This window comes from Cervus elaphus, chromosome X, assembly GCF_910594005.1.
Source record: "Cervus elaphus chromosome X, mCerEla1.1, whole genome shotgun sequence".
NCBI classification, from domain to species: Eukaryota; Metazoa; Chordata; class Mammalia; order Artiodactyla; family Cervidae; genus Cervus; species Cervus elaphus.
The window spans coordinates 89,281,229-89,353,317 of NC_057848.1; the positions used below are offsets into that span (position 1 = coordinate 89,281,229).

The 72,089-nt window shown below is 36.7% G+C and overlaps 1 long non-coding RNA gene across 1 annotated transcript; it reads left to right on the forward strand.

The window, feature by feature from the left end:
- Positions 1–17,232: 17,232 nt before the first annotated feature.
- Positions 17,233–34,977, forward strand: LOC122689423. The gene is made up of 3 exons (XR_006339814.1): positions 17,233–17,245; positions 32,384–32,387; positions 34,837–34,977. It is a non-coding gene; the product is annotated as an uncharacterized LOC122689423 (long non-coding RNA).
- Positions 34,978–72,089: the final 37,112 nt, after the last annotated feature.

Below are 72,089 nucleotides of genomic sequence, written 5' to 3' on the forward strand. Positions count from 1 at the left end.
ATTGCCTTTCCAAAGTACCACAAATGCTTAGTGTCACCCAGCAATTAATCTCTTAATTTAGCCTTGTTTTGCTTTAGCCATATCATTTAGAATTGTAGGTTTTACATGACAATGACAATGTGCACATTCTGATACCATCACTTACTTCGTCATGCCAAGGTGCTCTTCTTGTAAAGGTGGGTCTGGATAGCAGATTGCAGAGAAAGGATGCTTGGGTCAATGTAATGGACATACACATCTAGGTTAGGATAAGTGTGTGTGTGCTCAGTTGCTTGGCCGTGTCTGATTGTTTGCAACCTTATGGACTGTACCCCACCAGGCTCTTCTGTCCATGGAATTTTCCAGGTCAGAATACTGGAGTCGGTTGCCATCTCCTACTCCAAGGTTAGGATATATATATATGAAATTTAACTAAGCATTACTAAATTTTCTCTTTCTACAAGAAGTATATGAATTCCTGGTGGTGCATATCTTCATCAACAACTGGTGTTACTAGCCTGGCCTAATGGAAATTATATTAGCATAATATTGGTTTTATGTCACTGAGTCAATGTCTAATCATAGATATGTGCACTAATTTATTGTCCTAACCCATTAAACTTAACAATTGTTTTTCAAGCGAATCTGAGGTATGGTTATTCATCCTTGGAAAACATTACTAGCAGTATACCAGATATTTCTTTTTTACCCTCATGAGCCCCATCCCCAATATCACCATTGCTCACTAGGACCACTGTATGTCAACTAAGATTTTGCCACTATTGCACACTGAAATGTGTCCAATTGATGCACAAGTTAAATTTTCTCCAAGGCTAAATAATTTCCTATTTTATACTTCATTTTAAAATATGTTTAACCATTTTATTCAGCAAAACCATCAGAGTATCTCCAATGAAATTAGATGAAATATTAAAATAGTTCAACAATAGATTGCATAAAAACAATAGTAATACTGATAAGAACAAAACAAACCTTATAGAAATGACAAAGTAAACTTCTCATAAAATTTCCAAAAAGAAATAAAACTCTAAAAATTAAATTCACTTCAAAATTAAATTTGGATGTTGTCCCTGTGTTTTCTATGCTCTGAAATATTTTAAGTAGAATTGAATCATCTACTCTCTACATGTTCATAGAATGAACTCTGAAACTGTGTAGGCCTCATACACTTATGGGACAGTTTTGTATTTTCTATAATGGTCATTCCATCTATTGAGGATTTTTTGTTTGTTTTTTTTTTTCTCCTGCTTGGGACAAATTTGATGTTTCATGTTTATGGAAATTACCAAATTTATTTGTAGTTTTATATTTTCTTACTTTAAAAAAAAAGTTACTATGAACTTGAGGGCCTGAAATAATAGAAATTTATTCTGTCACAGTTTTAGACACTAGAAGTCTGGAATCAATATATTGGCAGTCCTATATTCCCTCAAAATGCTCTAGGAGATAATTTGTTCCCAGTCTTTTCTAGATTTTGGTAGTTGCTGACAATCTTTAATGTTCTTTGGTTTTTAGACATACCATTCCAAGCTCTGCTTCCATCTTCACATCCCTTTTCCATTGTATGTATCTGTCCCCATCACTTTTTTCCTTATAAGGACACTGGTCATTGGATTTAACCACACTCAGATAATTGAGAATAATCTTGAGAATCTCTGTCATATCTGAAAAGATCGTTTTTTTCCAAAATAAGTTTGTATTCACAAATTCCATGGGTGAAAATGAGAGCATGCCTTATTTGGGAGAGGAGGGTAGTCACCATTAAACCCACTTCAGCTTGGATGCATGAAAAATCATATGGAAAAAATAAAATATTTTTATTCATTCCAAACAATTGTAGAAACTTTAAGTTGATCATAAAATCAAATGTGAAAGTTCTAGAAGAAAGCATGAATGAAATTTTAAATTATTTCCCAAGATTAGTAGTTAATAATGCCAAATTCTATAACAGATGCTCAGTATTATTTGAGTGATAGATAGTAGAGAGAGGAAAATACTGGTTGCAATCTCTCCATGAGTGAGTGTGAGGATAGCTTTGACATTATAAAACCACCTTATATTGGGGAAAATATTTACCTTAGCAAATTGTGTACCCCCCAGATATTGCCATTTGAGACATTTTTTACTTTAGGTGCAGTTCATATAGTTGCAGTGGTGGTGTGTGCAAGCTAAGTCACTTCAGTTGTGTCCGACTCTTTGCAACCCTATGGACTGTAGTCTGCCAGGTTCCTTTGCCCACAGGATTTTTCAGGCAAGAATCCTGGAAATTATGTCTCTTACATCCCTTGCATTGGCAAGTGGGTTATTTACCACTAGCACAGTGGTGGTAGTCCAAGTCTAATTTGAGCAACTTTTCTTAATCAAATTTTCCTGTTGACTTTGAACCCAACAACTCTGCCACTCTAGTAAGGTAGGAATATAGTCTCAGCTTAGTGACATAGCCTTAGCTATTTCCTCTGAGCAGATATCTTCAGTTTTATGATTTAGTTCATTGCCACATTCTAAGGAAAAGCATAGGTCAGTGAAATTACTAGAAAGAATTCACCCTATTCATTTTTTTTTTCATCTAGAGAATCACAAATAACAGTTCCTTGAACTGTAGGTGATATTTCCACATTTTGAGCTGCAAAGAACTTTATTAAAATTAATAATGCTGCCTTTTTTATGTTTGAACAATTTTCATATGTTTAATCAAGGGCCAGGCAAGATTAGCAAGCCCACCTTAAGACATATCTTTGAAGCTCATATTGTAATTACTTGATTATTTTCCACTCAAGAGATAGTGGACAAGGCAAATGAACTCAAAACTTTTCTCATTAGTACCTTTCTTGATCCTTGAGATAACTTACCATATAAGGTTATCAAATCAGCCTAACTTGAATAAGCAAGCTCATGCAACATGAAGCTTTACTAATAATTTCAAGGATACAAGCAAAAACAGACCTATAAAAAGAAGGGGGAAAGTCTAGAACATTGAGATTAAATTCTTGAGATACATTATTACCACAACAGACATGAGTTCCCTAGTCTGAGTTGAAAGATAAGTAAGGTTATCAGTGACCTCACACAGCCCAGAGCATTTTAGGTTATGAAGCATCTGTATTTTATACTCAGGGAGTTAGATAGATATATACTATTTAACAAGGATTAATTCATCAGAAATTCATACATTCTGGGATTATTTACCATGAACTCTTTTTTAAGCCAAAGACACCCTACCAATAACATTTCAATGATAAGTACACTGGTATCACTAAACTATTAATCAACATGCTTAAAAGTGAGTTCAAATGACTTGTTTCCTATCTCTGCTTTCTTTGATATGGGAGAGAAATGGATTCATAGTTGATTTTTTAGATCCTTTTCTAACCTTAAATTAAGAATGGTTCAGGAGTATATCTAAAAATGTCTATGTAGAAGTAAGTACCCACAATTTAGTGCTAGAATATCACTAGTGCTCAGTACTGTAGAGAAATTGACTATTTTGCACTTACAGATAGAATATTGTTCTGTTCACTAATGGGCAGAAAAAAGTGATCACCTCATAGCTTTTACTCATTTTCTTCTATAAGGTTGTGTCTCCTAGTGATCACTCATAAGAACAGCAACCACAACAACAGCAGCAATGACAAAATTCTCCAGAAGCAATAGAATCTGATTTCCATAGTTGTGACTATATTACTTAGAAATCCAGTTTATGCAAAATGATAAGACAAGAAATAGGAAAGTATGGCCCATACCCAGAAAATAAAGTCATCAATATAAGCTGACTCTGAGGAAGATCAGATGTTGAACTTACTAGCAAAGATCGGGAAAAAAGGGAACACTTGTGCACAATTGGTGAGAATGTAAATTGGTGCAACCACTATGGAAATAGTATGGATGTTCCTCAACAAACTAAAATTCAAACTACCATATCATTCAGTGATTCCACTTATGGATTTTTATCCCAAGAAAACAAAAACAAAAACATGAAATTATATATGTACCGCCAAGTTTGTTGAAGCATAATTTACAATAGCCAAGATAAGAAAACAACCTGAATGTCCATCAGTGTTTAAATGGATATGAAAAATTTGAGGTCATAATATTATTCAGTTATAACAAATAATGACATCTATAGGAACTTGACTGCTTCAGTTCACAGATGGAGAGAATAAGAAATGCTGGTGGGGTGTTTCTCCTGGTAAGATATCATATACTTTTGTTGAGAGATGAGGGGAAAGGAAGCCCTATCTTAGCCTCAGCAACTTGGAGTTCATCTTCCATCAAGCTGATGGAAGGAGAGGGAGAGGTTTATGGCTCAAGTGCCATAAAATCATCCTGATCTTACTGACATATATGCAATTTTCTTGAATAGATGTTTTTAACTTATTTTCTGTATGTGTTTATAATAATTTCCAGATACTTTGTTTATATTTTTGTTTTGGTTTTATTGTTTGCTTTCAATTTATTTTTAATAAAATCAGTGGTTATGCTTATTTCATTTGGGCATGGGTTTGCCAAACTCCTTATGCTGCCATTATGGACATAAAATCTCTATATATGCTTATTTATTTTTTATTAATTCATTTTTATCATATTTTTCACAATTATTGGTTTGTGGCTTATTGGGTAAAAGAAACAAACACCCTTAGATAATCTGAGAAGCACTAAAGACCCTGCTTTGTGACTAGTTCATGAACAGCTCTTTTCACTTGGCAAGATCCTTCAAAACCAAGGGACTGTTCATTTACACACAGGAACACACACACACACACACACACACACACACACACACACACACACACATTCTACCCCATATACTCAACACCTCAGAATTCATTTGTGCACTTCATAGGATTGACGTTTCCAAAGATGGATTATGTGGTTTATATTCATTCTCCTTGTCTACAGAGGTGTGCTGTGCTGTGCTTAGTCACTCAGTCATGTCTGACTTTTTCAACCCCATGGACTGTAGCCTATGGGCTCCTCTGTCCATGGGGATTCTCCAGGCAGGAATATTGGAGTGGGCTGCCATGCCCTCCTCCAGGGGATCTTCCCAACTCAGGGATCGAAACCAGGTCTCTGGCATTGCAGACTGATTCTTAACATCCGAGCCACCAAAATGTGGATGCAGGTTAAAATTGGATGTTGGGACATGCACACAAATATCCTTGAGACTATGGGTTAAAATCATCTGTCTTTCAAAAGATATATTTAATCACAAAATTCTAAAGATTTTGAAAAAGGTAAAGTTGAGCCTGGTCTTTTCAGCATTGAGATTTATTTGCAGAAAATGAGAAAGGATATGCCAGTAAGTGAAAATATGTAGGCAGTTTGTGGACAAATGATATCCACCTTGAATAACTTGTTGCTGTGTTCAGCTGTTTCATCAGTGGGGAGCTTGGAATAGATTGATAGGCGAGCAAGTTAAGATCCCCCAGGTATGGAATGTAAAAGCACTCTTACCAAAAAAGAAGGAAAAGTGAATGTTTTTCCTGAGAGTTCGTGAGCCATTGGAAAAATAGGCAGAGGGCTTTAATCTGTTGCTGTCGCATCTCCCCAAACAAACCATGGTCTTTGTTAAAAAATAAAACTGAGGAGGAGCCAAGATGGCGGAGGAGTAGGACGGGGAGACCACTTTCTCTCCTACAAATTCATCAAAAGAATAACTGAATGCAGAGCAAACCTCACAAAACAACTTCTGATCGCTAGCTGAGGTCATCAGGCGCCCAGAAAAGCAGACCATTGTCTTCGAAAGGAGGTAGGACAAAATATAAAAGATAAAAAGTGAGACAAAAGAGCTAAGGACGGAGACCCGTCCCGGGAAGGGAGTCTTAGGCGGCCTTGCTTGGGCTAGGGTCCGGGCCTGAGTGCCCTGAGGACAATCGGGGGGAGCTTCTGTGAGGTGCCAACTTGAACTGTGGGAGACCAAGGGGGAGAGAGTTGACCGGCCGGAACACACTGCCGGCCGTTCGCAGAACAAAGGGACGGAGAAAGTCCCAAGAAGAGGTCGCAGGCTGCGGACCCGCCCAGCCCCGCCGGAGGCAGGAGGCAGGGGGGAGGGGAAGGTCGCGGCGAGACACAGGGCGCGGGCGGGGACTGGGGCTGGGGACGCGGAGGGCGGAAGGCGCGCGCACCCGACTGGCGCCAGCGGAAACTGAGACTGGGTCCGTGGAAGGGAGTGAGTGCGCCACACCTGGGGATAGTGCGCCCATCAAGCCCCTCGCTGCCTGGACCGCTCTGACGGGGAAGGCACAGAGAGCAGGCGCAGCTTTTCCTTCCGCGCTTTTGTGTAACACCCGAGGGCTGGAACCTCGCGCAGCGCGGGGCGCGCTCCATATAGAACAGCCGGGAGCCTGAGCAGCGCAGACGGAGAAAGCAGCGTCAGCCCCTCCCGGCAGCGCCAGCCCGCCCCCGCAGGGCCAGCCCCTCCCTGCAGCGTCAGCCCCGCCCCGCAGCGCCAGCCCCTCCCCGCAGCGTCAGCCCCTCCCAGCAGCGCAACGGAACTAGCTGACTGAATAAGAGTCCACCTCCGCCCGCCTGTGTCAGGGCGGAAATGAGGGTCTGAAGAGACCGGCAAACAGAAGCCAAATAAACAAAGGGAACCGCTTCAGAAGGGACTGGTGCAACAGATTAAAATCCCTCTAGAAAACACCGACTTCACTGGAAGGGCCCTGTAGATATCGAGAAGTGTAAGCTGGAACGAGGAGCTATCTGAAACTGAGCCGAACCCACACTGACCGCAGCAGCTCCAGAGAAACTCCTAGATATATTTTTACTTTTTTTTTCTAAGTAAGGAAAAAAAAAAAAAAATTTTTTTTCTTTTTATATTTTTTCTTTTTTATTTTTTCTCTTTTATTTTCCTTTAAAATTCCCTATTACTCCCCCATTACTCCTTAACTTTCATTTACATAGATTTTTACGATTTTTTTAATTAGGGGAAAAAAAAAATTTTTTTTTTTTTCTTTCTTTCTTTCTTTTTTTTTGTTTTTTTTTCTTTTTTTTCTTTTTCTTTTTTTTCTTTTTTCTTTTTTTTCTTTCCGTCTTCTCTTTTATTTTCTATTTTTCTTTTTTGCTTATTTCTTTTAAAGTCCTCTAGTACTCCTCTACTACTCTTCATTTTCATTTTCACTACACTATAACCTTACCAAAAAAAAAAAAAGAGAAGCCCTATCTTTAAACCGAAGATTATTCTCTCCCAATCTTGACTCTCTGTTTTCTACCTCAGAACACCTCTATTTCCTCCTTTCCCCTTCTCTTCCCAATCCAATTCTGTGAATCCTTGTAGGTGTCTGAGATACGGAGAACACTCTGGGAACAGACAGCTGCGTAGATCTGTCTCGCTCCTCTTGAGTCCCCCTTTTTCTCCTCCTGCTCATCTCTATCTCCCTCCTCCCTTTTCTCCTGTTCATGTAACTCTGTGAACCTCTCTGGGTGTCCCTAACAGGGGAGAATCTTTTCGCCATTAACCTAGAAGTTTTATTATCAGTGCTGTATAGTTGGAGAAGTCCTGAGACTACAGGAAGAATAAAACTGAAATCCAGAGGCAGGAAACTTAAGCCCAAAACCTGAGAACACCAGAAAACTCCTGACTACATGGAACTTTAAGCAATAAGTGACCGTCCAAAAGCCTCCATACCTACACTGAAACCAACCACCACCCAAGAGCCAGTAAGTTTTAGAGCAAGACATACCACGCAAATTCTCCAGCAACACAGGAACATAGCCCCGAATGTCAACATACAGACTGCCCAAGGTGACACCTAACACATAGACCCATCTCAAAACTCATTACTGGGCACTCCATTGCTTTCCAAAAAGAAGAAATCAAGTTCCACGCACCAGAACACTGATGCAAGCTTCCCTAACCGGGAAACCTTGACAAGCCAATCGTCTAACCCCACCCACTGGGTAAATCCTCCACAATAAAAAGGAACCACAGACCTCCAGAATACAGAAAGTCCACTCCAGACACAGCAATCTAAACAAGATGAAAAGGCAAAGAAATACCCAACAGGTAAAGGAACATGAAAAATGCCCACCAAGTCAAACAAAAGAGGAGGAGATAGGGAATCTACCTGAAAAAGAATTTAGAATAATGATAATAAAAATGATCCAAAATCTTGAAAACAAAATGGAGTTACAGATAAATAGCCTGGAGACAAAGATTGAAAAGATACAAGAATTGTTTAATAAAGACCTAGAAGAAATAAAAAAGAGTCAATTAAAAATGAACAATGCAATGAATGAGATCAAAAACACTTTGGAGGGAACCAAGAGTAGAATAACGGAGGCAGAAGATAGGATAAGTGAGGTAGAAGATAAAATGGTGGAAATAAATGAAGCAGAGAGGAAAAAAGAAAAAAGGATCAAAAGAAATGAGGACAACCTCAGGGACCTCTGGGACACTGTGAAACGCCCCAACATTCGAATCATAGGAGTTCCAGAAGAAGAAGACAAAAAGAAAGGCCATGAGAAAATACTCGAGGAGATAATAGCTGAAAACTTCCCTAAAATGGGGAAGGAAATAGCCACTCAAGTCCAAGAAACCCAGAGAGTCCCAAACAGGATAAACCCAAGGCGAAACACCCCAAGACACATAATAATCAAACTAACAAAGATCAAACACAAAGAACAAATATTAAAAGCAGCAAGGGAAAAACAACAAATAACACACAAAGGGATTCCCATAAGGATAACAGCTGACCTATCAATAGAAACCCTCCAGGCCAGAAGGGAATGGCAGGACGTCCTGAAAGTAATGAAAGAGAATAACCTACAACCTAGATTACTGTATCCAGCAAGGATCTCATTCAGATATGAAGGAGAACTCAAAAGCTTTACAGATAAGCAAAAGCTGAGAGAATTCAGCACCACCAAACCAGCTCTTCAACAAATGCTAAAGGATCTTCTCTAGACAGGAAATGCAGAAAGGTTGTATAAACGTGAACCCAAAACAACAAAGTAAATGGCAACGGGACCACACCTATCAATAATTACCTTAAATGTAAATGGGTTGAATGCCCCAACCAAAAGACAAAGATTGGCTGAATGGATACAAAAACAAGACCCCCATATCTGCTGTCTACAAGAGACCCACCTCAAAACAAGAGACACATACAGACTAAAAGTGAAGGGCTGGAAAAAAATATTTCATGCAAATGGAGACCAAAAGAAAGCAGGAGTCGCAATACTCATATCAGATAAAATAGACTTTCAAATAAAAGCTGTGAAAAGAAACAAAGAAGGACACTACATAATGATCAAAGGATCAATCCAAGAAGAAGATATAACAATTATAAATATATATGCACCCAACATAGGAGCACCGCAATATGTACGGCAAACACTAACGAGTATGAAAGAGGAAATTAATAGTAACACAATAATAGCGGGAGACTTTAATACCCCACTCACAACTATGGATAGATCAACTAAACAGAGAATTAACAAGGAAACACAAACCTTAAATGACACAATGGAGCAGCTAGACCTAATTGATATCTATAGGACATTTCACCCCAAAACAAGCAACTTCACCTTTTTCTCAAGTGCACACGGAACCTTCTCCAGAATAGATCACATCCTGGGCCATAAATCTAGTCTTGGAAAATTCAAAAAAATTGAAATCATTCCAGTCATCTTTTCTGACCACAGTGCAGTAAGATTAGATCTCAATTACAGGAAAAAAATTGTTAAAAATTCAAACACCTGGAGGCTAAAGAACACGCTTCTGAATAACCAACAAATCATAGAAGAAATCAAAAAAGAAATCAAAATATGTATAGAAATGAATGAAAATGAAAACACAACAACCCAAAACCTATGGGACACTGTAAAAGCAGTGCTAAGGGGAAGGTTCATAGCATTACAGGCTTACATCAAGAAACAAGAAAAAAGCCAAATAAATAACCTAACTCTACACCTAAAGCAATTAGAGAAGGAAGAAATGAAGAACCCCAGAGTTAGCAGAAGGAAAGAAATCTTAAAAATTAAGGCAGAAATAAATGCAATAGAAACTAAAGAGACCATAGCAAAAATCAACAAAGCTAAAAGCTGGTTTTTTGAAAAAATAAACAAAATTGACAAACCATTAGCAAGACTCATTAAGAAACAAAGAGAGAAGAACCAAATTAACAAAATTAGAAATGAAAATGGAGAGATCACAACAGACAACACTGAAATACAAAGGATCATAAGAGACTACTACCAGCAGCTCTATGCCAATAAAATGGACAACTTGGATGAAATGGACAAATTCTTAAAAAAGTATAACTTTCCAAAACTGAACCAGGAAGAAACAGAAGATCTTAACAGACCCATCACAGGCAAGGAAATCGAAACTGTCATCAAAAATCTTCCAGCAAACAAAAGCCCAGGACCAGATGGCTTCACAGCTGAATTCTACCAAAAATTTAGAGAAGAGCTAACACCTACCTTACTCAAACTCTTCCAGAAAATTGCAGAAGAAGGTAAACTTCCAAACTCATTCTATGAGGCCACCATCACCCTAATTCCAAAACCAGACAAAGATGCCACAAAAAAAGAAAACTACAGGCCAATATCACTGATGAACATAGATGCAAAAATCCTTAACAAAATTCTAGCAAACAGAATCCAACAACATATTAAAAAAATCATACACCACGATCAAGTGGGCTTTATCCCAGGAATGCAAGGATTCTTCAACATCCGCAAATCAATCAATGTAATACACCACATTAACAAATTGAAAGATAAAAATCATATGATTATCTCAATAGATGCAGAGAAAGCCTTTGACAAAATTCAACACTCATTTATGATTAAAACTCTCCAAAAAGCAGGAATAGAAGGAACATACCTCAACATAATAAAAGCTATATATGACAAACCCACAGCAAGCATCACCCTCAATGGTGAAAAATTGAAAGCATTTCCCCTGAAATCAGGAACAAGACAAGGGTGCCCACTCTCACCACTACTGTTCAACATAGTGTTGGAAGTTTTGGCCACAGCAATCAGAGCAGAAAAAGAAGTAAAAGGAATCCAGATAGGAAAAGAAGAAGTGAAACTCTCACTGTTTGCAGATGACATGATCCTCTATATAGAAAACCCTAAAGACTCTACGAGAAAATTACTAGAACTAATCAATGAATATAGTAAAGTTGCAGGATATAAAATTAACACACAGAAATCCCTTGCATTCCTATATACTAACAATGAAAAACAGAAAGAGAAATTAAGGAAACAATACCATTCACCATTGCAACAAAAAGAATAAAATACTTAGGAGTATATCTACCTAAAGAAACAAAAGACCTATACATAGAAAACTATAAAACACTGATGAAAGAAATCAAAGAGGACACAAACAGATGGAGAAACATACCGTGTTCATGGATTGGAAGAATAAATATTGTCAAAATGGCTATTCTACCCAAAGCAATCTATAGATTCAATGCAATCCCTATCAAGCTACCAACGGTATTTTTCACAGAACTAGACCAAAGAATTTCACAATTTGTATGGAAATACAAAAAACCTCGAATAGCCAAAGTAATCTTGAAAAAGAAGAATGGAACTGGAGGAATCAACCTGCCTGACTTCAGACTCTACTACAAAGCCACAGTCATCAAGACAGTGTGGTACTGGCACAAAGACAGAAATATAGACCAATGGAACAGAATAGAAAGCCCAGAGATAAATCCACGAACCTATGGACACCTTATCTTTGACAAAGGAGGCAAGGATATACAATGGAAAAAAGACAACCTCTTTAACAAGTGGTGCTGGGAAAACTGGTCAACCACTTGCAAAAGAATGAAACTAGAACACTTTCTAACACCATACACAAAAATAAACTCAAAATGGATTAAAGATCTAAATGTAAGACCAGAAACTATAAAACTCCTAGAGGAGAACATAGGCAAAACACTCTCCGACATAAATCACAGCAAGATCCTCTATGACCCACCTCCCAGAATATTGGAAATAAAAGCAAAACTAAACAAATGGGATCTAATGAAACTTAAAAGCTTTTGCACTACAAAAGAAACTATAAGTAAGGTGAAAAGACAGCCGTCAGATTGGGAGAAAATAATAGCAAATGAAGAAACAGACAAAGGATTAATCTCAAAAATATACAAGCAACTCCTGCAGCTCAATTCCAGAAAAATAAATGACCCAATCAAAAAGTGGGCCAAAGAACTAAACAGACATTTCTCCAAAGAAGACATACAGATGGCTAACAAACACATGAAAAGGTGCTCAACATCACTCATTATTAGAGAAATGCAAATCAAAACCAAAATGAGGTACCATTACACACCAGTCAGGATGGCTGCTATCCAAAAGTCTACAAGCAATAAATGCTGGAGAGGCTGTGGAGAAAAGGGAACCCTCTTACACTGTTGGTGGGAATGCAAACTAGTACAGCCACTATGGAAAACAGTGTGGAGATTCCTTAAAAAACTGGAAATAGAACTGCCATATGACCCAGCAATACCACTTCTGGGCATACACACTGAGGAAACCAGATCTGAAAGAGACACATGCACCCCAATGTTTATCGCAGCACTGTTTATAATAGCCAGGACATGGAAGCAACCTAGATGCCCATCAGCAGATGAATGGATAAGGAAGCTGTGGTACATATACACCATGGAATTTTACTCAGCCGTCAAAAGGAATTCATTTGAACCAGTCCTAATGAGATGGATGAAACTGGAGCCCCTTATACAGAGTGAAGTAAGCCAGAAAGATAAAGAACATTACAGCATACTAACACATATATATGGAATTTAGAAAGATGGTAACGATAACCCTATATGCAAAACAGAAAAAGAGACACAGAAATACAGAACAGACTTTTGAACTCTGTGGGAGAAGGTGAGGGTGGGATGTTTCAAAAGAACAGCATGTATACTATCTATGGTGAAACAGATCACCAGCCCAGGTGGGATGCATGAGACAAGTGCTCCGCCCTGGTGCACTGGGAAGACCCAGAGGAATCGGGTGGAGAGGGAGGTGGGAGGGGGGCTCGGGATGGGGAATAAGTGTAAATCTATGGCTGATTCATATCAATGTAGGAAAAAACCCACTGAAATGTTGTGAAGTAATTAGCCTCCAACTAATAAAAAAATTAAAAAAACAAAACAAAACAAAAAAAAAACAAAAAAAAATAAATAAAACTGATTCTGAATTTGTACTTTCCACAGTTATTTAACATAAATTTCTGAACTGCAAATTTATTTTGTCTAAGACATTTTTGGTAACTCCTCAGAATATTTAGTTTAGTAGAAGATAGGTGAATTCTCATACCTTATTCTGTATTTAATCTATTCCGATATGTTATTACAATGTACTGACATGAAGAAAATTTGGCCTCATAGAGAAATATAGTATAAACAGAGAAAAGTTTTTTGATAGTTTAATTGTAGATAATCTTCTTAGATATAGTAGCACAACTCAATAACTGATAGCTTCTTAAAAGTTAGTTAAGAGTTTCTTAATAATTAGTTGCAATGTGAAACTATCAACAAACCCTTCTTTGTTAAGCTAAAATATATCAGACCTTCTTACACTTTGTGGCTGTATGGCGCTGGGTCAGCCATGAGGAGATACTCCACAACCAAGGTTAGAGAAGCCCCAGAAAGACAGTAGGTGAAGTCAAACGGGTCTTAGGAAGCATCACTACAAACAAAGCTAGTGGAGATGATGGAATTCCAGTTGAGCTATTTCAAATAATAAAGGATGATGCTGTGAAAGTGCTGCACTCAATATGCCTGCAGATTTGTAACACTCAGCAGTGGCCACAGGACTGGCAAAGGTCAGTTTTCATTCCAATCCCAAAGAAATGAAATGCCAAACAATGCTCAAACTACCATACAATTGCACTCATCTCACACGCTAGTAAAGTAATGCTCAAAAATCTCCAAGTCAGGCTTCAACAGTACATGATCTGTGAACTTCCAGATGTTCAAGCTGAATTTAGAAAAGTCAGAAGAACCAGAGATCAAGTTGCCAACACCCAATAGATCATCAAAAAAGCAAGAGAGTTCCAGGAAAACATATATTTCTTCTTTATTGACTACGCCAAAGCCTTCGACTGTGTGGATCACAATAAACTGTGGAAAATTCTGAAAGAGATGGGAATACCAGACCACCTGACCTGTCTCTTGAGAAACCTATATGCAGGACAGGAAGCAACAGTTAGAACTGGACATGGAACAACAGACTGGTTCCGAATTGGGAAAGGAGTACATCAAGTCTGTATATTGTCACCCTGCTTATTTAACTTATATGCAGATTACATCATGAGAAACACTGGGCTAGATGAAGCACAAGCTGGAATCAAGAATGCAGGGAGAAATATCAATAACCTCAGATATGCAGATGGCACTACCCTTATGACAGAAAGTGAAGAAGAACTAAAGAGCCTCTTGATGAGAGTGAAAGAGAAGTGTGAAAATGTTTGCTTAAAACACAACATTCAGAAAACTAAGATCATGGCATCTGGTCCCATCACTTCATGGCAAATAGATGGGGAAACAATGGAAACAGTGAGACTTTTATTTTGGGGGGCTCCAAAATCACTGCAGATGGTGACTGCAGCCATGAAATTAAAAGACACTTGCTCCTTGGAAGAAAAGTCATGACCAACTTAGCTTATTAAAAACCACAGACATTACTTTATCAATAAAGATCCATCTAGTCAAGGCTATGCTTTTTCCAGTGGTCATGTATGGATGTGAGAGTTAGACTATGAAGAAAGCTGAGCACCAAAGAACTGATGCATTTGAACTGTGGTGTTGGAGAAGACTCTAGATAGTCCCTCGGACTGCAAGGAGATCCAACCAGTCCATCCTAAAGGAAATCAGCCCTGATTATTAATTGGAAGGATTTATGCTGAGGCTGAAACTCCAGTACGTTGGCCACCTGATGAGAAGAACTGACTCATTGAGAAAGACCCTGATTCTGGGAAAGATTGACGGCAGGAGGAGAAGGGGACGGCAGAGTATGAGATGGTTGGATGGCTTCACTGCATCAATGGACATGAGTTTGAGTAAACTCAGGGAGTTGGTGATGGACAGGGAGGCCTGGCATGCTGCAGTCCACGGGGTTGCAAAGAGCCAGACACGACTAAGTGACTGAACTGAACTGATCTTACACTTTGTAAGAAAATTTTACCATGCAAGAATTTGTAACATCATGCATTAGTAATTTGGAAAATAATCCACTAAATCATGCAGGGCTTATTTCAGTGTACATTTATAGCATTGTATTTATTGATATCACCATTAAAAAAAAAAAAAAAAAAAACTTTAGTAACAGAAAAATGTCAAGCTCCTACTGGCAGATATATATTTTTCAAAATTCCAATTTTTTAACTCTTTTGTATTGGTAACAAATCATGCATGTTGATTTCTAGGAATGATAGGCTACCTTTACTAACTTTATGAAATTTTATGCTAGTTACCAAATTGTCAATAAATGTAGCTTGTCTGTCATTCATTTTTTTCAAGTAAAATTTGTAGCCATGAAAAAATGGCTTATTCTGGTTGCAACTAAAACAATCACACAAGTACTCTTCCTTGAAATAAACATCTTACTTCAGTGTTCAACAGTTACTTTATGCATTAATTCATGTTTCATCTTATAAACTATACCATACATAAACATATATCTTGGATAGCATGCTGCTGATATCTGCAACTCAAACCATCAATAAACACAGACAAGAAACACTGATAGAAAAGCTTATTCCTAACCAAAAAGAGTGGTCTAACAGAGCACTAGAGCTTTTAAATTATACCTGTCATACTCTAGCTGAACACCAGCTAAAAATCTGCTCCCCAGTAGCCCCTCATGTTTTCCAAGAGTCAGAGAGGTTAGCAGATTTTACACCTCACCTGATTCCAGTACAACAGAAAAAGGCTTTCTAATTCCTAAATACAGTCTTGTTCACCAGAAAGCATTAAGGCTGTTCTCAAAGGAAAATTGAGAACATTTACTACTGGTAAATGAAAGTTGCTCAGTAATGCCCTACTCTTTGTGACCCTATGGACTATACCGTGCACGAAATTCTCCAGGCCAGGACATTGGACTGGGTAGCCTTCCCTTTTCCAGGGGATCTTCCCAACCCAGGGATTAAACCCAGGTATCCTGTATTGCAGGCAGATTCTTTACCAGCTGAGCCACAATGGAAGCCCTACTACTGGTAAACCTAAGCTTAAAGAATAATTAATAGGAATTCTCTGGTGTTTCAGTAGTTAGGACTCTAGGCTTCTACTATAGGGGACACGGATTTGATCTATGATTAGGGGAACTAAGATCCTGCATGCTGCATGGCCAGAAAAATAGTAATAACTAGTAGGTAAAGTTATCTAAAGCAAAAAGTAAATGAAACTTAAGAAGGCTTGGAACTTTGGAAAGGAAAGAAGAATGTTGAAACATGTAAAAGCAGGAACAGTGTAATAGAGTACCCTTCTCATGAGTTTATTAAATCATGTTTGATGATTTATTTAAAAATTATAACATCTTGTAGTGCTTAGTGTATGTAGAGGGAATAAGGCAATTATATTTTAAATGTGGGAAGAGCAAAGGTAATTACTGAAAGTGAAGTTTTTAGATTTGGTTCAAAGTGACAAATGTCAATACTAGCAAACTGTGATGTTATATATTTATACTGCAATAATCAGAACAGCCACTAAGTAAAATATAATAGCATAATATACTCAAAAAATAGTATAAATAAATCAAGATGGAATCACAAAACACAGTAATACACACAATTCACAGGAAGACAAGAAATGATAAACAGAGGAAAGAGAGGGTGAACACCAAAATAAAAAAGAAATAAAAAGATGGCATATATAAGCCTCAAATGTAATTGTCCCAATATACAAATTAAAAACAAAAATTGATAGAATGAATACTTAAAAAAGGATTCCTCAATATGCTGTCTACAAAAAATTCATTTCAAATGCAATGCTATAGGTAGGTTGAAAGTAGAAAAAGACATGAAAACATATGTTTACCCAAAACTTGACTAAGATTAATTTTAAAATGGCTATGTTAATAATAGATATAATAGATCTGAGGAAAAAATTAAAAAATATGCAGTTATAATTATTGACTTCAATGGTAACATATAGATTTCCTAGACAGAAAATGAGCAAGAATGTAAACCAGAACAAAATCAAACAGAACAGAGACAATATAAGGTAATTATCCTATATAGAATACCATATCTAATAAGAATAGAATATTTTTTTCAGTTGCCCATTGAACACTTACCAAGATCAAGCTTATCCTGGGGCAGAAAACATACCTCAGTATTTTTTTTAATTTAAATGATGTCATTCAGCACATGCTTTCTGATCATATTGGAATCAATCTAGAAATAAATAATAGAAGGGTAATAAGAAAGTCTATAAACAATTTGAAATTAAACAGTACATGTCTAAACAATCTATTGGTCAAAAAGTATGTTTTGGGGGGGGGGAAATAAGAATATAGAACTAAATGAAATGGAAATGCAGCATATCTACTGAAATGTCAAGTAACTTTGAATCTTACAGATCATATGATGCAAGTGACACAGCAGGTTGCACAGCAGCCTAGATCTGTTGCAAAGCCTTCTCTTATTTTGGGCTCCACCCAAAATTAATGGTGTCTTAGGAAGCACACCTTAATTAGGTATATGCTGTCCCCCAATTCAAAAAGTTCCATATGCCTTTTTTTAAAATTTTAACAAGAGATAGATACAACTATACTTTACCTTAGAAGGGATATTGAAACATGTCCTATACAACTAGACCTCTAGAAATTTTACTGAGACAGAAGGTACTGAATTTTTGTCAGAATAATCTTTTCTCATCTGACATGCAAATGTCTTACAAATAAGTCTAGAGTAGTTGGTATTTCTTCCACTTGAGAGTCAATCAGCTTAATATCACCAATAAAGTAAGTCAATATAATTTCTTCTACAAGGTAAAGGTAATCAAGATGTGACCAGAACCCCTCCCAGACTTCAGAAAATACTACAAAGCTACAGTATTCAAAACAGCATGATTTTGACACAAAAATATGTAGATCAATGGAACAGAATAGAAATCCCAGGAATAAATCCATATAGCCATGGTCAGTTATTATTTGAAAAAGGAAGAAATATTTTACGAAGGAGAAAAGACAGTCTGATGAACAAGAGTGTTGGGAAACCTGGACAACCTCATGTAAATCAGTGAAATAGAAACAATCCCCTCATCATAAGCAACAATAAACTCAAAATTGTTTAAAGACCTAAATATAATACATGACATCATAGAACTCCTAGATGAGAACATTCTCTGAAATAAATCATAGCAAAATTTTCTTAGATCAGTCTCAGGCAAAAGAAACAAAAGAAAAAGTTAAAAAATGGGACCTGATCAAATGTAAAACTTTTGCATAGAAAAGGAAACCTTAAACAAAACAAAAAGACAATCTATGGACTGGGAGAAACTATTTGCAAATGATAAAGTCAACAATAGGCTAATTTTCAAAATATACTAACAACTCATATAACTCAATATCAATAAGCAAACAATCCAATCAAAACATTGGCAGAAGGCCTAAATAGACATTGCTCCAAAGAAGGCATGTAGATGGCCAACAGGCACACAGAAAGATGCTCAACATTGCTAATTATTAGAAAAATTCAAGTCAAAACGGCAAGGAAATGTTATCTCACATTGGTCAGGATGACTTTAATCAAAAAGTCTACAAATTAAAAGTGCTGGAAACAGTCTGGAGGAAAGGGGACACTCCTAAACTTTTGAAGAAAATGCACATTTGTAAAGCCACTATAGAAAATAATATAAAGTTCCTTAAAAATTAAAATTAAGCTAACACATTATTCAGCAACCTGATTGCATGCATCTATGCAGAAAAAGACTAATTTGAAAAGATGCATATATCTTACTGTTCAAAGCAGCTCTTCTTACAATAGCTAAGATATTGTTATTTTTCAGTGGCTCAGGTGTCTGACTCTTTGTGACTCCATGGACTGCAGCACGCCAGGCTTCCGTGTCCTTCACTCTTTCCCAGAGTTGGCTCAAATTCATGTTATTGAGCTGATGATGGCCTCCAACCATCTCATACTCCGTCGCCCCCTTCTCCCCCTGCTCTCAATCTTTCCAAGCATCAAGGTCTTCTCCAATGAGTCTTCTCCATCAGGTGGCCAAAGTATTGGAGGTTCAGCTTCAGCATCAGTATTTACAGTGAAATTTCAGGGTTGATTTCCTTTAGGATTAACTGATTTGATCTCCTTGCAGTCCAAGGGACTCTCAAGAGTCTTCTCCAACACCACAGTTCGAAAACATCAATTCTTCAGCACTCAGTCTTCTTTATGGTCCAGCTCTCATATCTGTATATGACTACCTGAAAAATCATAGCTGTGACTAGATGGACCTTTGTCAGCAAAGTGATGTCTCTGCCTTTTAATATGCTGTCTAGGTTTGTTACAGCTTTTCTTCCAAGAAGCAAGTGTCTTCTAATTTCATGGCTTCAGTCACCATCTGCAGTTATTTTAGAGCCCAATTTCCCCATAGCTCAGTCGTTTAAGAATCTGCCTGCTATACAGGACACCCAGGTTTGATTCCTAGGTCTGGACGATCCCCTCGAGAAGGAAATGGCAACCCACTTCAGTATTCTTGCCTGGAGAATTCCATAGACAGAGGAGCCTGACAGGCTACAGTCCATGTAGTCACAAGAGTCAGACACGACTTAGCAACTAATCCACGACCACTGCTTCTACTACTTCCCCTTTTCTTTGCCATGAAATGATGGGACCAGATGCCATGATGTTAGTGTTTTTAATGTTGAGTTTTAACCCAGGTTTTTCACTGTCCTCTTTCACATACACACTACTGTATAAAATAGATAAACAACAATAATGTATTGTAAAACACAGGAAGCTATATTCATTATCTTAAAATAAGCTATAATGGAAAATAATCTGAAAATATATATTCAGAAAGTAATCTGAATATACATGGTTCATATATGTGTATATATATAAATGAATCACTTTTCCATGCACCTGAAACTCATATCATATTGTAAATCAACTAAACTTGGCGGGGGGGGAAATGTCAAGAGATCAAATTATAGCATAAAACTTGGCAGAGATGTTAAATCCTTGAGGTAGGACAGGAGATATTTTTCTGGCCTTGCTAACTGAAGGAATACTACTTCTAGTAGTCACTATTAACAGATATTGAGGCTAAAATAATACATTTTTCTAGAACAATGGCTGCATGCCAGGTACCAGAGGATTTGTTCATTTACTCAAGCAAAAAAAAAAAAAATACACAAACACACACACACACACACACACACACACACACATTTGGGACAGCAGCAGCATGGGAGTCATTGCTTTGTCAGGTTTACCACAGTCCGTTTTCATTATCTCAGATCCATCTGTTTACATTACAACCCAAATAAATGAGTTGAAAGAGGATAAGATGGGAATTACCACTCCTGTGTCCTTCAAGTTCTTGAAAGTGGTACTAATGTCTACAATCCTTTCAGGAACTTGGTATTGGTTTTGATTTTGCTATTTTCCTAGGTAAGGCACTTCCAATGGATCTTCTTGGTCTTTTTTATGATAACAGTCTCTACTTCACTGGTCAGAGAGCCATTATTGGGATTCTTTCTGTCGTTAAGTATGTCGATTCCAATTCTTCAGTCTGGAATTGGGAAAATAACCACATTATCAGTCAGTTCAATAGCTCAGTTGTGTCTGACTCTTTGTGACCCCATGGACTTCAGTACAGCAACTTCCCTGTCCAACACCAACTCCCGGAATGTGCTCAAACTCATGCCCATCGAGTCGGTGATGCCATCCGAACATCTCATCCTCTATTGTCCGCTTCTCCTCCTGCTTTCAATCTTTCCCAGCATCAGGGGCTTTTCCACTGAGACAGCTCTTCTCATCAGGTGGCCAGAGTTTTGGAGTTTCATCTTCAACATCAGTCCTTCTAATGAATATTCTGGACTGATTTCTTTAGGATGGACTGGTCAGATTTCCTTGCAGTCCAAGGGACTCTGAAGAGTCTTCTACAACACCACAGTTCAAAAGCATCAATACTTTGGCACTCAGCTTTCTTTACAGTTCAACTCTCACATCCATACATGACTACTGGAAAAACCAAAGCTTTGACTAGGCAGACCTTTGTTGGCAAAGTAATGTCTCTGCTTTTTAATGTGCTGTCTAGGTTGGTCATAGCTTTTCTTCCAAGGAGCAAGCATCTTTTAATTTCATGGCTGCAGTCACATCTGCAGTGATTTTGGAGCCCCCCCAAAAATGTCTGTCACTTTTTCCATTGTTTCCCAATCTATTTGCTATGACGTGATGGGACTGGATGCCATGATATTTGTTTGTTGAATGTTGAGTTTTAAGCCAACTTTTTCACTCTCCTCTTTCACTTTCACCACATTATGGGTTCATCGAATCACTGGCCACTTTGAAGTGAACTTGAGTTCATTTCTGTAAGACTCTACTCAGACTGGTGGACTGCAGTAATGTTTGGAGCCTCCTGGAATTAGTGTTAGCTTAGAGATAGTGTGCAGTGACAAAGTCAGTATTTTCCTTTCTCCACTGAACTGTCAGACTGGTAAGATGTTGTAAGCTATTTTGGAAAAGGCTTAGAGAAACAGTGTAAATTTTTGGCAGTGTTGTGGAATTCTTTCTTTATGGGGGTTTGCTTCTCCATTTTGGTGATTCAAGTTAGATTTCTGTTGGCTGATTTGGAACTCAATCACTTATACGTGTGTGTGTGTGTGTGTGTGTGTGGTCAGTTGCATCTGACTTTGTATGACCCCATGGACTGAAGGCCACCAGGCTCCTCTGTCCATGGAATATTCCAGACAACAATACTGGAGTGGATTGCCATTTTCTCTTCCAGGGGATCTTCCCGACTCAGGGATTGAAACCATCTCTTGCATCTTTCCTTCATTGGAAGACAGATTCTATACCACTGCACCATCTGGGAAGCTTATATAGAGATCAGGTAAAAATTCAGTAGACAGCTCAGTGGCACTAGCTCTTACTGAAATCTCTGTACTACAGAGAAAAGCAATCACAGTACTCTTAAAGCATACTTATTTCTCTCAGTCATGGTGAAAAACTCTTCCAGTGTGCATGAGCAGATATAATAAATCCTCTCCAATATCCCAATCTCCCTAGCCTTTATATCACTTCCTTTATAGTATGTTAAGACAAGTCTGGCATTTTAACTTCATATGCTCTAGGCCACTATTTGGTTCATGTTTGAGCCAATGAAGAAAATAAACTTTTAGGTCCTTTATAACCCTTTGAACACTATTCTAGAGTCCAGGATCTCTGCTTAACATATCCATACCAATAAATTTGGCTTCATATAATTTTATTTTTGATACTATCCCTGAATTAATATTAATTTCCACAATCAACCTCCCATACTCTGTTTATATACACAGTAAAAATTATGCAATTGTTTTTGTAGCATTGGTACTCTTGGGTCCCAATTTATACCTCATCTATCACAAACCCCTGAGACTGAATCTAGTTATTCATCGTGAAGCAAAAAGGGGTGGTAGAGGTAAGTCTCGGGGGGAATCATCTGTATCTTGCAAGGCATCTACCTCAGAAAAGGCCATTCTGGGTTCTTCAAGCAGAGTATTGTTAACCTCCTCAGAGAGGTAGAGTGGCTATTTATATTTTCAAAGAAAATAGCAGAATTTAGGGGTTTGATATTTCTAGCTTCATTGAAATCTTCCAATATGTCCTTAATTCTAATTTTCAGGATACAATTCTTCTTCAATCACTTTAAAGAAGATATTCTGGGAGGTTGGGAATTTAATATGTATTGAATGTAATCAACTGTAGGATGAGATTCTTTAGCTCTGTCCATAGGAGATAAGAATTTCTTTCAGGGAAGGCATAGAAACTTTAAGACCATTTATGCAGAGTTTGATCTGAGTATTTGAAACCTTGAGCTTATTTTTCTCATTCTATATTTTTTTCCAGCAGTTAGGTGAAAGCATTAATCTCATTCCTCTCATAACATTGATAACATTTTTTTCTGAATTATTAAATTCATAGTCATTTAGAATCTTGCCTTTGTACACATTTGATTTGAATATCCAGTGGTGATAGTTCATATCTCTCTATTGCCATATCAAACCATGAACTATCAGTGTCCTCTCTATCACTGAAAATAGAGTTATCAGTGCCTTTTAATGTAGTTATATTACAGAATCATTACCAGAAACACAATAATTCAGAAAACCAATCCTTAAGATTCTGCCCTTCCAGAACTATTCTCAATACCAAAATTTATATCAACAAGGGTTACCCAGATTGAGAGACAGACACAAACAGAGATTTATTTTAAGGAATATTCTTTTGATTGTGGGGGCTGGTAGTCTGAAATATATAAGACAGTTTGGAAACTCATACAGGAGTTAATTTTCTAGTCCTGAGACAGAATTTCTTCTTTCTCCAGGAAATCTTGATTTTCCTTCTGTAAGCCTTCAGCTGATTGGATGAAGTCCACCATTACTTTGAAAAAATATCCTTCTTAAGATTAATGTATTTTGCATGTTAACCAGATTTACAAATTATCTGAATAACATTGCCTAGATTAATGCTTGGTTAAATAATTGAGAACTATAATCCAGCCAAGTTGACATATGAAATTACCATTACAGGGACAAATGATAAAAATTCAACTAAGATGAAATAGAAAAATTTGAGCAGTCTTAGAACTATTAAATAGCTTGAATATGCAGTCTAAAAAACTCTCTTAAAAAAAAAAACTTTCCAAAATCAAATATCCTTACCAAGATGGTTTCACTGGGAGAATTTCACCAACCATTTATAAAATAATTCAGAAGTTTTATAGTTTATATCAGAAAATGGAAGATTAAAGAACACTGTGTGTGTGCTAAGTTGCTTCAGTTGTGCTCAACTCTTTGCAACCCTGTGGATTGTTGCCCACCAGGGTTTTCTGTCCATGGGATTCTCCAGGCAAGAATACTGGAGTGGGTTGCTATACCCTCCTCCAGGGGATCTTCCCAACCCAGGGATGGAATCCACGTCTCTTATGTCTCCTGCTTTGGCAGCCAGGTTCTTTATCTCTAGCACCATGTAGGAAGCCCAAAAGAACATACCCCACACATTTTATGCAACTCATAATTACCTTGATATCAAAACTGACACAAACTGTAGAAAATGAAAATTACAGATAATATATCATCAATTCAGACAAAAGTTCCCCACAGAATATTAAGAAATTTAAGCCAACAATGTTTAAAAAGAATTACATACTAAGACTAAGTGGTATTTATATAAGATTTGCAACAATGTTACAACATTTGAACATCAATGTAACCCATTATAAAGGATAAAGATGAATAATATTGTGACCATATTCATTGATGTAGAAAACATTTTTGAAAAGCAATACATTTATTCATGAAAATGACTGACATCAATTTAGAAAAAGAGGGGAATTATTTTAGCCTGATAAAGAATTTCCACCAAAACCTATAGTTAACATCATACATAATGATGAAAAAATTAATATGTTACCATTAAGATTGGGAGCAAGATGAGAATGTCTGCTCCTACCTGTCTTATTTCAATAGAGTACTGAAAAATCTAACCACAGTAAAAAGGTAATAGAAAGAAAAAAATCATACAGAAGTGAAAAGAAAAGATAAATTGGTCCTATTTGCAAATTACATGATTGTCTACGTAGGAAATTCCAAGGAATTTACTAAAATTTCTCTATAACTAATTGAGGAGTTCAGCAAGGTCACAAGACACATGATCAATCCATAGAATCAGTATCATTTTTATATATTAACAACCATATGTGAAAACTGAAATTAAAAGCACATATTATTTACAGTTGCTCCAAAAGTGAAATAGTTAAATATATATGTAACAAATTGCACAGAATCTGTAGGCTAAAAAAAAAGAAACAGAAAAATGCCAGTGAAAGAAGCCAAAATAAATGAAGAAGCATACTATGCTAACAGAATGGAAAACAACATTGTAAAATCTCTCAGAAGTAATTTGTAAGTTTCATGGAAATAATACCACAATCGCTGAAAAGTTGTTTTTTTTGTTTTTCCCTAGACTTAGACAACTTTTTCTAAAATTTATGTGAAAAGTCATATAAATTATGTTACTGGTCTTAGAGTATTTGGAACAATCCTGGAAATAATAAAGTGGGCCGAATCACTGTATCCAATGTTAAGACTTACTATAATGCAATTTTAATCAAGATAGTATGACTTTGCTAGGGATATAGAAACATAGATCAATGAAACAAATAGAGAACTCCCCCCAAAAATACACCCCCACATGTGTGCCTGTCACAGTCTTTGTAGACCGGGACCTGGGGACTGGAGGTGATGAGAAGAGGGACGCAGGGGACCCAAGTCTCGAGTGAAACAAAGGTGCTTTATTTGCAGAAATGAATGCTTATATATCTTCATACAAGGCAGCTTTAGGCAGTAAAAAAAAAAAAAAAAAAAGAAAAGAGCAACAACAAAGCCAAGCAAGTAACAATCTTCAAAGGGCCAGAAAGCGTTCAATATCTTGAGTAAGAGGGGCATAACTGAATAGATTACATTTAAGTAAGGTCACTGAAGGGAGTCACTGAAGGGAGTCCAAGCAGGTGCCCTTTCTCATGATCTCAGTCCTGAGAACTGCGTGCAGTTCTGCTCGCTCCTGTTTTCCAGGAACTGATAAGGAATAGAGAGTCCTTGAGAAACAGCACACAAAAGAAGAACATATTGGATCCCTTAAAGTTGAACATCCCCTGACATGCACCTGCATGCTAAGTTGCTCAGTCGTGTCCAATTCTTGTGACCCATTGACTGTAGCCTGCCAGGCTTGTCTGTCCATGGGATTCTCCAGGCAAGAATACTGGATTGGGTTGTCATGCCATTCTCCAGACCCCCACATACAGGACCAACTGATTTTGACAAAGAACACAGAGCTTCTTTTTGCATCTTTCGCAAAAGTAATTTAAAGAAGTAGTTATAACCTTTTTTTTTTTTTTTCAGGCAGAAGTATTTGGTATTTTGTTGTTGTTGTTGTTTGTTTAATAATGAGATTGCATGCATGTGTGCTCAATTGCTTAAATTGTTTCAGACTCTTTACAACCCTATGGACCGTGGCCTGACAGGCTCCTCTGTCCATGGGATTTCCCAGGCAAGAATACAGGAATGGGTTGCCATTTCCTTCTTCAGGGGATCCTCCTGACCCAGGGATCAAACCTGAGTCTCTTACGTCTCCTGCATTGGCAAGTGGGTTCTTTTTTTTTTTTTTTCATTTATTTTTATTAGTTGGAGGCTAATTACTTTACAATATTGTAGTGGTTTTTGCCATACATTGACATGAATCAGCTATGGATTTACATGTATTTCCCATCCTGAACCCCCCTCCCACCTCCCTCCCCATCCCATCCCTCTAGGTCATCCCAGTGCACCAGACCCGAGCACTTGTCTCATGCATCCAACCTTTCAACAACAACAAAAATGACACTGAAACTAATAAACAACTGTGAATAAATAACAAAGAAACCTTGGCCTAAACCAACAAGAATTATCCAACATGTGTGTATAGAGGTTTCCCACACCAACAGGCAATTCTTATATGCTAGCAGGGTGTCTGAGAATTCAAATCAATTTTGACACTATCTCTCTGGAGATCGATTCCACAGATAAAGAGCTCAGTCCCAAAAGACCTTACTCTCCCCTTCAGAGGCCAGAAGCAAGCCATCATTGTTTCCTGCTCTTCTGACTTACTGGCTACAAATTGGTGGTTCCAACAACCCCCTCAAACTCTAAATGCCAATTACAAGTCCAGGTTGTTACCTGTACTTCTGACCAATTGGCTAAAAATCAGAGGTTTCCATACCCATTCATCCCAAGGTTAAATTACTCTGTTTTTAATGGCTCACAGAACTCAGGAAAACCTGTTTACTCACTAAATTATCAATTTATTAAAAGGATATTAAATGATACAAATCAACAGATGAAGAGATACACAGGGCAAAATCATGAGCAAAGGATCTTCTATTCTCATGGGACTTGAAGCCCAGTTTGGTGGCACATGGAAGCATTTTGGTTCCCCAACATGGAAGTTCTCCAGAAAAGGGCCAAAAAAAGCTGTCATTAGGGTTTTTATGGGGGCTTCATTACACAGTCATGATTGACTAAATTACTGGCCAATAGTGACTGATTCAGCCTCAAGCTCCTCTCCCCTCTCAAGACAACAATGGGTGCAACTGAAAATTCCAAAGCTCCAATCCTAGCAACGGTCTCCATCCTTAGGTGCTTCCAAAGGTTGCCTCATTTACATAATAGGAGACATCTTTATCACTCTCAACACTTAGGAAATTCCAAGGGTTTTGGGAACAACAAGACAGCAATCGTGGATGAAGAGCAAATATATATGAGAAATATATTTTGGTCATCTGAATGGCCAAATACATATTTCCTAGAAATCAATATCACAGATGTTTTACTTTTATTTCTTTTTGGATAATTCATAGTGTATAGAAACAAAGGTGATTTTTGTACATTGATTTTGTGTCCAGTGACTTTGTTGAATTTGTTTACTAGTTCTACCAGTTTATTGGAGGACACTCTAGGGATTCCTGAACATTCACTCCAAGTATGTCATCTGTTTATAAAGAAATCATTTAACTTCCTCCTTTCCAATTTGGAATGTTATTCATTTATATTTCTTCTAATTGTGCTGGCTAGGATTTCTAATAGTGTTGAATAGAAGTAACAAGACTGGGTAAACATGTCTCATCCCTGATCTTAGAGGAAAAGCTTTCAGGTTTCTACCACTGACTATGATGTTTGCTATGGACTATATGCACTAATATATGCACTATATTATGTTGTGGTACATTCCTTCTATACATAATTTGTTGAGATTTCTTATCATGAAAGAATGGTAATTTTTTTCAAAATTTGTTTAATATTATTTAGATGTTAATATACTTCCCTGTAGCTCTGTAGTAAAGAATCTGCTTATGATGCAGGAGACCAAGCTTTGATCCCTGGGTTGGGAAGATGCTCTGGAGAATGGAGTGGCAATCCACTCCAGTATTCTTGCCTGGAGAATCCCATGGACATAGAAGCCTGGTGGGCTACAGTCCATGGGGTCACAAAGAGTTGGACACAACTGAGTGACTAACACACACACAGATGTTCATATGATTTATTTTGTTAATACAGTGCTTCATACTGATTGGTTTGCAGATATTGCACTATCATGTATTCCAAGGTTATACCTATTTGTTCATGTATATGATCCTTTTTAATGTACCATTGAATTCTAATTTCTACGATTTTTGTTGAGGATATTCTCATTTTTGTCCATTAGAGATACTTGCTTATAATTTTCTTTACTTATAATGTTTTTGACTGGCTTTGGTGTTGGGGTATTAATCAGTTTTGAAGTGTACCCTCCTTTTCAATCTTTTGGAAGAATTCAAGAAAGACCAGTGTTATTCATTTTCAAATGTTTTGTAGCCTATAAGGCCATTTTATCCAGAGCTGTTCCTTGTTGGGAGGTTTTTTATTACTATGTCCTTCTTGTTGGTTTTACTTGCAATTTTTCTGTTCTGACATGCTATTTCTTCAGGATCCCATCTTTATAAGTTGTATACTTCTGGGAATTTGTTAAATTCTTCAAAGATACCATATATTTTGGTGTATAATCATTCATAGCCATCTCTGATGATCCTTTAGAATTCATGATATCAAGTATAATGTCTCCTCTTTCATTTATAATTTTATTTGGGTCCTCTGTATTTTTATTGATTAGTATAGATAAATGCCAACTTTGTTTATGTTTTTAAAAAGTCTTAGTGTTGTTTTTTTTCTATTATCTCTCAACTATTCATTTCATTTATTTCTATTTTAATAATTTTTCCCTTCTTTTGCTAGTTTTGGGCTTACTTTATTCTTCTTTTTTTCTAGTACCTTTAGATGCAAATTTAGTTGTTTGTTTGAGATCTTTATTTTTTCTGTTTTTGTTGTTGTTGTTGTTGTTGTTTTCTTTTGTTTTCCCTAAAGGAGAAACAAAGAGTGGCTTTATTACTTTTCAGGAAAAGGGGGAACACAGTAGGATAGTACCTCAAGAACTCTGCACCAAGATCTTTGTTTTTTCTCAATGAAGGCATTATTTGCTTAAATTTTCCTATTAGAATTAGTTTTTGTGTATCCCACAAGTTTTGGTACATTGTATTTCCATTATCTTTTGTCTGAAAATATTTTTAAATTATTTCTTTTTAATTGGAGGATAATTATTTGCAATATTGTTTTTGTTTCTGCCATACATCAACGTGAATCAGCCATAGGTTTATATATGTCCCCTTCCTCTTGAACCTCTCTCCCACTTCCAATCCCATCCCGCCCCTCTAGGTTGGACAAAGCATATATTGTCACACAGCATTGGATTTGAGCCGCTTACATCATACAGCAAATTTCCACTGGCTACCTATTTCATGTATGGTAACGTACACATTTCAATGCTACTCTCTCAATTTGTCCCACTCTCTATTTTCCTCACCGTGTCCACTGACTGTTATTAATGTCTGAGTCTCCTTTGCTGCCCTGAAAATAGGTTCATCAGTACCATATTTCCAGATTCCATAAATATGTGATAATATACAATGTTCATTTTTCCCTTTCTGACTTATTTCACTCTTCATAATAGGGTCTAGGGTCTAGGTTCATTCACATCGTTAGAACTAACTCGAATGCATTCCTTTTTATGCCTGAGTAATACTCCACTGTTATATATGTACCACAACATCTTTATCCATTCATCTGTCAATGGATTTCTAGGATGTTTCCATGTCTTAGCTACTGTAAATAGTTCTGCAGTGAACACTGGGGTACATATGTCTTTCTCAACTATGATTTCCTCTGGATATATGCCAAGTAGTGGGATTGTTGGACCATGTGGTAGCTTTATTCAAAAATTTTAAAGGAACCTCCAAATTGTTATCCATAGTGGCTTTACCAATGTATATCCCCACCAAAAGAAGTTTCCCTTTTCTCCACATCCTCTTCAGTATTTATCATTTGTAGATTTTTTAATGAAATATCTTCAAGAAAATTGGAGATACCAAGGCAATACTTAATGCAAAGATGTGCACAATAAAGAAAAAATGGCAAGGACCTAACAGAAGGAGAAGAGATTAAAGAGAGGTGGCAAAAATACCCAGAAGAACTATATAAAAAAGGTCTTAATGATCCAAGTAACCACGATGGTGTGGTCCTTCACTTAGAGTCAGACATCCTGGAGTGTGAGTCAAGGGGGTCTTAGGAAGCATTAATATGAACATAGCTAGTGGAGGTGATGGAATTTCAGCTGAAATATTTCAAATCCTAAAAAATGATGCTGTTAAAGTACTGCACTCAATATGCCAAGGAATTTGGAAAACTCAGCAATGGCAACAGGACTGGAAAATGTCAGCTTTCATTCCAATCCCAAAGACAGGCAATGCCAAACAGTGTTCAATATACCATACAATTGTGCTCTTTTCACATGCCAAGCAAGATAATGATTAAAATCCTTTAAGCTAGACTTCAGCAATATGTAAGCCAGAACTTCTAGATGTACAAGCTGAATTTAGAAAAGGCAGAGGAACCAGAGATAAAATTGTCAACATGTGTTTTCTCATAGAAAAAGCAAGCAAATTCTAGAAAAAACATCTATTTTTGCTTCATTGACTATGCTAAAGCCTTTGACTGTGTGAATCATGAAAAACTATGTAAAATACTTAAAGAGATAGGATTAGAGACTACCTTACCTGCCTCCTGAGAAACCTGTGTGCAGGACAAGAAGCAATAGTTAGAACCAGACTTGGAAAAATGGACTTGTTGAAATTTGGGAAAGGAGTATGTCAAATCTGCATATTGTTGCCATACTTATGTAACAGTGTACATAATGCAAAATGCTGAGCTGGATGAATCTCAAGCTGGAATCAAGATTGCAGGGAGAAATACCAATAACCTCGGATATACAGATGATACCACTCTAACGGCAGAAAGTAAAGAGAAACTAAAGAACCTCTTGATGAGGATGAAAGAGGAGACTGAAAAAGCTGGCTTAAAACTCAACATTCAAAAAACTAAGATCATGGCATCTGGTTATCACTTCGTGGCAGATAGATGGAGAAAACAATGGAAACAGTGACAGACTTTATTTTCTCAGGTTCCAAAATCACTGCAGACCATGACTGCAGCCATGAAATTAAAAGACACTTGCTCCTTGGAAGGGAAGCTATGACAAACCTAGACATCATATTAAAAAAGAGAGAGAGAGAGAGAGAGATCACTTTGCTGACAAATGTTCATATAGTCAAAGCTATTGTTTTTCCAGTAAGCATTTATGGATGTGAGAAAGTGAAAGTGAAAGTCACTCAGTAGTATCTGACTCTTTGTGACCCCGTAGACTATACAGTCCATGGAATTCTCCAGGCCAGAATAATGGAGTGGGTAGCCTATCCCTTCTCCAGGGGATCTTCCCAAACCAGGGATTGAGCCCAGGTCTCCCGTATTGCAGGTATACTCTTTACCAGCTGAGCCGAAAGGGAAGCTGGAACATAAAGAAGGCTGAGTGCCAAAGAACTGATGTTTCCAGCTGTGGTGCTGGATAAGACTCTTGAGTGTCCTTTGGACAGCAAGATCAAAGCAATCAATCCTAAAGGAAATCATCCCTCAATATGTATTGGAAGGAATGATGATGAAGCTCCAATACTTTGGTCAACTAATGTGAACAACTGACTCATTAGAAAAGACCCTAATGCTGGGAAAGATTGAGGGAAGAAGGGGAGGAAACGGGGGAGATTATTGGATGGCATCACAAACTCAATAGACATAACTTCTGGCAAACTCAGGGACATAGTGAAGTACAGGAAAGCCTGGTGTGCTACAGTATTGGGGTTGCAAAGATTCAGACACAAGTTAGCAACTGAAAAACAACATTATGACCAGTGTGAAGTGATACCTCCTTGTGATTTTGATTTGCATTTCTCTAGTAATGAGTGCAGTATGCACCTAACTGAATCAGACGTTAATAAGAAGAGGTGGGAAGAATACACAGAAGAAAAATACAAAAAAGATCTTAATGACCCAGATAACCATGATAGTGTGATCACTCATCTAGAGCCAGACAAACTAGAGTGTGAAGTCAAGTGGACCTTATGAACAAAGCTGTTGGAGGTGAAGTAATTCCAGTTGAACTATTTCAAATCTTAAATGATGATGTTGTTAAAGCGCTGCACTCAGTATGCCAGCAAATTTGGAAGACTCAGCAGTGGCCACAAGACTGGAAAAGATCCGTTTTCATTCAAATCCCAAAGAAAGACATCGCCAAAGAATGTTCAAACTGCTGCACAATTGCACTCATCTCACACGCTAGTAAAGTAATGCTGAAAATTTCCAAGCGAGGCTTCAACAGTACCTAAACCATGAACTTCCAGATGTTCAAGCTTGATTTAGAAAAGGAAGGGGAACCAGTGATCAAATTGCCAACATCCGTTGGATCATAGAAAAAGCAAGAGAGTTCCAGAAAAGAAATCCCCTTCTGCTTTATTGACTACTCCAAAGCCTTTGACTGTGCGGATCACAACAAACTGTGGAAAATTCTTCAAGAAATGAGAATAGAATCCACCGTAACTGCCTCTTGAGAAATCTGTATGCATGTCAAGCAGCAACAGTTAGAACTGGACATGGAACAACGTACTGGTTCCAAATCAGGAAAGGAGTATGTCAAGGCTGTTTATTGTCATCCTAGTTATTTAACATCTATGCAGAGTACATCATGTGAAGTGCCGCACTGGATGAAGCACAAGCTGGAATCAAGATTGCAGGGAGAAACATCAATAACCTCAAATATGCAGATGACACCACCTTTATGGAAGAAAGTGAAAAGGAATTGAAGAACCTCTTGATGAAAGTGAAAGAGGAGAATGAAAAAGCTGGCTTAAAACTCAACATTCAATAAGCCAAGATCATGGCATCTGGTCCCATCACTTCATGGCAAATAGATGGGGAAACAGTGAGATACTTTATTTTTTAGACCTAAAAAATCACTGCAGATCATGACTGCAGCCATGAAATTAAAAGATGCTTGCTTCTTAGAAGAAAAGCTATTACAAACCTAGACAGCATATTAAAAATCAGAGACATTACTTTGCCAACAAATGTCCATCTAGTCAAAGCTATGGTTTTTCTGGTAGTCATGTACTGAAGTGAGTGTTGGACCATAAAGAAAGCTGAGCACCAAAGAATTGATGCTTTTGAACTGTGGTTTTGAAGAAGACTTTGAGAGTCCCTCGGACAGCAAGGAGATAAAACCATTTAATTCTAAAGGAAATCAGCCCTGTATATTCATCAGAAGGACTGATGCTCAAGCTGAAGCTCCAACATTTTGGCCACCTGAGGCAAAGAACTGACTCACTGGGAAAAAACCCTGATGCTGGGAAAGATTGAAGTCAGGAGGAGAAGTGGACAAGAGAGGATGAGATGGTTGGATGACATCACTGACTCAATAGACATGAGTTTGAGCAAGCTCCAGAAGTCGGTGATGGACAGGAAGCCGGTATGCTGCAGTCCATGGGGTGGCAATAAGTTGGACACAACTGAGTGACTGAACTGACTGAGTGATTTGTGACTCAAGATGTGATCTTTCCTGGAGAATACTCAACGTTTACTTGAGAAAAAGGTGAAATCTACATTTTTGGATATAATTACTGGTATATATCGATTAGGTCCAACTGATCCAATGTATCACTTAAAGCTTGTGTTTCCTTATTAATTTTATATCTAGGTTATCTGTTCATTGTTTGTGAGTGGGGTACTAAAGTCCACCACTATTATTGTGCTACTGTCAATTTTCCCTTTAATAGTTGTAAGCATTTGCCTTATGTCCTATGTATTGAGGTGCTCCTAGTTGGGAGGATATATAATTATTGCATCTTCTTCTTGGAATAACACCTTGATCATTACTTCATTATCTCTTGCAATGGTCTTTATTTTAAAGTCTATTTTATCTTATATGGATATTGCTTTTCCCAATTTTTCGATTTCCATTTGCATGGAATTTCTTTTTCCAGTTCCTCACTTTCAATCTGTATGTGTCCCTAGGTCTGAGGTGGGTCTCTTGTAGAGAGCTTATTTATAGGTCTTTTAAAAAATCTCTTCAGACAATCTGTGTCTTTTGGTTGTAGCATTTATTTCAGTGACATTTAAGGTAATTATTTATATGCATTATTTTATTGTCATTTATTTTATTATTTTTTGTTTATTTTTGTAAGCCTTTTCTTTTCATTTTGTTTTCTGTCCAAATAAGTTACTTTAATATTTGTTGTAAAGCTGATTTGCTGGTGCTGAATTCTCTTCAATTTTTCTTTTCTGTAAAGCTTTTGATTTCTCTTTTGAATCTGAATGAGATCCTTGCTGGATAAGATAATCTTGATTGTAGGCTTTTTTCCTTTCTTCACTCTAAGTATATCCTGCCACTCCCTTCTGGCCTGCAGAGTTTCTGGTTAAAGATCAGCTGTTAGCCTTATAGGGATCCCTTTGTATTTTATTTGTTGCCTTTCCTTTGCTGCTTTTAGTACTTGTTCATTGTGTTTAATTTTTCTTTGTTTGGTTAATATGTCTTGGCATGTTTCTCCTTGAGTTTATCCTATATGGGACTCTCTGGGCTTCCTGGACTAGGTGGCTATTTCCTTTTCCATTTCAGGGAAAATTTCAACTATAATCTCCTCAAATATTTTTTCATAGCCTTTCTTTGTATCTTCTTCTTCTGGGACCCCTGTAATTAGAATGTTGGTGCACTTAATGTTGTCCCATTGGTCTCTGTGACTGTCCTCATTTCTTTTTTTTTTTTTTTTCTTTATTCTTCTCTGCTTCAGTTATTTCCACCATTCTATCTTCCAATTCACTTATCTGTTTTTCTACTTCAGTTATTCTGCTATTGGTTCCATCTAATGCATTTTTAATTTCAGTTGTTATGTTGTTCATTGCTGATTGTCTATTCTCTAATTCCAGTTTCTTGTTAAACATTTCTTTTATATTCTCAATCTGTGCCTCCAGTCTACCTATCTTTGCCTCCATTATATTTGCAAGATTTTCTATCATATTCACTATCATTACTCTGAATTCTTTTATAGGCAGACTGCTTATTTCTTGTGGGTTTTTACCATGTTCCTTTACCTGTTCCATGTTTCCCTGTCTTTTCATTGTGTTTAATTTACTGTTTGTGGGATATCCTGTCTGCAGGCTGGAATTTCATAATTTTTCTTAATCATGGCATCTGTCCCCTGTGGTTTGGGTTGCACCAGTTCCTTGTGAATGTTTCTTGGTTGGAGGGTCTTGTGACTGTGTTCTGGTAGATGGAGCTGGATCTTGTCTCTCTGTAGAGTTCTGCTGTGTCCATTAGTGTGTTTTGGGTTGTCTATGGGTTTCATGTGATTTGGGGCAGCCTTTCAGCTAATGAGCAGGATTGTGTTCTTGTTTCAATAAAGGTTTGGCATGAGGCATCTGGCACTGGAACTTGCTAGCCTCTGTGTGCGGCTTGGTCTTATTGTTGAGATGGATACCTTTAGGAGGGCTCTCATCTATTAATGTTCCATGGGTCAGGAGTTATCTGGTGGTTCAAAGTCCTGGATTCAGGTCTCCAACCTCAGGAGTTTAGGCCTGACCCTTTACTGTAGCACCAAGGCTTCATAGGCTACACAGCACAGATGACAAAACCCCAAGGCTAATAGTTAAACGGCACTCAATTGCCAAGAATACCCAAAGAAATTCACAGACTTACTAAGAGAAGAGAGGGGAAAAGGGGGAAAAATAAAAAGAGGAATCAAAAAATAACAGAAAAATCAAGCCAAAAACCAAACCCCTATGTGAAAATGAATACTAAAAATTAGACTCTTAAAAATGCAAAATTAAAAACATGGAAAGAAATGCAGTATAACTAAGCAATACTGCAAAAACAGGACAAAAAATAAAGTGAAGTTATTTGAAAATAGAGTGTTTTCAAAAAAGGAAAAAGTTGATTATGAAAAACAAAAATTAAAGGAATAATGAGGAAAGCATTAGAAGAATATGAAAAAGAAAAAAAATTTAAAAAGGGGAAAATTTGTGGAGGGTGGTAGTGAGAAGAATGTCCTTGTGATTCCTCTCTTTTCATGCTCCAGTTGATTTGCCTACTCAAAAAGTCCTTCAATATTTCTAGGAAGGTCTCTAGACCTGCTATGGGCAGTGTGGGGTCAGCTGAGACAGATCTTGTCTTCCTTCAGCTTGTACTTGTTCTCAAAGTCTATAGTTGCTCCTAAAGTCCAGAGTCTCAGGCTATTGTCAGGGATTTAAACTGCTGCACCTGCTGCTACAAGGGCAAATTTCCCTTTTCTTTACTCACACAGCCCCACATGTTCCACTTTAGTTTTGGTTCTACCTCTGATTGTAAGTGTCTGTTCTCCACCCAGACAAGAGGGGGCACAGGTAGCTTCTTATTAGGACTCTCTTGCTCAGTTGGACTGGGGAGAGAGAGGAGTACAGCCGACACAGTTGGGGTATGTAGAGAGTGCCTGCCATGGTTGAGATCTGTGGGAGATCTCCACAGTCTGAGGCAGGTTGTGAGCTTCCCCAGGGTAGTTGACCCCGGGATGTGGGACCCTTGCCAGAAGAAAGCAGCCTCACACGACGATGTGGGCAGTGACCCATGCCTGGTCAGATACTGGCCGAGACAGTAGCCGGGCCCTTGCCTTCCACCTCTGGCACTCATGTGGGCTTCTCTACCGCTGGAGCCACAGACTGCACCTGTTTTGCCACATTTTGACATTACTAAGGCAGGGTTCTGTGTTCTGCCAGTGCACAGAGTCAGAAATTTTGTGAGGGAATGATCTTTAGTCTGTCTTGCAGCCCAGGCCTTCCCCCAGACTTCCTCTGCTATGTCCTCAGAGTATCTTCGTGGCAGTCAACCTCAGTCCTCTCCCTGAGGTCTGACTCCCAAAGCCTGAGTCTGAACACCCAGCCCCCCATTCACTCTGGGTGAGTGTGGGCTTGTGAGATGCTTCTCAGCTAGGAAGTGCCATTAGGCAGGATCTCTGTGGTAGGTTTTCTCTATGTTGCCTTCAGAGCATCTTTTGCTGTGCTTGTCACTGCACTCCCCTCTGAGATCCCAATGCTCCTGCTGACCTTGCCTGTGAAGGGGTTTCCTAGTGTGTGGACACTTTTCTTCCTTCATGACTCCCTCTCCAGAGTGCAGATCCCCATCCCTAAATCTTTTGTCTCCCTTTTTATCTTTACCTTCTGCCCTACCAATTTCTGAAGAGACTGGATTGCCTTTTTGGAAGTCTGGGTTCCCCTGGAGCATGCAGAAGGTGTTCTGTAGGAGTTATTCCACAAGCAGATGAGTTTTGATGTATTTGTGAGGGTGAAAATGATCTCCCTGTCTTATCCCTCTGCCATCTTGAAATTCCTCCCTGTCTCAAAATACTTTTTGATTTCACTTTTGACTCCCTTTGACACACACATTGTTGAAAAGTGGGCTGCTTAATTTCAACATATTTGTGAATTTTCAAAATTTCCTGCTGTTACTGATTTTTAGTTTCATATCATGGTCAAAAAGGTATTTGATACTACTTCAATTTTTAAAATTTTTTAGGAGAATTCTGTTTTTTTTTTTTTAATATGTTTTGAGTTTAGTTGATGAACAATATTGTGTTAGTTTCAGGTGTACAAGATAGAGATTCAGTTATGCATATATATATCTATTCTATTTCAAACTCTTTTCCTATTTAGGGAAATTACAGAGTATTGAGCTGAGTTCCCTGTGCTATAGAACAGATCCTTGCTGGTTATTTATTTTAAATATACCAGTGTACAGATTTCAATCCCAAACTCCCAATGAATTCCTCCCCTGACCTTTCTCTCTGTGAATGATAAGTTCATTCTCTAACTCTGTGAGTATACTTTTGTTTTGTAAATAAGGTCATCTGTATCATTTTTTGGTTCCACATATAAGCAATATGACATTCATCTTCTCTGTCTGAATTGTTTCACTTATTATAATGATATCCAGGTCCATGTATGTTGAGACAACAGTATTATTTCATTCTTTTTAATGACTAAGTAACGTTTCATTGTATATGTATGTATGTTTGCTTCCACATCTTGGCTATTGCAAACAGTACTGCAATGAACATTAAGATGCTTATATCCTTTTGAACCATGGTTTATTCTGTGTATATATATTAGAAGTGGGATTGCTAAATCATATGGTAGCTCTACTTTGAATTTTTTTTTAAGAAACCTGCATATTGTTCTCCATAGAGGCTGTAACAATTTACCTTCCTCCTGAAAGTGTAGGAAAGTTTTCTTTTCTCCACACCATATCCAGCATTTACTGTTTATAGACAGTTTTATGATGGCCATTCTAACTGCTATGAGATGATATCTCATTATAGCTTTGATTTGAATTTATCTGCTAATTAACAATGTTGAGTATCTTTTCATATGTTTCTTGTTCATCTGTATATCTTCTTTGGAGAAATTTCGTTATATATCTTCTGCCCATTTTGTGATTGGGTTGTTTAATACTGTGCTACATAAGCTGTTTGCAAATCATTGCTTGGAAATATTTTCTCCCATTCTGTAGGTTGTCTATCTGTCTATGATTTCAATTGTGGGCAAAAGCTTTTGAGTTTAATTAGGTCCCATTTACTTATATTTATTCTTATCCCCATTACTTTAGGAGACAGACCAAACAAGATATTACTGAGATTTATGTCAGAATGTGTCATATCTATTTTTTCCTCAAAGACTTTTAAAGTATCTGGTTTTATATTTACATCTTAAGTCCATTTTGAGTATGTTTTTTGGAATGGCATTAAAGAATGTTCCAATTTTATTTTTTTTACATGTAGCTCTATAATTTATTCAGAACAGTATATTAAAGGGGCTGTATTTTCTCCATTGTATAGTCTTGCCTCCTTTGTTGTGGATTAATTTTCCATATGTGAATGGGTAGAATTCTGGACTTTCTATTCTATTCCATTGATCTATATTCTGTTTTTGTGCCAATACCACAATATTTTGATGATGGTAGCGTTATAGTATACTCTGACATTGTTGTTATAGTACAGCTGCAAAGTCGTGTCCAACTCATAGTGACTCCATGGGCTGCAGAATGCCAGGATTCCCTGTCCACTACCATCTCCCAGTTTGTTCAAACTCATGTCCATTGAGTCAGTGACACCATTCTCCAATCTTGTGCTCTGTCACCCCCTTCTCCTCCTGCCTTCAATCATTCCCAGCATCAGGGTCTTTTCCAATGAGTCAGGTCTTCATTTCAGGTGACCAAAGTATTGGAACTTCAATTTAGTATCAGTCATAACAATGAATGTTCAGTGTTGGTTTCCTTTAGGTTTGACTGATTTGATCTTGCAGTCCAAGGGACTCTCAAGAGTCTTCTCCAGCACCACCGTTTGAGAGCATCAGTTCTTTCACACTCAGCCTCCTTTATGGTCCAACTCTCACATCAATACATGGCTATTGGAAAAACCATAGCTTTGGCTATACAGATCTTTGGTGGCAAAGTAATGCCTCTGCTTTTTAATACACTGTCTAGGTTTGTCATAACTTTACTTTCATGGAACAAACGTCTTTTAATTTCATGGCTGCAGTCACCATATGCAGTGATTTTTGAGGCCAAAGACATAACATCTGTCACAGTTTCCATTGTTTCCCCATCTATTTGTCATTAAGTGACGGGACTGGATGTCATGATCTTTATTTTTTGAATGTTTAGTTTTAAGCCAGCTTTTTCACTCTCCTCTTTCACCTTCATCAATAGGCTCTTTAGTACCTCTTCACTTCTGCCATTAGCATAGTGTCATCTGAATATCTGAGGTTATTGATGTTTCTCTCAACAATCTTGATTCCAGCTCGTGCTTCATCCAGCCTGGCATTTCACATGATGTATTTCGCATAAAAGCTAAATAAGCAGGATGACAATATACAGTCTCGACATACTCCTTTCTCAATTTGGAACCATTCCATTGTTCCATGTCTGGTTCTAACTGTTGCTTCTTGACCTGGAAACAGGTTTCCCAGGAAGCAGGTAAGGTAGTATGGTATTCCCATCTCTAAGAATTTTCCATTGTTTGTTGTTATCCACACAATCAAAGCATTTAGCATAGTCAATGAAGGAGAAGTAGATGTTCTTCTGAAATTATCTTGCTTTTTCTATGATCCAACTGATGTTGTCAGTTTGATCTCTGGCTCTTCTGCTTTTTCTAAATACAGCTTGTAAATCAGGACTTGGTTCACATACTGTTGAAGCCAGGCTTGAAGGATTTTGAGCACTGCCTTGCTAGCTTGTGAAATTAGTTCAATTGTGTGATAGTTTGAACATTCTGTACCATTGCTTTTCTTTGAGATTGGAATGAAAACATATTTTCCAGTCCTGCAACCACTGCTGAATTGTCCAAATTTGCTGGCATACTGAGTGCAGCACTTTAGCAGCAGCATCATTTAGGATTTGAAATATCTCAAATGGAATTCCATCACCACCACTAGCTTTCTGCATAGTGATGCTTCCTAAGGCTCACTTGACTTTGCACTCCAGGATGTTTGGCTCTAGGTGAGTGATCACACCATCATAGTTAGTTAGTAAGATATTTTTTGTATAGTTCTTCTATATATTCTTGCCACCTCTTCTTAATGTCTTCTGCCATGTCTAGGCTTTCCAAAACTATGTTGAATAAAAGTGGTGAGAGTGGACAACCTTGATTTTTACTTGTCTTAGAGGAAATGTATTATTCTTTTTGCCACTGAGTATTACCTTAACTGAGCATTTGTTGTGTATGGCCCATATTATGTTGATGTATGTTCCTCTATGCCCATTTTCTGGGGATTTTCTTTTTAAATCATAAATGGATGTTGAATTTTGGCAAAAGCTTTTTCTACCCCTATTGAAATGATCATATTGCTTTTAATGTTCAACTCATTGATGTTGTTTATCACAGTAATTGAGTTGCAGGTATTAAAACATTTTTGCATCCCTGGAATAAATCCCACTTGGTTATTATGTGTGATTTTTTAATATATTGTTATATTTGTTTTGCTAGTTTTTTTTTTTTTTTTTAGTATGTTTGTGTCTATTTCCATTAGTGATATTAGTTTGTAATTTTCTTTTTTTTTGTGGTATCTTTGTTTGATTTTGGTATCAGGGTGACTGTGACCTTATAGAATGACTTTGGGAGTGCTCTTTCCTATGTACTTTTTTGGAGTAGTTTCAGAAGTATAGGTGTTAACTCTTCTCTAAATTTTTTATAAAATTCCCCTCTTGAAGTCTTCTGGTCTTGGACTTTTGTTAGTTGGGAGTTTTAAAATCACAGTTGCAACTTCAGCATTTGTAATTTGTCTGTTTATATTTTCTATTTCTTCATGATTCAGTCTTGGGAGATTGTACATTTCTAAGAATTTGTCAATTTCTTCTAGATTGGCCATTTTATTGGCATATAGTTGGTTGTAGTAGTTGCTTCTGATCCTTTGCATTTCAGTGTCAAAACTTTTCTATTTATAATTTTATTGATCTGTACTCTATCCCTTTTTTCTTGAAGAATCTGGTTTAAGATTTATTAATTTTGTTTATCTTCTCAAAGAACTAGCTTTAATTTCCCTGATCTTTCTTACTGTTTTCTTAATTGTATTTTATTTAATTCTGCTCTGATCATTATAATTTCATTTTTTCTATTAACTTTGGGTTTTGTTTGCTCTTCTTTCTCTCGTTACTTTAGATATAAGGATAGGTTCTTTACTTGAGGTTTTTCTTATTTCCTGAGATAAGATTTTATTGCTATAAACTTCTCTCTTAGAAATGCTTCTGCTGCATCCAGTGATTTTCGAATCATAGTGCTTTCATTTTCATTTCTCTCTAGGTATTTTTTTTTTTATTTCTGCACTGATTTCTTTCATTGGTCTACTGATTGTTTAGTAGCATAATGTTTAGCCTCCACATATCTGTGTTTCTTACAGATTTTTGTTGTATATTTGTTTTCTAATAACATAGCATTGTGGTCAGAAAATACACACTATGATTTACATTTTCTTATATTAACCAAGGCTTCTTTTATGGCCCAGCATGTGATTATTCCTGGAAAATGTTCCATGTGAACTTGAGAAAATTTGTATTCTGCTTCAAGGAATGTTCTGTATATACCAGAAAGGTACATTTGGTCTACAATTTTCATTAAATCCTTTGTTTCCTTATTCTTCTTCTGCCAGGATTATTTATTCAATATAGAAAATGGAGTATTATGTTGAGGTATGTTCCTTCTATTCCTGCTTTCTGGAGAGTTTTAATCATAAATGGGTGTTGAATTTTGTCAAAGGCTTTCTCTGCATCTATTGAGATAATCATATGGTTTTTGTCTTTCAAATTGTTAATGTGGTGTATCACATTGATTGATTTGTGGATATTAAAGAATCCTTGCATTCCTGGGATAAAGTCCACTTGGTCATGATGAATGATCTTTTTAATATGTTGTTGGATTCTGTTTGCTAAAATTTTGTTAAGGATTTTTGCATCTATGTTCATGAGTGATATTGGCCTGTAGTTTTCTTTTTTTGTGGCATCCTTGTCTGGTTTTGGTATTAGGGTGATGGTGGCCTCATAGAATGAGTTTGGAAGTTTGCCTTCTTCTGCAGTTTTCTGGAAGAGTTTGAGTAAGGTAGGTGTTAGCTCTTCTCTAAATTTTTGGTAGAATTCAGCTGTGAAGCCATCTGGTCCTAGGCTTTTGTTTGCTGGAAGATTTCTGATTACAGTTTCGATTTCCGTGCTTGTGATGGGATTGTTAAGTTCTTCTGTTTCTTCCTGGTTCAGTTTTAGAAAGTTGTACTTTTCTAAGAATTTGTCCATTTCTTCCAACTTGTCCATTTTATTGGCATAGAGCTGCTGGTAGTAGTCTCTTATGATCCTTTGTATTTCAGTGTTGTCTGTTGTGATCTCTCCATTTTCATTTCTAATTTTGTTAAATTGCTTTTTCTCCTTTTGTTTCTTGATGAGTCTGGCTAACGATTTGTCAATTTTATTTACCTTTTCAAAAAAACAGCTTTTAGCTCTGTTGATTTTTGCTATGGTCTCTTTTGTTTCTTTTGCATTTATTTCTGCCCTAATTTTTAAATTTTCTTTCCTTCTACTAACCCTGGAGTTCTTAATTTCTTCCTTCTCTAGTTGCGTTAGGTGTAGAATTAAGTTATTTATTTGACTTTTTTCTTGTTTCATGAGGTAAGCCTGTATTGCTATGAACCTTCCCCTTAGCACTGCTTTTACATTGTCCCATAGGATTGGGATGTTATGTTTACATTTTCATTAGTTTCTCTGCATATTTTGATTTCTTTTTTGATTTCTTCTATGATTCGTTTGTTATTCAGAAGCATGTTATTTAACCTCCATATGTTGGAATTTTTAATAGCTTTTTTTTCCTGTTATTGAGATCTAATCTTACTGTATTGTGATCAGAAAAGATGACTGGATTGATTTCATCTTTTTTTTTTAATTTACCAAGGCTAGTTTTATGGCCTAGGATATGATCTATTCTGGAGCAAGTTTCGTGTGCACTTGAGAAAAAGGTGAAATTGATTGTTTTGGGGTGAAATTTCCTATAGATATAAATTAGGTCTAGCTGGACCCTTGTGTCATTTAAATTTTGTGTTTCCTTTTAATTTTCTGTTTAGTTGATCTGTCCATAGTTGTGAGTGGGGTATTAAAGTCTCCCACTATTATTGTGTTATTGTTAATTTCCCCCTTCATTCTTGTTAGCATTTGCCTTACATCTTGTGGTGCTCCTATGTTGGGTGCATATATATTATATTTTTGATGTCTTCTTCTTGGATTGATCCTTTGATCATTATATAGTGACCTTCTTTGTCTCTTTTCACAGCCTTTATTTTGAAGTCTATTTTATCTAATATAAGTATTGCTACTCCTGCTTTCTTTTGGTCTCTGTTTGCGTGAAATATTTTTCCTAGCCCTTCACTTTCAGTCTGTATGTGTCCCTTGTTTTGAGGTGGGTCTCTTGTAGACAGCATATATAGGGGTCTTGCTTTTGTATCCATTCATCCAGTCTTTGTCTTTTGGTTGGGGCATTCAACCCATTTACATTTAAGGTAATTATTGATAAGAATGGTCCTGTTGCCATTTGGTTTGTTGTTTTGGGTTCACATTCATACACCCTTTCTGTGTTTCCTGTCTAGAGAAGATCCTTTAGCATTTGTTGAAGAGCTGGTTTGTTGGTGCTGAATTCTCTCAGCTTTTGCTTGTCTGTGAAGCTTTTGAATTCTCCTTCATACCTGAATGAGATCCTTGCTGGGTACAGTAATCTGGGTTGTAGGTTATTCTCTTTCATTACTTTAAGTATGTCTTGCCATTCCCTTCTGGCCTGAAGAGTTTCTATTGAACGGTCAGCTGCCTATTATGTTGTGCCTATTATGTTGAATATCATCTTTTTACAACTTACACTGGAGATGAGTGATGCACCTTATTACAGTATTAGCATAGTCTCAGTTTCACAATATATTTAGAGCTGTCCATCAGTATATGTAGATTATTGTTTCATACTCCCTCTGTATACTAAAATCTGTGGATGCACAAGTCCTTTATGTAAAATGACATGGTCCTTGCATATAACCTATACATATTTTTCTTTATACATTAAAAATCTCTAGACATCTTATAATACCTATAACAATGAAAATTCTATATAAATATTTTCAAATGAAATGAAGATACTGTGAAAGTTGCTGCGAGTGCATGAAAAATCCAAGTTTTGCTTCATGGAACTCTCTGGAATTTTTTAAAAATAGTTTTGATCTGCAGTTGTTGAATCTGCAGATGCAGAACCAGCAGATATGGAAAGATGACTGTACCTTTATCAGTGAGTTTTATACTTTTATATGTTTTCAGATTGTTTTAGTAGTTTTTCATTTCAAATTGAAATACTATCATTAGTATTTCTTATAATTCTAGTGGTAATGATCTCCTTGAGAGAGAGAGAGAGAGAGATCAAGGAGATCAAACCAGTCAATCCTAAAGGAAATAAAACCTGAATATTCATTGGAAGGACTGATGCTGAAGCTGAAGCTCCAATATCTGTCTACCTGATGCAAAAAGCCAACTCACTGGAAAAGATCCTGGTGCTGGGAAAGATTGAGGGCAGAAGAAGAAGGGAATGAGAGGACGAGATGGTTGGATGGCATCATCGACTCAATGGACAGGAGTTTGAGCAAACTTGGGGTGATAGTAAAAGACAGGGAAGCCTGGTGTGCTGCAGGCCATGAGGTTGCAAAAAGCAACAGTCCATGACTGTTGTATATGAGCAACTGAACAAAAACAACAAATGGTAATGAACTCTCTTTTGTTTTTCTGGGAATGTCTTTATATCTTTTTCATTTTAGCTATGCCAGATATTCTTGGTTTGTATTTTTCTTTTTCCATTTAGAATTATGAATATATCCTCTCACTCCCTCCAGCTTTCAAATATTCTGCAGAAAAAAAAAATCCATTTCTTTATAGCCTCTCTCTTTAACTTTGATGTTTAATATTTTGATTTAAATGTGCTTCAGGGTAATCTTTGGGTTTATCTTGCTTGGGGATCTCTGAGCTTGCTGGACCTGGATGTCCATTTCTCTCCCAAGATTTGGGCAGTTTTCAGCTATTATGTCTTTAAATAAGTGTTCTGCCTCCCTCTTTCTCTACTCTTCTTCTAGGACTTCTAATACACAAATGCTTCTTTGCATGGTTGTTTCCCACAGTTCATGTAGGCTTTCTTTATTCTTTTTTATTTTTGTTCCTCTGAATAATTTTGCATTACTTCTCTTAAAGTTCACCATTTCTTTTTTTTTTTTTTTAATTCTTTTGAAGATAGATTCTACAGTCGAAGCTATTTAATTTTTTATTTAAATTCTGTCATTCTATGCTTTATCTCCAGGATTTCTGTTTGATTCTTTTCTGTGGTTTATTTCTTTAACAACCTTCTCATTTTATTCATATGTTGTTTTTTCTTGACTTTGTTTAGCTGTCTATCTGTGTTATTTTGCATTTTACTGAGTTACTTTTGTTGCTGTTCAGTTGCTCAGTTGTGTCCAACTACTTGAGACCCCATAGACTGCAGCATGCCAGGTTTCCCTGTCGTTCACCATCTCCTGGAGTTTGCTCAAACTCAGGTCCATTGAGTCAGTGATGCCGTCAACTATCTCGTCTTCTGTTGTCCCTTTCTCCTGCCTTCAATCTTTTCCCACACCAGGGTCTTTTTCAGTGAGTCGGTTGTTCACATCAGGTGGCCAGATATTGGAGCTTCAACTTCAGCATCAGTCCTTCCAATGAATATTCAGGGTTTATTTCCTTTACAATTGACTGGTTTGTTCTCCTTGATCTCCTCTCTCTCTCTCTCCCCCCCCTCTGGCAAGGAGATCATTACCACTAGAAGTATAATAAAATTATATTCACAGTTCATAGCTGTGATTGAAGTGTTCAGACCCGACACTACAGGAACTGGTGGGTGTCACTGACCAGGTTCCTTACTGGGCAGGAACACAGTTAGTAGTTGCTGGAGCCTAGTTACAGGGTGATTTCAAGGTATGCAGTCAATATTAGCATGATGGGCTTACAACTGGGAGTACTGATAGGCCTTATTCCCAACAGGTCCCTGGCCTGGTAAGAGTATTCATAGATTATAACTGGAGAAAGGGGTGCTAGAGCTAAGTCAGAGTTGTTTTCAAGATCTGCTGTCAGGTCAGGTTCAGCTGACCTGCCTCTGGAAGCACTGATGAGTGCACCTCTCAGTGGCACTCTGTATTGGCAAGAGTGCTCATGGATTGTGGATGGGAGGGACTGGAGCCAAGTCTTGAACTCCACCAAAGTTTCATAACCTTCTACTTGGATCCTAAAGCTTCTACAAAACAACCGTTCCTGTGGATTGCTACCAAATTATAGCTGCTGCAGGGGATATATGTGCAAGGAACTTTCTATTCCACTTATCACTGATGTTGGCTATACAATACTTTGAGAATCTTGGTAAAAGATATATTGATATTCTTTATGCCAATTTTCAACTCTTTTGAAAATTTAAATTATTGCCAAATAAAAGATATAATTATGTTAAAATTTAAAAGAAGAACCTTGGTAATGGATTGAATAGGCATGAGAAAATAAAAGAATCCATGAGCCCATTACTGACACTAATAAAATGGGGAGGATGGATGAATAGAACTGTTTCATAAGAATGCTGGCTAGTAACTACAGAAAAATTGAGGGAGATTGAAAATCCATATTTTATAGATACCAACATAGGAAATAATTCAGCAAAGTTTATGCAATCTCCAAAGAAAATCAATACACCGAACAGCCATGTTTTTGTAGTGGTGGGAAAAAAAATTCCTACTCCCCTCCTAGGTTCTCTATCTGTGTCTCTGTACATGACACTGACAAAAGACAGACTAACCAAAGAAAAAACAACTGAAGGCTATTAATATGCACATAACCCACATACAAATGAGAGAATCCAGAGACAAGAAACACAAAAAGGTTATTATAATTTGGGTTTATACAGGACAAAAATCATTAGGTGAAGTCCTCCACACATCTTGAGAATTTGGGCCTATATACAGATATCTTGCCATCACAACAACCATTATGGTAGACATCTGAAAACCTTGATGTCTGTGATATCATTTATCATTTATTATTATTTATTTAATATGAATTAATATGGTATTCAAAATTTATTTAACCTATTTAAACATTTAGTTCAGTTCAGTCACTCAGTCATGCCCAACTCTTTGCGACCCCATGAATCGCAGCATGCCAGGCCTCCCTGTCCATCACCAACTCTTAGAGTTCACTCAAACTCATGCCCATTGAGTCGGTGATGCCATCCAGCCATCTCATCCTCTGTTGTCCCATTCTCCTTCTGCCCCCAATCCCTCCCAGCACCAGGGTCTTGTCCAATGAGTCAACTCTTTGCATGAGTTGGCCAAAGTATTGGAGTTTCAGGTTCAGCATCAGTCCTTCCAATGAACATTCAGGACAGATCTCCTTTAGGATGAACTGGTTGGATCTCCTTGCAGTCCAAGAGACTCTCAAGAGTGTTCTCCAACATCACAATTCAAAAGCATCAATTTTTCGGCGCTCAGCTTTCTTCACAGTCCAACTCCCACATTCATACATGACCACTGGAAAAACCACAGCCTTGACCAGATGGACCTTTGTTGGCAAAGTAATGTCTCTGCTTTTTAATATGCTATCTAGGTTGGTCATAACTTTCCTTCCAAGGAGTAAGCGTCTTTTAATTTCATGGCTGCAATCACCATCTGCAGTGATTTTGGAGCGCAAAAAAATAAAGTCTGGCACTGTTTCCACTGTCTCCCCATCTATTTCCCATGAGGTGATGGGACCAGATGCCATGATCTTCGTTTTCTGAAAGTTAAGCTGTAAGCCAACTTTTTGCACTCTCCTCTTTCACTTTCATCAAGAGGCTTTTCAGTTCCTCTTCACTCTCTGCCATAAGGGTGGTATCATCTGCATATATGAGGTTATTGATATTTCTCCTGGCAATCTTGATTCTAGCTTGTGCTTCCTCCAGCCCAGCGTTTCTCATGATGTACTCTGCATATAAGTTAAATAAGCAGGGTGACAATATACAACCTTGATGTACTCCTTTTCCTATTTGGAACCAGTCTGCTGTTCCATATCCAGTTTGAACTGTTGCTTCCTGACCTGCATATAGGTTTTTCAAGAGGCAGGTCAGGTGGTCTGGGATTCCTATCTCTTTCAGAATGTTCTACAATTTATTGTGATCCACACAGTTGAATACTCAATAAAGCATAGTCAATAAAGCAGAAATAGATGTTTTTCTGGAACTCTTTTGTATTTTCAATGATCCAACAGAAGTTGGCAATTTGATCTCTGATTTCCCCGCCTTTTCAAAAACCAGCTTGAACATCTGGAAGTTCATGGTTCACATATTGCTGAAGCCTGACTTGGAGAATTTTAAGCATTACTTTACTAGCGTGTGAGATGAGTGCAATTGTGTGGTAGTTTGAGCATTCTTTGGGATTGGAATGAAAACTGACCTTTTCCAGTCCTGTGGCCACTGCTCAGTTTTCCACATTTGCTGGAATATTGAATGTGGCACTTTCACAGCATCATCTTTCAGAATTTGAAATAGCTCAACTGGAATTCCATCACCTCCACTAGCTTTTTCATAGTGATGCTTTCTAAGGCCCACTTGACTTCACATTCCAGGATTTCTGGCTGTAGGTGGATGAGTGATCACACCATCGTGATTATCTGGGTCATGAAGATATTTTTTGTACAGTTCTTCTGTGTATTCTTGCCATCTCTTCTTAATAACTTCTACTTCTCTTAGGTCCATATCATTTATGTCCTTTATTGAACCCATCTTTGCCTGAAATGTTCCCTTGGTATCTCTATTTTTTTTCTTTCTGGAAGAGATCTCTAGTCTTTCCCATTCTGTTGTTTTCCTCTATTTCTTTGCATTGATAGCTGAGGAAGGCTTCCTTATCTCTCCTTGCTATTCTTTGGAATTCTGCATTCAAATGGGTATATCTTTCTCCTTTGTTTTTTGCTTCTCTTCTTCACAGCTATTTGTAAGGCCTCCTCAGACAACCATTTTGCCTTTATGCATTTCTTTTCCATGGGGATGGTCTTGATCCCTGTCTCCTGTACAATGTCACGAACCTCCGTCCATAGTTCATCAGGCACTCTGTCTATCAGATCAAGTCCCTTAAATCTATTTATCACTTCCACTATATAGTCATAAGGGATTTGATTTAGGTCATACCTGAGTGGTCGAGTGGTTTTCCCTACTTTCTTCAATTTAAGTCTGAATTTGGCAATAAGAATTTCATGATCTGAGCCACAGTCAGCTCCCGGTCTTATTTTTGCTGACTGTATAGAGCTTCTTCATCTTTGGCTGCAAAGAATATAATCAATCTGATTTCAATGTTGACCATCTGGTGATGTCCATGTGTAGAGTCTTCTCTTGTGTTGTTGGAAGAGGGTGTTTGCTATGACCAGTGCATTCTCTTGGCAAAACTCTATTAACCTTGACCCTGCTTCATTCCATACTTCAAGGCCAAATTTGTCTTTTACTCCAGCTGTTTCTTGACTTCCTACTTCTGCATTCCAGTCCCCTATAATGAAAAGGTCTTGTAGGTCTTCATAGAACTGTTCAACTTCAGCTTCTTCAGCATTATTGGTTGGGGCATAGGCCTGGATTATCTTGATATTGCCTTGCAAATGAACAGAGATCATTCTGCTGTTTTTGAGATTGCATCCAAGTACTGCATTTCAGACTCTTGTTGACCTTGATGGCTACTCCATTTCTTCTAAGGGATTCCTGCCCACAGTAGTAGATATAATGGTCATCTGAGTTATATTCACCCATTCCAGCCCATCTTAGTTCGCTGATTACTAGAATGTCGACATTCACTCTTGCCATCTCCTGTTTGACCACTTCCAATTTGCCTTGATTCATGGACCTAACATTCCAGATTCCTATGCAATATTGCTCTTTACAGCACTGGACCTTGCTTCTATCACCAGTCACATCCACAACTGGGTATTGTTTTTGCTTTGGCTCCATCCCTTCATTCTTTCTGGAGTTATTTCTCCACTGATCTCCAGTAGCATATTGGGCACCTACCGACCTGGGGAGTTCCTCTTTCAGTATCCTATCATTTTGCCTTTTCATCCTGTTCATGGAGTTCTCAAGGCAAGAATACTGAAGTGGTTTGCCATTCCCTTCTCCAGTGAACCACATTCTGTCAGACCTCTCCACCAAGACCCATCCGTCTTGGGTGGCCCCACATGGCATGGCTTAGTTTCATTGAGTTACACAAGACTGTGGTCTGTGTGATTAGATTGGCTAGTTTTCTGTAATTATGGTTTTAGTGTGTCTTCCCTCTGATGCCCTCTCACAACACCTACCATCTTACTTGGGTTTCTCTTACCTTGGACATGGTGTATCTCTTTACGGCTGCTCCAGCTAAGCACAGCCACTGCTCCTTACCTTGAACAAGGGGTATCTGCTGACCGCTGCCCCTCCTGACCTTGAACATGGAGTAGCTCCTCTCAGCCCTCCTGCCTCAGTGTAGCCGCTGCTCCTTGGACATGGGGTTGCTCCTCTCAGCCGCTGCCCCTGTCCTCAGTCGTGGGGCAGCTTGTCTCAGCATCCGACCCAGATCTCGGGCTCTGGTAGCTCCTCTCGGCTGCCGCCCCTGACCTCGGACATGGGGTAACTCCTCTAGGCCACCACCCCTGACCTCGGACGTGGGGTAGCTCCTCTCGGCCGATCCTGCGCTGTCACAGCCTGGTGCTCTTGTTCGCTGCCCCTGACCTTGGGCGAAGGGGTAGCTCCTCATGGCCACGCTTCTGCATGGTCCATCACAGCTGGCGCACTTCTGCGAGGTCCGTCGCAGTCGGGCAGTTAGGCACTAATAAATTTTGCAGAGATATTTAAATTGGATTATATTAGTAACACCTTTATACTAGTTTGACTGTATTGTTTTAATTTCAATTCAACTGTACAGAAAGTAAAATATTTGACATATATATGTACATATGTAAATACATAGGTATATATTTATACTTATATCTTTAAAACAAAACAATAATTTTATCAATTCTTATGGTTATATTTATATATATATATATATTACATTTCATTTTGCCTGGGTAATTTATCAGTTAAGTTAGGAACAGATAGACATTTCTTGTTGTCTTTGTATCTAGTGCATGTCAAATGGGATTTTTTAACGTTATACTTCCTCATATTATAGTTTTTCCTTAGTTTAAATAGCAAACTGACCTCATATGTAACTGCATGAAAGAAATTTTAGTTATCATTTAATCTATAAAGCTGATTTACCACATTCATAGTAACATAAGTCTTACTTTAAGCAAAAAATGCTCACTCATCTTCTATACTTTCTTTTTATCCTCTCATCCTTCAGGTGTACTAATTGGATATGAAATGGTCTCAGAAAATATGTAATTATTATTACTGAAGTGTTAGATGATATTGTGTGAGGACATTTGTAATTCAGAAGGAAAAATAAGTTAAAATTACAGTGTTTTCTTCACAACTCCACTTTTTTCTGAATAAAATGGAAAAAATGGGGAAAAAAAGAGAAAGATTAAGATTGTGGACATCAGGTTAAAAGAGAACCTAAAAATATAATAATCACCAGTAACAGCTGAAATTCAATAGATCTAGAAATTACATTGTAAAACTGCATGCAAAATTATCAGCCTTTTTTTTAATAGTTCTTCATGTCCATAATGCTAGTTCAATTTGCTACTGAAAAGATTTCAAGATTCTCATCATTATGTAAAGGACAAGAATGAATTTATTCGTGGATATAATGTACTCATTTTTTGTGTTGCCCTATACTGTACTTTCTCCTAGTGCAAGCATCTGTAGGTTTTAACTTGTTGAAAGTCATTCACAAATGAATGTAATCTAAAGCATTCCCCTTGCCAGTAAAATTTAACTTTTAGAAACCTCTTCAAATGTACAAGTATTTTAGCAAAGTCAGAGCTTTACCAATGACTTTTTTCCCCCTTTACCCCCTTAGTTTTTAATTATCTGGCACTAGTCACCGAAGATTCAAACTAGAACAGATGACAAGCAGATAAAAAACTGAAATAAATGCCATATCAAAAAAAAAAAGAAATGCCATATCAAAAAAAAAAGAAATGCCATATCATTTCCATCCAAAGGTATTCTGATAACATTATCACGCAAATATATCCCATAGCTACATACATTTCAGCTTCTATGAGCACTAAAATGATCTTGCACTTTTCACACTGGTTTTGTTTCAATTTACAGAAACGGGCTAACCACAAAAGCTGCAAAAAGTGGTCACACATAGTGTGATCTTTCAACAAATGTTTATTCATGAAGTACCCACTTCTCTGCCAGTGTTCTCCAACTGACTGGTTGCTCAGCCTGTACTGTAATAATCACCACATGGTACACTAGCAGGCACTGAGCAACCAGCAATAAGGCATCTGCTATGCATTTAAAAACAAATATCAAATGTAATTTCCTAGAAAAGTTTTGTGCATTTTATATAGACTACAGATGATTTGACTATGTGCACCTTTTAGAGGGCATTTTTTTTTCTTGGAACAAAGATATATAGAGAATATGACAACATATGTATATGTTTATATACATACATACATACATACATATACATACATACATACATACATATATATATATATATATATATATATTCCTATTATTTGGGATGCATGAACTCTTTGGAAAATGTTGGTAAACATACACACACATTGTCTGCCAAACGTAGACTGAGTGGTAAAACAACAAACATTTATTTTTCACAGTTCTGGAGTCTGAAACTCTGAGATCAGAGTACCAACATGATCAAACTCTGGTGAGGGCTCTCTTCTAGGTTGCAGATTGCATATTGATCCTTATCTTTGTATCCTCACATGCCAGAAAGATGGTTGGAGGGCTCTCTGTTTCTATAAGGACATTGATCACATTCACGAAAGCTTCACTCTCATGACCTAATATTTTCTAATGCCACCATACTGGAGGTTAGGATTTCAACATATGAATTTTGACAGAAACTCAAGCCTTCAGTCCAATGTGCGTGCACACATGCACATGTATACACACACAAAGAAACCTTGATGCTCCACAAAATTTGAAAGGGCTATTGTCCTCTAAATAAGGGGATATCAACTATTTTTTAAAATTTTATTTATTTTTTTTCATTTATTTTTATTAGTTGGAGGCTAATTACAATATTGTAGTGATTTTTGCCATACATTGACATGAATCAGTCATGGATTTACATGTGTTCCTCATCCCGATCCCCCCTCCTGCCTCCCTCTCCATCCAATCCCTCTGGGTCTTCCCAGTGCACCAGCCCTGAGCACTTGTCTCATGCATCCAACCTGGTCTGGTGATCTGTTTCACCCTTGATAGTATACTTGTTTCAATGCTATTCTCTCAGAACATCCCACCCTCGCCTTCTCCCACAGAGTCTAAAAGTCTGTTGTGTACATCTGTGTCTCTTTAGGCTTCCCTGGCAGCTCAGGCAGTAAAGCATCCTACATACAGTGCGGGAGACCTGTGTTCAATATCAACTATTTTAATGGGAACTCACAGTACAAAATAGAGTTTATACTATTCACCCAAAAATACGTAGTTGTGTTTCTTTATATAACTAAATGAAAAATTTCATGAAGTTTAAAAGTGAATACTAATAATTTTATCCTGTTCTATTCAATTTCATCAAAAAAGAACTCTTGGGATGTGACCTACTTATGTAATTTTTTAAAACATCATCATGGCTGTCATATGAAAATAATTCTAAATGTTATGCAATAATATCAAGTACCAATATTCATATGTATTTCAAACTAAATGAAGTTATTAAAGTAACACTTTGGAAAAAAGTAATAGAAACTGCACTAAATTTTAAAAGTTTATACTGTGTTATTATGTTTTGTGAATATTTGTGGAAGATTTTACCTAAGTAGCACTTCTTCAGCTTCTAAATATTATGATGTACATTTAAAAACATTCAAATATGAACAAACATAAGGAAAGTCATTTTTATTAATCACTTCAATCACTAACAATTATTTTCTGACCTTGCAAATAAAATAGTTTACTTCTGTTCAATCACTGGACTATAAATCTCACATATCCTAGAAATTTATTTTAAAGCTTATTTCTGTAAAATGCCACCTGAATGCTTATCTTTGATTGTTTCCATCAAATCAAGTAAGAATGAACTAGAATAATAATAGTCCAGCCTTCCATCTGTGTATTCACCAAACCATATCTAATTGGGAATAATTTTGTTTTCTATTAAAGTCTAATTTAAAAGAAATTCTCAGAGAGAACTAGTCTAATCTGAAGGCCCTCAAACACAAAGATTATCAAGCAAAGACAAAGAACTCTCATTGCTTTGCCCAAGTGTTTATAAAGAAGTTCAGAAAAGAAGAGCACTTAACGAATCCAATACAGAGGAAGGAAGTTAAGACATCTTAATTAACAAAACAATTCCTACATGGTTATTTTTTTGGAGGGGATGTTATTCATGTTTTGCTATGATAAATGTCATTGTCCACCATTACCACGTAGCAATTTTTTATACATAATAAATTGTTCCAAGTAAAAATGTCTGAAATACTGTATAAATTTTAAAGAATATTCTCCTAAAGTTATATTAATTTATAGTTTCACATCAGTGCATGATAGAATCGGATTTACCATCTCAAGATGAACATTACCTTGTAATTTAAAGTAAAAATGCTCACATTATGGCTTACAGGAAAGTTACTGCAGAAAGGATCATAATTAAAAGCAATAATCCTGTCTCATTCTTCCTCACCACCAATCCTATTTCTGAGCCAAAAAGAGCCACCTTATTTGTTTCTGGTTTTAGCTTTCCTAGTGTGTTATTCCATAACTCTAAAAAGTGTGCTAAGATCAATACTACCTAGTTCATCATTTTAAACATGATCCATTTGATTCCTGCTAATTTAGATTAGGATTTAATTCACACGTTGATATGCATCTCTACATTTCCTCATAACCTCTCGGGCCAAGAAAATTAAATCATTAATGTTATTTCATTTATTGATAGCTTTTATGACTTGATATAACACACCTATATCTCTAGTTCTAAACTCTGCATTTCATAGGATAAATTTGTTATCAGTCGTATTATTTTCTTTTCCCCTCCACTTATCAGCTCCATCTTCTGTATGTTGGCTTTTGCAAATCACTACTAATGGCAAAAAAAGGTATTTAGCTATATTTTTTACTATGTGCTGATGTCATGACTATGGGTGAAATTGAGCCTAAAATACATTAAATATCTCTCTTTTTAAGTTCAAAGTCCTGCTAGAGAGGAATCACCTGCAAATATAGTTTGGGATCAATAACTCCCCACAGGGCTGAATAAGATTTCCATAACTAGCCTACACTCTCCAGTTACCAGTCTACCCCACCTCATCCTCACCCTTCCTGGGAGAGAGAAAAGAAGGCATTGCATTTTTAAATCAAAGGAAAATGGTAATGGAAGGGAACAATTTATAAATATTGGAAATGCCTGCAGGAAATATCCATTAGCATCTTGTTCCCCATTTGACAAATTTGGAATTTGTCAAACTTCACAATTTCCCAGACTAGACTTGGTGTCACCAACTGAATAATATATGATGTCAGTGGACCTAAGATTATGGTAAGCTTATCCCTTCTCCAGGGGATCTTACCAACCCAGGAATTGAACTGGAGTTTTCTACATTGCAGGCGGATTCTTTACCAAATGAGCTACCATGGAAGTCCTATATGCAGAGTACATCATGCGAAATGCCAGACTGGATGAATCACAAGCTGGAGCAAAGATTGCTGGGAGAAATATTAACAACCAACAAGATATGCTGATGAAACCACTCAAATGGCAGAAAGTGAAGAGAAACTAAAAAAGATTTTTCATGAGAGTGAAAGAGGAGAATGAAAAAGCTGGCTTAAAACTCAGCATTCAAAAACAAAGATCATGGTATTTATTCCCATCACTTCAAGGCAAATACAAGGGCAAAAGTGGAAACAGTGACAGATTTTATTTTACTGGGCTCCAGAATCACTGCAGATGGTGACTGCAGCCATTAAATCAATCAATCAATCAATAAATAAATAAATAAACGTTTGTTCCTTGGAAGGAAACTATTACAAACCCAGACAGCATATTAAAAAGCAGAGACATCACTTTTCTGACAAAGGTCTTTATAGTCAAAGCTATGTTTCTTTCAGTAGTCATGTATGGATGTGAGAGTTGGACTATAAAGAAGACTCAGGTATTAAGAATCGATGCTTTTGAACTGTGGTGCTGGAGAAAACTCCTGAGAGTCCCTTGGACAGCAAGGAGATCAAATCAGTCAATACTAAAGGAAATCAACCCTGAATACTCATTGGAAGGACTGGTACTGAAGCTGAAGGTCAAATACTTTAGCCACCTGATGCAAGGAACTGACTCATTGGAGAAAACCCTGATGCTGGGAAAGATTGAAGGCAGGAGGAGGCAAAGGGGACCTCAGAGGATGAGATGGCTGGATGGCATCACCGACTTGATGGACATGAGCTTAAGCAAGCTCCAGGAGTTGGTGATGGACAGGTAAGCCTGGTGTACTGCAGTCCATGGAGTCACCAAGAGTCGGACACAATTTAGCAATTAAACAACAACAAAATATTCCATTGTGTGTATGTACTGTATCTTTTTTTATCCATTCCTGTATCTATGAATGTTTGGTTTGCTTCCATGCCTTGGCTATTGTAAATGGTGCTGCAATAAACTTTGAAGTGCATGTATATATTCAAAGTATGCTTTACACTAGATATGTGCCCAGGAATGGGATTGCTAGATTATATGGTAGCTCCAGTTTTAGTCTTTTACTAAAAAAATAAAAATAAATTTGGACCATTTTAAAAGTATTTACTGAATTTGTTAAAACATTGTTTCTGTTTTCTGTTTTGGTTCTTTAGCCATGACATGACACATGTGGGATCTTAGCTCCCTGATTAAGGATCAGACCCACAGCCTCTGCACTGGAAGGCAAAACCACTGGACCACCAGGGAAGTCCCAGTCTTAGTCTTCTTAAGAACCTCTATACCTTTTTTTTGCCTTTTTTTCTGTTTATTTATTTCCATTTATTTTTATTAGTTGGAGGCTAATTACAATATTGTAGTGGTTTTTGCCATACACTGACATGAATCAGCCATGGATTTACATGTATTCCCCATCCTGATCCCCCCCTCCCACCTCCCTCTCCACCCGATCCCTCTGGATCTTCCCAGTGCACCAGCCATGAGCACTTGTCCCATGTATCCCACCTGAGCTGGTGATCTGTTTCCCCCTTGATAATATACATGTTTTGATGCTGTTCTCTCGAAACATTCCACCCTCTCCTTCTCCCACAGAGTCCAAAAGTCTGTTCTGTACATCTGTGTCTCTCTTTCTGTTTTGCATATAAAAAAGAAATGACTAAAGGTAAAATTTGAACTATATTACAAAAATCACATTAGATAATTTACCTTATTCAGTTAATGTACATGTTGTACTAGATAAAGGAAATCAGGCTGTCTCATTTTTCTAGGAAGCTTGTGATTTTTCCTATAGATTAAAACATTTGGTTTAAAGATGTTTGTATTTTTTCCAATGAGACATAGATGGTACTGAAATTTTTACATAAAACTGTTTTGGAAAAAAAAAAAAGAACCTCTGTACTGTTCTCTCTGATGACTGTACCAATTTGCATTCCCACTAACAATGTAAGAGGATTCCCTTTTCTCCACACCCTCTCCCACATTTATAGTTCATAGATTTTTAAATGATGGCCAGACTAACCAGTATGAGGTGATAGCTCATATTTTTTTATTTGTGTTTCTCTAATAATCAGTGGTGTTGAACATCTTTTCATGTGCTTTCTGGCCATCTGTATGTGTTCTTTGGAGAAATGTATACTTAGGCCTTATGCCCATTTTCTGATTTGGTTGCTTTTTTGATATTGAACTGCATGGGCTGTTTGTGTATTTGGAAGATTAATCACTTGTTGGTCACTTAGTTTGCAAATATTTTCTCCCATTCTGTGGATTATTTTTGGTTTTGTTTATATTATGCTCTTCAAAAGCTTTTAAGTTTAATTATATCCTATTTGTTTATTTTTGCTTTTATTTTCATTACCATAGAAGACAGATTTAAAAAATGATCTTGCTGCAATGTATGTCAGAGAGTGTTCTGCTTCTGTGTTCCTCTAAGAATTTTTATAGTATCTTGACTTCTATTAAGTCTTTTATCCATTTTGAGTTTATTTTTGTATATGATTATTAAAGGATGTTCTAAATGTATTCTTTTGCATGTAGCTGTCCACTTTTCTGAGCAGCACATATTTAAGATATTGTCTTTTCTCCATTGTATATTCTTGCCTCCTTTTTCATAGATTTGGTGTCCATAGGTGTGTGGGTTTATCTCTGGACTTTCTTTCCTGTTCCATTGATCTTTATTTCTGTTTTCTGTGTGTGTGTTTGTGTGCATGTGTGTGTGTGTGCACACTCCAGTACTATATTGTTTTGATGAATGTAACTTTGTAATACACTCTGAAGTCAGGGAGCCTGATTTCTCTATCCCCATTTTTCTTTCTGAAGATTGCTTTGGCTATTAGAGGTCTTTTGTGTTCCCATACAAACTAAAAATATTTTTGCTCTAATTATGTGAAAAGTGTCCTTGTTAATTTGGTAGGGTTTGCACTGAGTCTGTAGATTACTTTGGGTATTAAATCATTTTTGTAATACTGATCATTACGATTCAAGAACATGATATATCTTGCTTCACCTGTTTCTGTCATCTTTGGTTTCTAGCATAGGTATAATTTTATGATAAGGCCTTTTATCTCCTTAAGTAGGTTTACTCCTAAGTATTTTATTATTTTGTTGTAATGATAAATGGAATTGTTTCTTTAATTTCTCTTTCAATATTTTGTTGCTGATGTATAGAAATGAAAAAAAATCATCTATGTATGAATTCTGTATCCTGCCTCTTTACTAGATGCATTGATGAGCTTTAGTAGTTTACTTGTAGCTGCTCCAGGATTTTCGATGTATAGTATCGTGTCATCTGCAAACAATTACAGTTTTAATTATTTTCCAATTTGTATTCCTTTTGTTTCTTTCTCTTCTCTGATTGCTGTGGCTAGGACCTCCAAAACTACATTGAATAATAGTGACAAGGGTGGAACCCTTATTTTATTTCTGGTCTTAGAGGAAATACTTCCAGTTTTTCACCATTGAGAATGTTTGCTGTGTGTCATTTTTGGTGTGTATTATGTTGAGATATAAAATCTCTATGCCCACTTTTTAGAGAATTTTTGTTATAAATAGTTGCTGAATTTTTGTCAAAAGCTCTTTCTGCATCTATTGAGACAGTCATTTTTTTTTCTATTTTTCAGTTTATTAATGTGATATATCACATTGATTAATTTGACTATATTGAAGAAACCTTTCATCCCTGGGATACACCACATGATCATGGTGTATGATCCTTTTAATGTATTGGTGAATTTGCTTTGCTAGTATTTTGTTGAGGATTTTTGCATCTATATTCATCAGTGATATTGTCCAATAATTTTATTTTCTGTGATATCTTTGTCTCCTTTTGCTATCAGAGTGATGGACTTCAGTATGAGCTTGGAAGTGTTCCTTCCTCTGCAATTTTTTGGAAGAGTTTCAGCAGGATAAGCATTAATTCTTTAAATGTTTAATAGAATTTACCTGTGAAGCCATCTGGTCCTGGGACTTTGCCCGCTAGATTTTTTAAAATCAGTTTCATTTCAGTATTTGTTATTGGTCAATTCATATTTTCTTTCTTCCTGGTCCAGTCTTGGAAAATTGTACCTTTCAAGAAATTGTTCGTTTCTTCAAGGTTGTCCACTTTATTGGCTTATACCTGCTTGTAGCAGACTCATGATAGTTTGTATTTGTGTAGTGTCAGTTGTAACTTCTTTTTTTTCTAATTTTATTTATTTGAGTCCTCTCTTTTATCTTGATGATTCTGGATATAGGTTTATCAATTTGCTTATTTTCTCAAAGAACCAGCTTTTAGTTTCATTGATCTTTGTTATTTTCTTCATCTCTATTTTAGTTACTTCTGATCTGATCTTTATGATTTCTTTCCTTGTATTAACTTTGAGTTTGCTGTTAGTTCTCTAGTTGCTTTAGATGTAAGGTAGGTTGTTTAGTTGGGATTTTTCTTGTTTCCTGAGGTAAGATTGTATTGATTTTAACTTTTCTCTTAGAACTGCTTTTTGCTTTATTCCACAGGTTTTGGATAATCATGTTTTTATTGTTATTTATCTCTAGGTATTTTTTTTTCACTTTCTCTTTGAATTCTTCAGTGATCCATCGGTTGTTTAATAACATTGTTTAGCCACCATATGTTTGTGTTTTTACAGGTTTTTTTTTTTTTTTCCCATGGTTGATTTCTAATCTCGTAGCCTGTGGTCAGAAAAGATGTTTGATATGATTTTAGTTTTCTTAAATTTATTGAGGCTTGATCTGTGGCCTAAGATGTGATCTATCCTGAAGAATGTTCCATGTGCACTTGAGAAGAAAGTGTATTCTGTTGCTTTCAGGGGAACTGTCGTGTAGATATCTATTAAGTCTTTAGTCTAATGTGTGTCCTTATTAATTTTTTGTCTGGATGATCTATCCAATGGTGTAAGTGGGGAGTTAATGCCCCCAATTATTATTGTGCTATTGTCAATTTCCACTTTTATGGCTATTAACATTTGCCTAATATATTCAGATGCTCTTATGTTAGGTGTGTATTTATTTACAATAGTTATATCATTTTGGATTGATTCCTTGATTACTATATAGTGTCCTTCTTTGTCTCTTGTAACAGTCTTTATTTTCAAGTCTAGTGGTTATCATATTGAGTATTGCTACTCCAATTTTCTTTTGAATTCCATTTGCATGGAAATCATTTTCTATCCCCTCACTTTCAGTCTGTATGTGTCCCTAGGTGTGAAGTGGATCTCTTGCAGATGTTTTATTTATGATTCTTGTTTTTGTATCCATTTAGCCAATCTGTCTTTTAATTAGAGCATTTAATCCTTTGACATTTTAAGATAACTATTGATATGAATGTTCTTATTGCCATTTTCATATTTATTTTGGGTTTATTTTTGTAGATCTTTTCTCTTCCATTCCTGTTTTGTTCTTTTATCACTTGATGACATTTTTAGTGTTGTGTTCTGGTTACTTTTTCTTTTTTGTGTGTATCTACTGCAGTTAAAGATTTTGCTGTCCCCATGAGGTTTTGATATAGCAGTCTATCTATAAACAAGTTTATTTTAAGTTGCTGAAAGAAATATGTATTTAACTTGCTTATTAAATAAGTTAACCTTCATGGGGTAAAATTTTAAAAATGGGATTCATCTTTCTTGGACTAATCTTTCAAACATACTCAATCCAATATATCTTAATTTTTTTTATGGCAAGCTGGGAAAGTAACAGAATATTTCTGTTTACATTCACATGAGTATCTTTGAAAATTTAAAGAAAATATAGTACAGTATAAGATCAGAACTTTTATCTTTTATATAATTGATAGTTTGCTCCCATAAATCCCTCTCCCTTGATGTTAGTTTGTGTGATAGAAGGGCATTTTCTTATTTTATTCACCCCCCCCCCCATTCGTTCCCATTTCTGCTGCTTCATCACTGAGGAGGGTAAGTGGTAAATGAGCAATTGTTTTTTGATTTAGTTGGTGTTGTTTGAAATTCTCTTTTGCCTATTAAGCGCTCTATATTATATAAGGTGACCAAATGTTTACTTTTTATTTTTTTCCCTTGGATTCATTTTGTGAGTTCTGTGGAAATACCTTTGTCAGAGAACTGCATATTTCACGATTACTTAGTGCGTAAGATCGACAGATTATATATTCCTGTATATTTGATAGATTCTGAATCCCTGCATGAATTCCTTATGACATCTATAACATAGGCATAATAACAGTATCATAAACATAGATCTAACAAACCATGCTTAAATTTCTTGCCTTATATATGAAAAAGCACTTATCAAAATTATGGTACCTAAGATACCTCTCAATGATCTTGTCTTTTGTCATGAAATTAATTTATATCTCAATAGTCCACATTAATTTGGTGAATTTTTAAGCAGTTTCTTTTACTTTTATCAAAGACTGTTGTTGTGCTCAGTCATGTTCGACTCTTTGAGACCCCATGGACTGTAATCCACTGGGCTCTGCTCTCCATGAAATTTTCTAGGTAAGAATACTGAAGTAGGTTGTCATTTCCTACTCTACGGGATATTCTTGGCCCAGGGATTGAATCCAAGTCTTGTAGGTTTTTGTAAATACATGATAGCCTTGGGAAAATGTGAAAACAGAAATCAGAAGCTTCAGACTCAAAATCAATATTTAGATTCTACTATTTCTCCTAAAATAGCTAAAGCTGTACACACATGCACACAGGTTAACTATGAAACTGGTTTGAGAATGTAGAAAATACCAACTGTTTCATTAGATAAATTAATGAGTTATTCTTCAGAAGAGAGAAGAGTACAATCTAAATGATATAAAACAAGAGTCAATAAAGGATAAAGGATTAGCCTGAGGGCCAAATCCAGCCCACTGCTTATTTTTGTTAATAAAGTTTAATTGGAACATAATAAAATACATGTGTTTGCTTATTGTCTTTGACTTCCTTTGTGCTACAACACCAGTTAAGTTGTCCTGTTTAGTGGTTCTCCTAACTGGTGTCATAGCACATCAGTTAGAGATATTTGATAAAAAAGTTCATAGACTGAAAAATGTGAAATATTTATGATATGTCCTTTTAGAGAAAGTTTACTGAATCCTGATCTAGAAGAATAGATAAATGTTTCACTTTCTAAGATATATGAATTACTGGACAGAAATATTTAGACACCAGAATGTAATAAAAGGTTAGTGCTGCCAGAAATCCTGTAAATGACAGCAGGAAGGGGCTCCTGTATTATCAGAAAGGATTCTTGCTCTGATATTTTTGAAAATCAGTAAGTCCTGATTTGTATAAAAGTATCATTATACTAATATTGAGAGTGAAGTCATTGATGGTATTAATATCAATGCTAAAATATACCTGAACAATTAATTCTCTAGCATTACTATTATTTCTAAGTATACTATTAATTGCTTGCATTCCTAGAAATAAAAAATCAATGGGAAGGATGGCCAATTCCACTAACATAACAAATATTGAAGTGTTATGAAAATCATCAGTAGGATAAATTGTTAAAGTGGCACACATGAAAACTATGTGCATTAGAAGAGCAGCATAGTACTTCTTATTCTGACTCACGGGTGTATATAAGAATATTTTTCTCCAACCTTCTTAGTATTTCAGTGATATATTCACCTTCCCTGAGCTTACAGCTGTGTTTTAATATTAAAATTATATAAGTTATTTAAATATCATATTTGATACTGGCTGAACTTAAGATTCAGGGGATGATTTAGTAGGAGTCATCAGAATCTGAAATATAATAAATTCTTTATACCTTGCCTAATTATGTACTGTAGAAAGAAATTATAGGCACACTATCCTCATTGGTATGGAAAGATTAAAAAACTGAGCCAGACTTGTATTAAATTAAACATCAAGCCAGGTGCATTTCACCTGATTTTGGTGTATTTTTTTTCTTTTTTTCTAAAGCAAACACAGCTGTGGTTTGATTATGTTCTTTGTTTGTGATTGCAATTGAAGGAGGGTATTGAGTAGAGTTTCATCCAATTAGGACAATATAAAGGACTATAAATCTGTTTCAATGTGAAACAAACATATTCAGAAATCTATTCCCTTATAATATTTTCTTCCACATTATTTGTTTGCATGAATTTGGAGGTTATTTGGTAATAAAATCTAAAGTGAAGTGGGATCTAATTCTTATAGTCAAAGTATACTTAGCTGGGACAATTTCTATTATCATGACAAAAATTAGCATTTTGAAACTGAGCTTGAAATTAATATAGAGAAGAAATAAAAATGGTTTGAGGACAAAGATATTCTTGTTTATGCCTTTCTGTGGTAATTAATTCTCTTCCTTAAAAGGTTTAAGTGGGTTAAATCCATTTAAAATGGTAGGTAGTGATGCAATCACACACATACTTGTCAGACTAAAATAGAACACAAAAACACTATGAAAGCTGTATACATTTAGAAGTTTAGATCATTGATTCATTCAGCAATTATTTAATGAGTTCATATCAAAAGACAGATCAAACAGCCCAGCTCTACCTTTCATAATCTGTGAGTATTGAGCTAAGTAATTTAGTATCTCTATTTAAGGGACTAGATTTCATAGACAGAGTGCCTGACAAACGATGGACGGAAGTTCCTGAAACTGTTCAGGAGACTTGGGGAGTAAGACAATCCCCAAGAACAAGAAATACAAAAAAAAAAAACAAAAACAAAAACAAAAAAACAAACAAAAAAACCCACAAAATGGCTGTCTCAGGAGGCTGTACAAATAGCTATGAAAAGAAGAGAGGCAAAAGGCAAAGGAGAAAAGGAAAGATATACCCATTTGAATGCAGAGTTCCAAAGAATAGCAAGGAGATATAAGAAAGCCTTCCTCAATGATCAAAGCAAAGAAATAGAGGAAAACAATAGAATGGGAAAGACAAGAGATGTCTTCAAGAAAAATAGAGATAGAAAGGGATTTTTTCATGCAAAGATGGGCTCAATAAAGGACAGAAATGGTAAGGACCTAACAGAAGCAGAAGATATTAAGAAGAGGGATCAAGAATACCCAGAAGACTGTAACAAAAAGATCTTCACAACCCAGATAATCATGATGGTGTGATCACTGACACACCTACAGCCGGACATACTGGAATGTGAAGTAAGGTGAGCCTTAGGAAGCATCACTAGGAACAAAGGTAGTGGAGGTGATGGAATTCCAGTTGAGCTATTTCAAATCCTAAAAGATGATGCTGTGAAAGTGCTGCACTCAATATACCAGCAAATTTGGAAAACTCAGCAGTGGCCACAGGACTGGAAAAGGTCAGTTTTCATTCCAATCCCAGAGAAAGACAATGCCAAAGAATGGTCAAACTACCGCACAATTGCACTCATCTCACACGCTAGTAAAGTAATGCTTAAAATTCTCTAAGGCACGCTTCAGCAATATGTGAACCATGAACTTCCAGATGTTCAAGCTGGTTTTAGAAAAGACAGAGGAACCAGAGATCAAATTGCCAACACCCGCTTGATCATCGCAAAAGCAAGAGAATTCCAGAAAAGCATCTATTTCTGCTTTATTGACTATGCCAAAGCCTTTGACTGTGTGGATTACAATAAACTATAGAAAATCTTGAAAGACATGGGAATACTGGACCACCTGACCTGCCTCTTGAAAAACCTGTATGTAGGTCAGGAAGCAACAGTTAGAACTGGACATGGAACAACAGACTGGTTCCACATAGAAAAAGGAGTACTTCAAGGTTGTATATTGTCACCCCACTTATTTAACTTATACACAGAGTACATCATGAGAAATGCTGGGCTGGAGGAAGCACAAGGTGGAATCAAGATTGCTGGGAGAAATATCAATAACCTCAGATATGCAGATGACACCACCCTTATGGCAGAAAGTGAAGAAGAACTAAAGATTCTCTTGATGAAAATGAAAGAGGAGAGTGCAAAAGTTTGCTTAAAGCTCAACATTCAGAAAATTAAGATCATGGCATCTGGTCCCATCACTTCATGACAAATAGATGGGAAACAGTGGAAACAATGGCTGACTTAATTTTTCTGGGCTTCAAAATCACTGCAGATGGTGATTGCAGCCACGAAATTAAAAGACACTTGCTCCTTGGAAGGAAAGTTATGACCAACCTAGACAGCATATTAAAAAGCAGAGACATTACTTTGTCAGCAAATGTCTGTCTAGTCAAGGCTATGGTTTTTCCAGTGGCCATGTATGGATGTGAGAGTTAGACTTTAAACCTGAGCACCGAAGAATTGATGCTTTTGAACTGTGGTGTTGGAGAAGACTCTTGAGAGTCCCTTGGACTGTAAGGAGTTCCAACCAGTTCATCCTAAAGGAAATCAGTCCTGGGTATTCATTGTAAGCACTGTTGTTTAAGCTGAAACTCCAATACTTTGGCCACCTGATGCAAAGTGCTGACTCATTTGAAAAGACCCTGATGCTTGGAATGATTCAGGGCAAGAGAAGGGGATGCCAGAAGATGAGATGGTTGGATGGCATCACTGACTCAGTGGACATGAGTTTGAGTAAATCCGCAAGTTGGTGATAGACAGGGAGGCCTGGTGTGCTGCGGTTCATGGGGTCACAAAGAGTTGGACATGACTGACCAACTGAACTAAACTGAATTATTGATTTCTTCATTCATAAATTTGGGAAAAATAATATTTAATCAAACAAATTTTTGTAGAAACTAAAGTGGAATACTAGGGCACTTAGAAGGAACTATCAGTGCAATGGGTAAAGAATATATGTAAATATATAATTATGATGTTAAAAAATATCATTTCTTGAAAATATTGATAGCATATTGGTATATACGTCCTGTCATCTTCATCAGTAAAGTTCAGTTCATTCCCTCAATCATTTCTGACTTTTTGCAACCCCAAGAATTGCAGCGTGCAAGGCTTCCCTTTCCATCACCAGCACCGGGAGCTTGCTCAAACTCATGTGCATCAAGTCAGTGATGCCGTCCAACCATCTCATCCTCTGTCGTCCCCTTCTCCTCCTGCCTTCAATCTTTCCCAGCATCAGGGTTTTTTTTTTCCAATGAGTTAGTTCTTCGCATCAGGTGGTCAAAGTATTGGAATTTCAGCTTTAGCATCAGTCCTTCCAATGGATGTTCAGGACTAATTTCCTTTAAGACTGACTGAATTGATTTCCTTGTAGTCCAAGGGACTCTCAGGAGTCTTCTTCAACACCACAGTTCAAAAGTATCAGTTCTTCAGTGTTCAACTTTCTTCATGGTCCAACCCTCACATCTATACATGATTATAGGAAAAAAATATAGATTTGACTAGATGGACCTTTGTTGCCAAAACAATGTCTCTGCTTTTTAATATGCTGCCTAGGTTGGTCTTAGCTTTTCTGTGAAGGAGCATGCATCTTTTAATTTAATGGCTGCAGTCACCATATGAAGTGATTTTGGAGCTCAAGAAAACAAAGTCTTTCACTGTTTCCATTATTTCCCCACCTATTTGCCATGAAGTGATGTGACCAGATGCCATGATATTCATTTATTAAATGTTAAGTTTTAAGTCAGCTTTTTCACTCTCCTCTTTAACTTTCATCAAGGGGCTCTTTAGTTCCTCTTTGCTTTGTGCCATAAGGGTGGTGCCATCTGCATATCTGAGATTATTTATATTTCTCCCGGCAATCTTGATTCTAATGTGTGCTTAATCCAGCCTGACATTTTGCATGATGTACTCTGCATATAAGCTAAATAAACAGGATGGCAATATATAGCCTTGTTGTACTCCTTTCCCAGTATGAAACCAGTCTGTTTTTCCATGTCCTATTCTAACTGTTGCTTCCTGACCTGCCATACAGGTTTCTCCAGAGGCAGGTCAGGTGGTCTGGTATTCCCACCTCTTTCATAATTTTCCACAGTTTATTGTGATCCACACAGTCAAAAGCTTTGGCATAGTCAATAAAGCAGAAATAGATGTTTTTCTGGAACTCTTTTGCTTTTTTGATGATTCAGTGGGTATTGGCAATTTGATCTCTGGTTCCTCTGTCTTTTCTAAAACCAGCTTGAACATCTGGAAGTTCATGGTTCACATATTGCTGAAGCGTGCCTTAGAGAATTTTAAGCATTACTTTACTAGCGTGTGAGATGAGTGCAATTGTGTGGTAGTTTTAGTATTCTCTGACATTGCCTTTTCTGGGATTGGAATGAAAACTGACCTTTTCCAGTCCTGTGGCCACTGCTAAATTTTCCAAATTTGCTGTCATATTGAGTGCTGCACTTTCACAGCATCATCTTTTAGGATTTGAAATAGCTCAACTGGAATTCCATCACCTCCACTAGCTTTGTTCATAATGATGCTTCCTAAGGTCCACTTGACTTCAGAGTCCAGGATGTCTGGCTCCAGGTGAGTAATCACACCATCGTGATTATCTGGGTCATGAAGATCTTTTTTGTACAGTTCTTCTGTGTATTCTTGATCCCTCCTCTTAATATCTTCTGCTTCTGTTAGTTCCATACCATTTTTGTCCTTTATTGAACCCATCTTTGCATGAAATGTTCCCTTGGTATCTCTAATTTTCTTGAAGAGATCTCTAGTTTTTCCCATTCTGTTGTTTTCCTTTATTTATTTTCACTGATCTCTGAGGAAGTCTTTGTTATCTCTCCTGGCTATTCTTTGGAGCTCTGCATTAAAAAGGGTATATCTTTCCTTTTCTCCTTTGCTTTTTGCTTTTCTTCTTTTTACAGCTATTTGTAAGGCCTCCTCATACAGCCATTTTGCTTTTTTGCATTTCTTTATCTCGGGGATGGTCTTGCTCCCTGGCTCCTATACTATGTCACGAACCTCTATCCATAGTTCATCAGGAACTCTGTCTATCAAATCTAGTCCCTTAAATCTATTTCTCACTTCCACTGTATAATCCTAACGAATTTCATTTAGGTCATACGTAAATGGTTTACTGGTTTTCCCCCCCTTTCTTCAATTTATTCTGAATTTGACAACAAGGAGTTCATGATCTGAGCCACAGTCCCCTCCCAGTCTTATCTTTGCTAACTATAAAGCATCTCCATCTTTGCCTGCAAAGAATATAATCAGTCTGAGTTCAGCCATCTGGTGATGTCCATGTGTAGAGTCTTCTCTTGTGTTGTAGGTTAACAATACAGTATTATACATTTATAATATGTTGTGAAAGTAGATCTCATGTTAAAAGTTCTTACCACAATAAAATATAGATATTTTGGTATGAGGTTTATATCTGAATTCAGAAAATATATTTATATTCTAATATAATAACTTTACAATATGATTTGCAAGTATAGTCTTCTTACTTAAATTTAGAAAGTTAATAGGAATTTCAAAATTTTCTCTTAAGAATTTCATGAGATATATCAGCATATATATAATGATGAAAAAAAAAATATATATATATATGTTTGAAATTTTGGATATTATTCATATACACTAGTGGTCAAAAAGAAAAATTTATTAGTACTCTATACACATACATATTACCTTATTTACTAGTGCTACATATAGATAAAATATCCCAACTTTTAGGGAAGCTTATTGTTCACATCCCCCTCAAACAGTCTCAAAGACGAAAGGATTCAACATATGTCAAAGGCAATATGAAACACAAAAAGATATACAGCAATACTGTGTAGAGGGCTTTGTATGAAGAACAAGAGCCACAATTTTGCATTCTGGGTTGTCTCATCTCTCCTTTCAGTTCCTCTCTAGTAGATCCTTTGACAATTAAATACCAGGAATGAAACAAACGATAAGAACAGAGCCATTGAGAACCATCCTCAATTTCTAAAGGCTTTACTTACCCTCTAATAGAATTTCTGCCAGAGGAATAAGTTGAGTCCTTGGGCATCAAGTTTAGCTCACTAGGATAGTGGACAATATGCAATTGGGTCTGAAACTTATGGATCGTTTGCCTAGAGTATAATCTATTGATATATTACTTGAAAACCTTGTGAGGTCAGCAGTAGATATTTAAGCAGCTGCTCAGGATTTGCATATCTTAGATGCATCTAATATGATTAACATTACTGTCTACATAAAAAACTGATTATTTCTCTCTCTCCTTAGATCCCAGAGAAGAGTAAAATAATATTTTCTTAGTGAGTTTTAAAATCTTTTCTTTTCAGTGAAAGCATAATGAATTTTACTACATGGGTAGCAACATTAGAATATATGAAGATTTTTAAGTTGTTTATGTGCATGTGTAGGTGTCTATATCTGTGTGTCGGTATTGAGTTGGGAAATTCATATTTTTCTAATACTCAAAGATGATCTTTTGTAGAGAAGTTAGAATAAGTAATAGCTCTTCACTTTTCTCTTTGAGTCAATTAATGCCATACTTTTTATACAGGCAACTTTTCTAAAGTTTGGAGCTTAATTTTACTTTAATTTTGTGAAGCACATTATTAATAGATATTCTTGATAGTATTTTACCTCTGTAGGAAGTCATTACCAGCCAAAAGAGATAAGACACAGACATTCACTACCAGTTAAGCAATCTAAATATATTTTTATACAAATTATTGCAATTTTAAATCACTTCCAAAAAGAGGGAGAGATAAATGCAAAAGACTTGAGGCTAAAAATAGCTATAGAAACACAAGACCAGCAAGATGAGAAGGAAAATCTGTCAGGAAGTTCTAGTGCACAAGTGGATTGATGCAGAACAGGGAAAGCTTTGGCCAACTAAAGAAATTAGACTTAAAATAAGTAATGAAGGGGATATCAAACACAGAAGGTTATTTTTACTAGAGTACTTCTTGACTTACAAATTTGCCTGTGTTTAATTATCAAATGGGCTTCCCTGGTGGCTCATATGGTAAAAGAATCTGCCTGCTATGTGGGAGACCCGGGTTTGATCCCTGGGTTGGGAAGATCCCCTGGAGGACTACATGACAACCCACTCCAGTATTCTTGCCTGGAGAATCCCCATAAACAGAGGAGCCTAGTGGGCTACAAATCCATGGGGTGGCAAAGAGTCAGACACAACTGAGCAACTAAGCACAGCATGAATATTCTAAGCATAATTTCTGGAGAATGTGAAGACTAATATTTAGGATATTAGTAGCAGTTTTCAAAATCAGGATACTCATTTGTTTTTATAAGGGTTGGTTTATTCTAGTCCTGATTTTAGCATTATTCATAAGTATGAGCTGCACTATTATAGAGTTTGTTTCCTGTGAAAATATACAGATACTTGACATCAGACTTTTTTCTTTCTATTTCATTACCACATCATCCATAACCTACAATATATTTTACTTTTGTTGGCCTGGTTCGTTTCACCATCAATCACTTTCTACTCATAAACAACAGGAAACAAACAAATATGTAAATTTTCTAAAGAGTATTGGAAAAAAAAAGAGTATTGGAAAAAATGTTAGAATGTATCAAGTTAGAAGGTAACAGGAATATTATAATTGCAATTGGAGACTATAACTGCAAAAGGAAAGCCATGACTAAGGCAGCAGGACAATTAACCTAATTACAATCATAATGGCAAGAATTTTTTTTCTAAATAATTTTTTGCTCATGAAAGATGAAGAATATATTATTCTATTGATTAATTGCATTATGCATTATATTATGACAGTTACCTATTTAAGTATTCATGGTTATAAGAAA